The sequence below is a fragment of the Bubalus kerabau genome, chromosome 1, assembly GCF_029407905.1.
Source record: "Bubalus kerabau isolate K-KA32 ecotype Philippines breed swamp buffalo chromosome 1, PCC_UOA_SB_1v2, whole genome shotgun sequence".
NCBI classification, from domain to species: domain Eukaryota; kingdom Metazoa; phylum Chordata; class Mammalia; order Artiodactyla; family Bovidae; genus Bubalus; species Bubalus kerabau.
The window spans coordinates 187,474,530-187,546,308 of NC_073624.1; the positions used below are offsets into that span (position 1 = coordinate 187,474,530).

General features: G+C 47.7%; 3 long non-coding RNA genes across 3 annotated transcripts; 2 read left to right on the forward strand and 1 right to left on the reverse strand.

Moving 5' to 3' along the window:
• Positions 1 to 6,906: 6,906 nt before the first annotated feature.
• LOC129642066 (uncharacterized) lies at positions 6,907 to 13,659 on the forward strand. The gene is made up of 3 exons (XR_008709525.1): positions 6,907 to 7,475; positions 10,323 to 10,449; positions 13,461 to 13,659. It is a non-coding gene; the product is annotated as an uncharacterized LOC129642066 (long non-coding RNA).
• Positions 13,660 to 48,233: 34,574 nt separating this feature from the next.
• LOC129642068 (uncharacterized) lies at positions 48,234 to 51,246 on the reverse strand. The gene is made up of 3 exons (XR_008709527.1): positions 51,165 to 51,246; positions 50,026 to 50,217; positions 48,234 to 48,727 (listed from the first exon to the last, which is right to left on the reverse strand). It is a non-coding gene; the product is annotated as an uncharacterized LOC129642068 (long non-coding RNA).
• LOC129642067 (uncharacterized) lies at positions 49,942 to 56,713 on the forward strand. The gene is made up of 3 exons (XR_008709526.1): positions 49,942 to 50,068; positions 50,893 to 51,070; positions 56,568 to 56,713. It is a non-coding gene; the product is annotated as an uncharacterized LOC129642067 (long non-coding RNA).
• The last annotated feature ends 15,066 nt before the right edge of the window (positions 56,714 to 71,779 follow it).

A 71,779-nucleotide genomic window follows, 5' to 3' on the forward strand; every position in this document is an offset into this window, starting at 1 on the left:
TTTAAGCCAACTTTTTCACTCTCCTCTCATTTTCAACAAAGGGCTTTTTAGTTCCTCTTCACTTTCTGCCATAAGGGTAGTGTCATCTGCATATCTGAGGTTATTGATATTTCTCCCGGCAATCTTGATTCCAGCTTGTGTTTCTTCCAGCCCAGCGTTTCTCATGATGTACTCTGCATATAAGTTAAATAGGCCGGGTGACAATATACAGCCTTGATGTACTCCTTTTCCTATTTGGAACCAGTCTGTTGTTCCATGTCCAGTTCTAACTGTTGCTTCCTGACCTGCACATAGGTTTCTCAAGAGGCAGATCAGGTGGTCTGGTATTCCCATCTCTTTCAGAATTTTCCACAGCTTATTGTGATCCACACAGTCAAAGGCTTTGGCATAATCAATAAAGCAGAAATAGATGTTTTTCTGGAACTCTCTTCCTTTTTCCATGGTCCAGCGGATGTTAGCAATTTGATCTCTGGTTCCTCTGCCTTTTCTAAAACCAGCTTGAACATCTGGAAGTTCATGGTTCATGTATTGCTGAAGCCTGGCTTGGAGAATTTTGAGGATTACTTTACTAGCGTGTGAGATGAGTGCAATTGTGCGGTAGTTTGAGCATTCTTTGGCATTGCCTTTCTTAGGGATTGGAATGAAAACTGACCTTTTCCAGACCTGTGGCCACGCTGAGTTTTCCAAATTTGCTGGCATATTGAGTGCAGCACTTTCACAGCATCATCTTTCAGAATTTGAAATAGCTCAACTGGAATTCCATCACCTCCACTAGCTTTGTTCGTAGTGGTGCTTTCTAAGGCCCACTTGACTTCATATTCCAGGATGTCTGGCTCTAGGTGAGTGATCACACCATCATGATTATCTGGGTCGTGAAGATCTTTTTTGTACAGTTCTTCTGTGTATTCTTGCCACCTCTTCTTAATATCTTCTGCTTCTGTTAGGTCCATACCATTTCTGTCCTTTATCGAGCCCATCTTTGCATGAAATGTTCCCTTGGTATCTCTAATTTTCTTGAAGCGATCTCTAGTCTTTCCCATTCTGTTGTTTTCCTCTATTTCCACGTTCAAGGTCAGGAGGGGCGACCTCGTCCAAGGTAAGGAGCAGCGGCTGCACTATGCTGGAGCAGCCATGAAGAGATACCCCACGTCCAAGGTAAGAGAAACCCAAGTGAGACGGTAGGTGTTGCCAGGAGGCATCAGAGGGCAGACACACTGAAACCATAATCACAGAAAACAGGCCAATCTGATCACACGGACCACGGCCTTGTCTAACTCAATGAAACTAAGCCATGCTGTGTGGGGCCACCCAAGACGGACGGGTCATGGTGGAGAGATCTGACAGAATGTGGTCCACTGGAGAAGGGAATGGCAAACCACTTTAGTATTCTTGCCTTGAGAACCCCATGAACAGTATGAAAAGGCAAAATGATAGGATACTGAAAGAGGAACTCCCCAGGTCAGTAGGTGCCCAATATGCTACAGGAGATCGGTGGAGAAATAACTCCAGAAAGAATGAAGGGATGGAGCCAAAACAAAAACAATACCCAGTTGTGGATGTGACTGGTGATAGAAGCAAGGTCCAATGATGTAAAGAGCAATATACCATAGGAACCTGGAATGTTAGGTCCATGCATCAAGGCAAATTGGAAGTGGTCAAACAGGAGATGGCAAGAGTGAACGTCAACATTCTAGGAATCAGTGAATTAAAATGGACTGGAATGGGTGAATTTAACTCAGATGACCATTATATCTACTACTGTGGGCAGGAATACCTTAGAAGAAATGGATTAGCCATCATAGTCAACAATAGAGTCTGAAATGCAGTACTTGGATGCAATCTCAAAAACGACAGAATGATCTCTGTTCGTTTCCAAGGCAAACCATTCAATATCATGGTGATCCAAGCCTGTGCCCCAACCAGTAACGCTGAAGAAGCTGAAGTTGAATGGTTCTATGAAGACCTACAAGACCTTTTAGAACTAACACCCAAAAGAGATGTCCTTTTCATTATAGGGGACTGGAATGCAAAAGTAGGAAGTCAAGAAACACCTGGAGTAACAGGCAAATTTGGCCTTGGAATATGGAATGAAGCAGGGCAAAGGCTAATAGAGTTTTGCCAAGAGAACACACTGCTCATAGCAAACACCCTCCTCCAACAACACAAGAGAATATTCTATACATGGACATCACCAGATGGTCAACACTGAAATCAGATTGATTATATTCTTTGCAGCCAAAGATGAAGAAGCTCTATACAGTCAGCAAAAACAAGACCAGGAGCTGACTGTGGCTCAGATCATGAACTCCTTATTGCCAAATTCAGACTTAAATTGAATAAAGTAGGGAAAACCACTAGACCATTCAGGTATGACCTAAATCAAATCCCTTATGATTATACAATGGAAATGAGAAATAGATTTAAAGGACTAGATCTCATACACAGAGTGCCTGATGAACTATGGATGGAGGTTCGTGGCATTGTACAGGAGACAGGGATCAAGACCATCCCCATGGAAAAGAAATGCAAAAAAGCAGAATGGCTGTCTGAGGAGACCTTATGAATAGCTGTGAAAAGAAGAGAAGCGAAAAGCAAAGGAGAAAAGTAAAGATATTCCCATTTAGTCCTGTGTGGCAATGGCACCCCACTCCAGTACTCTTGCCTGGAGAATCCCATGGACGGAGGAGCCTGGTAGGCTCCAGTCCATGGGGTCACTAAGAGTCAGGCATGACTGAGGGACTTCACTTTCAGTTTTCACCTTCATGCATTGGAAAAGGAAATGGCAACCCACTCCAGTGTTCTTGCCTGGAGAATCCCAGGGACAGAGGAGCCTAGTGGGCTGCCGTCTATGGGGTCGCACAGAGTCGGACACAACTGAAATGACTTAGCAGCAGTAGCAGCAGCAGATCTTGTCTATATCCAGGATTCGTGCCTCACCCGAATCCTCTCGGCTAATCATTGTTCCCCCCTTTGGAGACAAGCACAGTCCCTGTCCCCATTTTACAGATGAGTACACTTGGACAGCAAGGAGATCAAACCAGTCAGTCCTAAAGGAAACCAACCCTGAACAGTCATTGGAAGGACTGATGCTGAAGCTGAAGCTCTAATACTTTGGCCACCTGATGTGAAAAGCTGACTCACTGGAAAAGATCCTGATGCTGAGAAAGACTGAGGGCAGGAGGAGAAGGGGCGGCAGGGGATGAGATGATTTTGGATGGCATCACCAACTCAGTGGACATGAATTTGAGCAAACTCTGGGAGATGGTGAAGGACACAGGAGCCTCTATCGTGCTGCAGTCCATGTGGTCGCAGAGAGTGGGACATGACTTAGCAACTGAACAGCAACACTAAGGCCCAGGGAGGATGCCATACTTGGCTCCAGGGCATATGGCTGCCAGTGAGTGGCAAATCAGGGATTGGAACCTGGGTCTGGCTGACCCCAGATGCTCCACCACCCGCCCCCCGCCCCCCACCCCCCCGCTCCTCCCCAATGGGAGCAGATATCAGACCAGAAGCTGAGCCTCTCCTCATCCCTCCTCCTGGCTGAAACTGGGTTCCCAGACGCTGAACAAACGCCGGCTGTCAGCAGCTCCTCTGGCCTCTGATAAATCGAGAGAATTAAAATCCATTTAGAGGGAAATCTCTAAATAGGTCTGTGTTGTGTTTTGTGTGTGTTTTTTTTTCTGTCTTTTTTTCTGCCCCCCTGCTGTCTCTGGCTGGGTAATGTATTCCAGGCGCAGAACTGAATCTGGCTTAATTGAATTTAAATGCAGGTATTACATCTGTACCTTGTAAGCGAAGGTGGGTGGAGGAATCGCCGAGGAGATGGAGTATTTTTACCCAGCTTTGCACCGAGGAGGTAGTGTTCATTCCCATCTGGGACTCCTTGCCTGGGGACTCTCCAGACTGGGCCATGAAAGGTGGAATTTGGAGGGAAAGAGGTCAGGAGTTTTGCAGGTAAAGTGGAGTACCTGGGCCTCTGGAGAATGGGTTTAATAAGCCCAGTTGCCTGCAAGGGCCATCCTTGGAGATGGGGCCAAAAGAAGCTGACATCTCCCCTCTCCCTAGCATCCTGTTAGCTCTGCCTCCAAACCACGCCCCCATCCTTCTCGCCTTCTCTTCTGCCTCCACCCTGGCCTGGACCCTCATCATTGTCTACCCAGACTCATTGCTTCATCCTACATTTCCCACAGTGGCCCTAGTGATTTTTGTCTTCTTATATTGTTAACTGTTTATTTATTTAACTGTGCTGGGTCTTAGTTATGACATGCGGGATCTAGTTCCCTGACTAGGGATGGAACCTGGGTTCCCTGCATTGGGGGCATGGAGTCTTAGCCACTGGACCACCAGGGAAGTTCCTTATGTTGTTAGCTTTTTAAAAATTGTGGTCAAGTAGATGTAACATAAAATTGTTCATTTTCACTACTGTCCAATTCAGTGGCATTAAATACATTCACCATGTTGTATAATCACCACAAACATTTTATTATTTCCCCCAGTTTTGTCACCCCAAGCAGAAACTGTACCCACTAAGTAATAACTCTCCATCCTTCCTTCCACAGCCCCTGGAAACATTTATTTTTTGTTTTTAAATATTTATTTTTATTTCTTTGTTTTGACTGCACCAGGTCTAAGTTGCAGCAGGCAGGATCTTCAGTCTCTGTTGTGGCGTGTGAGTTCCTGACTTGCGGCATACAGGGTCTCTAGTTGCGACATGTGGGATCCTGTTCCACGACCAGGGATGGAACCTGGGCTCCCTGCATTGGGAGCATGCAGTCCTAGCCACTGGGCCACCAGGGAAGTCCCCGGTAACATTTAATCCACCTACTTGTTGTTGTTCAGTTGTCAGGTCGTGTCCAAATCTTCGTGGGCTTCTGTGGTGGCTCAGATGGTAAAGAATCTACCTACTGTCTGTATGAATTTGCCTGTTCTAAGTACCCAGAAGTGGAATCAGATAGTATTTGTCCTTTTGTGGAAAAAGGCCTATTTAACTGAGCGTACTGTTTTCAAGGTTCATCCACATTGAACCATGTATCAGGACTTCATCCTTTTCTCAGGCTAAGTCATACTCCATCGTATGGACAGACCACATTTTGTTTTTCCGTCCGTCTGCCAATGGAGACTTGGGTTGCTTCCACCTTTTGGCTGCTATGAACCACGTTGCTGTGAACATGGATGTGCAAATATTTATCTGAGTTCCTGCTTTCAAGTCCTTTGGGGATATGCCTAAGACCAGGATTGCTGGGTCATATGATAACTCTGTGCTAAAATAACTTATTAAATGTCACTCACTTCCTTGTTGTAAATTCTTCCATGGCTCCCTATTATTCACAGGAAAGTTGAAACACTTTCCCATCATTCTCCAAGCACTGCTGTCTTCCTCCTCCTTTCCTCCTCCTCTCTCACTACTTTTCTATCCTTCTATGTCCGAAGCTTTCTCTATCTCTTTTTATATTTTGATAAAACTTTGCTACACAAAAGCTCTGAGTGATCAAGCCTTGTCTCTGGCCCTGGATTGAATTCCTCTCCTCCGGAGGCCATGAATCCTGGCGTTGTTTATAGCTCGCAGCAGCAACCTTTTACTTTGGCCACACCAAATTACCTTCACCTGCCCCTGGACCTTTGCATGTGCTGTTCCTCACTCCTGGTGCACTCGTGCCTATTTTTATTCTGGTTTGACATCTAACCCCTCCTCAGCCTTCAGCTCTCAGTTTTTTTGTGACTTCAGGAAGCCCTCCCTGATCCCAGGCTGGATCAGGCATCAACTCTGTGCACCCAGAGCTGCCTGAGCATCCATCCCCTTCATCATGGGGCCACAAGCAACCTATCTGTCTCTGACACAGCAAAGACTGGGCTGGATCTGTCTTGGTCACTGCTGTGTCCTCAGCACCCAGCCTGGGATGCTGCACACAGCAGGTGCTCCATAAATGCTTGCTGACACCTGCCATGATTCACTCTCTTCTCCCATAGACCTCTGCCCTTGGGAAACAAGGCAAAGCCACTTCCAGCTTCTCCCAGCTAATGGCAGATTTCAAGCAGTATCTTAGGCTGTCAATTAGAAATAGATCCAATCAATGTGGTTGTTTTTCATTCTGCGGTGCGTCCGTGATGGATGGGCGGGCGGGTGGGAGTGCTATTAAGCCAAGAGAATTTTCTATATGTTCCACGATCTGGGCAGACTTTCTTCAAAAAGCTATCTGGCCTGATCTCAAAATGAGAAAGTCATTAAACACGCACATGCACATTGCAGGAGAGCATCTTGTTCTCAGAAAAAAAAAAAAAAACCACACACACAATTAATACACAACTGAAAATGTCGCAGTCTGTGCGTGGAGACAGCAAGCCTACGGCTGACAGAGAGCAAGAAGCAATGCATTTTTGTTGTTTTTTTTTTTCCTTCCTCCAAAGCACGTCAAAGTTCTCCTGGAAGTGTTGGCAACCGGGTTAGAGGGTTGAGAGATTTTTATTGCACTGTTTCAGGCTGGGCTGTCTGGAAGCAGCCTCTGAAATGAGAGTTTGGGGACAGGTAGTTTATGTAGGAGGTGATCCCAGGAAGCCCCTGGAGACACTTGGGGATATAAAGGAGGAAAGGGAAGGGGGCAGTGTTCAGGAACAGGTGACTGTCCAGGGTGACCAAGGCTCAGTCCCTCTGGGGACCCACTGGAAAGAGCATAGAGCTGTCCAAGGGGCAAGGAGCTGGGGTTATTTATACATCAGCCCCTGTCCATCACTGGCCAAATGCTGCTTCTGGAAGCACCAACTCCCTGGCATTTCCCACCTGCCCCTCACCTAGGTTGAGGAAGCTTCGACTAGGGAGAGGCAGGTGACTGCTGAAGGATGGTGTTGGCTGGTACCAAAATGTGGATGGTGGGGGCATGTGGGTGGGGCACACGCAGCATCTACTTTGCCGAGTGGCATTCACAGTGTCTCTGTTTCCTCCTTCCATTCAGTCATTAAAAAAACTGTATTAAGCCCCTGCCAGATGCGGGGTGTTGTGTTAGGTGCTGGGGACAGTGATGGACAAGGCAGACTCAGCCCTTGTCCTCCTGGAATTTAAGGACAGATTAGTCAGGCAGTTACAGCACCGGGTGGTCAGACCTGTGATGGGGTAAGCTCAGACACTGGTTAAAACACAGAGGAGACTTCTCTCTCAGCCCTGTGTAGGGATCAAGGGAAGCTTTCTGGAGGGTTGACATCTAAAGACGAATAGGTGTTAGACGAATGGAGGAGGAGGAGGAGGAGTTAGGTGAGGAGAAGTAGGGATGAGGCAGGGAAGAATGGAGTGGCTAGACTAGGAGGAATTTTGAAAAATAATTTAGAATTTTTCCAGAGGGCACTTGGGAGCCATGGAGCACTATGGAGGGAGAGAGGGGAAGGGTCAGATTTATACTTATGATCGATCTTTCTGGTTGCTGTGTGGATGTTAAGAGGCCATCAAGGAGGCTATTGCAGGAGTTGGAGTTTGTCTGAACAAGGTATGCGGGGATAGAGACAGGGTGAGCTGGAGACAATAATGGTAAAATCAATAAGACTTGGTGAGTGTGGAACTGGGGGCAGGGACAGGAAATTGAGGTGGTGAGTCTTGTTTCCAGCTTACCAGAAAAATACTGGGGCCTCTGGTGAGACAAGGCACAGAAAGAGGAACGGGTGAAGGGGGTAGAGTGATGTATTGGGTGTTGGGTAGGTTGTGCTCAGTGGACATCCAAACGGAGGCTTCAGAGGAACTGGCTAGAGCCCTGAAGGCAAATCTGGCTGGAGATGGAGGTCTGGGAATCATCAAAGTGGTTAAATCTGGGGAAACAAGTTTCTGAATTTGAACCATCCAGGAGAAAGGCCAGGACATTAAAAATGAAAAACACAATTATTTTTTTTCTCTCCCAGGAGCAAATGTTAGAAGCTCAGCTCTCTGGTTTGGTTCACTGGGCCCAGTGGCCTCAGTACTCCCAGTATGGTGGTCCCTAGAAACCCATCAGATCTCTCCATCTGCATCCTTTGACCATGTGACCATGGCTGATCCAATCAGGAGATTAGTAGGAAAAGGATTCAGCGATTGGCTGAAGTCACCTAAGCCCTACCCAGAGTTGGGTGGAGCCAATTAAACCACAGTATTGGGAAGTGGGAAAGGTGTGGGTTGGTCAAGATAATACTCCTTGCTGTAATAAACTGGTAAATCTTAGTGACTTGATGCAACAGGAATCGGTTGCTCGTGTAAAGTGCAAACAGGTGTTCCTGATTGGCAGGCAGCTTTTCTCCATCCGGTGACTCGGGGACCAGCCAACCCTTTTTGTCTTGTGGCTCCTCCATCATCAGTGTGGAAAGAGCATGACTAGGACTGGAAGTGAGGGGCACATCACTTCTGCCAACACTCCATTGACTAAATTCAATCACATGGCTACCCCCAACTGCAAGGGATCCTGGGAAATGTAGTCTTGCTGTGTGCCCAGAATAAAGAGGACATAGGTTGGCAAAGGGTCTAACAGTTTCTAAATATGTGGTAGAGAGGCAGCAGAGGATGAGATGGTTAGATAGCATCACTTACTCAATGGACATCAATTTGAGCAAACTCCAAGAGATAGTGGAGGACAGAGGAGCTGCAGTCCATAGGGTCGCAAAAGTCAGACATGACTTAGCAACTGAACAATGACCTCCCACTCCAGGCAGCAGCAAAGACAGGGTACTGCTGCCTCCTAAAAGTGGGAGTTGGGGGATGAATGCAGATTGAGAAAATCCACAAATGTCCATCCACCAGAATGACCCTAACCACTTTAAAAAAGGGGGGGTGGGCAGAGAAATTCTCCACTCTACTTCATGATGTTGCTCAAGAGATGGTTGATAAGCTCCAAGAGGGTGGGGACCAGATGTGTCTTGGTCACAGCTGTGTCCCTATATCCTGGAATAGTGCGTGGCACATAGTAGGTGCTGGATATGTATTTACTGAATGGGTGAATGGATGGCTAGATGGGATAAGGGGGTGAATGAATGGGTGGATAGATGATGGATGGATTGATGGACAGATAAGTTGATGGATGGACTGATGAATTGAAAAGTGGATATGGGGTGGGTAGTTATGGGGGGATGGATGGATGGATGAATGGTGGGTTGGTGGGTGGATGATGGACAGATAAGTTGATGGATGGACTGATGAATTGAAAAGTGGATATGGGGTGGGTAGTTATGGGGGGATGGATGGATGGATGAATGGTGGGTTGGTGGGTGGATGAGTGATTGAGTGATGGGTGGTGGGGGGATGGTAAATAGGTGAGAGGGTGGATGGGGGTGGGTGGATAGATGGATGAGTGGGTGGGTGGTTGGATGGATGGATAGATGAGTAGGTGGGTGGGTATGGGGTGAGTAGGTGGTGGCTAGATGATGGATGGGTGGATGAATGGATCAGGAGACCTGGGTTCGATCCCTGGTTTGGGAAGATCCCCTGGAGAAGGGAATGGCAACTCACTCGAGTATTTGTGCCTGGAGAATTCCACAGACAGGAGCCTGGCAGGCTACAGTCCATGGGGTCACAAAAAGTCAGATATGACTGAGTGACTTTCACTTTGGATGTATGAATGAGTGAGTGGATGTGGGGTAGGTGGATGGATAGATGGATGAATGGATGGGGAGATGATGGGTGGGTGGGTTGCCCTATATATGAACGAAACCATCCCTTCTCCATCTCTCTGTTACACCAGTATGACTGTGGATGCTGACAGTATGAATCCCCAAATGGATCCCTGGCCATAAATAAAGTCCTAGTGTACTGGGACAGTGTTCCTGCCTTTTAAGTAGGTGGACACCAGTCTGGTGGCCAGGAGATGGTTTTAGGTGACACATAAAAACTTCGATAAGTACCATGGAATCTCATGATGAGAGAGCTCTTGTTTTCACTTCTTTTTGAAGAAAAAAATCTTCATTGGATGCTAATCAGTCTTTAACACGTCTCTCACACCTTAGAATCTCCCTTCTGGATGAAGGGAGAAAGCCGGCCAGCTCGGAGCCTCAGAGACAATTGTCTCTGGTCAGAAATTAATAATATGATTTGGTTTTCATTGAGTTAGTTTCTACTTACAGTCAGTGATGCTGGCTTTTCATTTACGGTCATGACAAACAATTTCCTTTTAAAGAGATCTCGGATTTTAAGAAGTTGAGTCCATTTAAAGGAAAATATCCAGGAAATAACAGCAGGGGTGGTCGGAAGGTGGTGTTGGCTGGACCTTGAGATGTGAGAAACTGAGGCTCCGGCAGCCTGACAGTTGCTATGTGACCCAGAACAAGTTGCCTCGCCTCTCTGATGCTCGGTTTTCTCCCTCTGAAAATCCTGTAAATAGTTTTGGTGATTAGGTGAGAAGACACAGTTGCTTGACCCTGGGACTAGGTCTCTCCCTTGCCTTGCTCGCGTTTTGTCTTCCTGACTCAGAAAACAAGCTGGGGATGGAAACTGACTCCTAAAGTGAGGTAAGCTACACGTTGATTTGTTATGGGCAGCAAACATCTCTTGGGAGATCTGGGGGTGTTCTGTTGTGGAAGAGACTATTTTTTTTACCTATTCTCAGCAAAGATTCTGGGATCCATCACCTAGGCAGTGTCCTTCTTCTAGGGAGTACTAAGCCTGAGCTCATTTGTGGAATGAAAGCCACTGTCACCCTAAGTTTTTCAAGCACTTGGTGGACAGACTTCGAGAGGATTCATAGAAAGCTCTGAGGGTCTTCTCAGGACAAGACGTGATCCACCCTGGAATAACGCATGTGTGTGGAGCCCCTTAAGAGTGGGGCTGAGCACCCTGACCTTCCCCCAGAGTCCGGGCTACGTCCTCTTCTCCCATCCCCCACCCTCCCAGCCCCAGACCGGTGTGTTTTCCCTCGATGACATTTGGAATCTTTTAATAGTTGTCACATTAGCATACATTTGCATACCTTATGCTAATCAGGCTATTTATTTTTGAAAAAGCACTTTGACTTGTGGGGCCCTTTCTTGGTGGGGGATCTCGCATGCCGTCTTTGGGGTGGGGGGGCACTGCGGCAGTCAAGATCCCAGGCTGGGGGCAACCAGTTCCCAGATGCAGCCCAGGGGAGAGAGGCTTGCGGCCAACCCGGACCTCAGCTGGGCACCTTGACCACGCTGGGGCCAGCAACCCCAGAGGTGGCCTCTGTTCTGGTCCCCATTTTGCAGACGAGGCTGCTGAGGCTGCATGAGCCCCATGTGGGGTGGGCAGGGGTCCTCACTCCAGGACACAGCTCCAGAAATGGTCTCTATCTCTTCCATCACATCATATCATCCTACAGGAAAAATTCAACCCCCAGCCCCTCTGGCTGCCTCTCATGTCTTTGCCTTTTCTTTCTTTCTTTTTTAAGTGTGGACCATTTTTAAAGTATTGAATTTGTTACAATATTAGTTCTGTTTAATGAACTATTTTTTTTTTTTTTTGGCCTCGTGGCATGTGGAATCTTAGCTCCCTGTGTGTGCGAGCAACCGTGCTTAGTCACTCAGTCATGTTTGACTCTTTGTGACCCCATGGACTGTAGCCCACCTGGCTCCTCTGTCCGTGGGATTCTCCAGGCAAGAATACTGGAGTGGAAAGCCATTTCCTTCTCCAGGGAGTCTTTCTGACCCAGGGATTGAACTCGGGTCTCCTGCATTGCCGGCGGAATCTTTACCATCTGAGTCACCAAGGAAGCCCCCTCAGCTCCCTAACCAGGGATCAAATTCTCACCTCCTGTATTGGAAGCTGAAGTCTTACCTACTGGATCACCAGAGAAGTCCAATCTTTGCCTCTTTGGACAGCAAAATCCCTTGAGAGAGTTGTCTACACTGGCTGTCTCCACTTCTGTCTCTGTCTCCCCAGCCTTTTCCAATCAGTTTCTTACACTTTCCCTGTCCTCCACCACTGATGCCCCTGTCCTCATGGTCAGTGACAAGCTGCTTCATCCTCTTCATACCCATTCAGGCAGAGTCTGACCCTGGGGATCAGACTCAGGGACCACCCTCCAATTCCTCGGTCTCCCCTCCCCCAAATCACACTCCCTCCTCTGGAAGTCTTGTCCACTCTCAGGACTGGAACCCTGACTATGCCTGCCCTGATGGTCCCCTGTCTTTAGCCCAGGTCTCCCCAGAGTGCCAGACACTGGGTTCAGCTGCCCCTCGAAGTCTCTACATGGGAGGCTCCTGGGGAGTCTTGCTCAACTGGACTACCCTGTATCTCCACCATCTCCCAAACCTGCTCTTCCCCCATCCCCCATCTTGGAAGATGGTGGCTTCATCCTTGGAGCTGCTTAGCCAGGATTTTGGAGTCACCCTCTCACCCCACATCCCCAGCAAACCTTGGCTTTTCACCTTTAAGAATTACATAAAGTTCTTGGGACTTCCCAGGTGGTCAAGTGGTTAAGACTCCATGCTCCCAAAGCAAGGGGAGCAGGTTTGATCCCTGGTTGGGGAACTGAGATCCCACATGCCATGTGACATGGCCAAAAAATAAATATAAAAAAAAAGAATAATAAAGTAATTTTTTTAAAAAGAAATACTTAAAAAAAGAATTACATTGTTTTCCCTTTTCCCCTGAGCCTGTTCTGCATGCTCTCTGCTGACCTTCTTGCCCTCATCTCTCACCCCCACACCCCCGTGCCTGTGGCAGGAAGGGGATTCCTTTCCAGGACCCAAGAGTGGGTTCTTGTCTAACACTCAGAAATGAATTGTTCAAGGAGACACACATGCTGACAAAGCAAGGGACTTTGTTGGGAAGGGGGCACCCTGGGCGGAGAGCAGAAGGGTAAGGGATCCCGGGAGAACTTCTCTGCCAGTGGCTCGCAGTCTCAGGTTTTACGGTGATGGGATTAGTTTCAGCACTGTCTCGGGCCAGTCATCTTTCTTGGCCCATATTTGGTCTGACTCAGGGTCTGGGTGGTGCACGCGTCTCAGCCAGGATGGATTCCAGCACAAAGGATTTAGAGAGAATTGGTAGGGTATGTTATGGGCTGGCATCTCCTGCCTCCTTTTGGCCCCTCTGGAATTCTTCTGATTAGTTTTCAAGGACAGCACCAAGTTTCTTATCGGGACCTCCTGTTGTGAGATGACTCAGGCAAGTGGTTACCATTGTGCCTGGCCAAGGTGGGCCGTTTCGGTCAATGGTTCCCTAAACTTATTAGCTCCAGCCTTGCTGTTCCTCCAACATTCCAGGCATGGACCAGCCTCATGGCCTTTGCACGGATTGTTCCCTCTGCCCAGAATGGTCTTCATGGAAGTCTCTTTTGTTTCTTATTGTATTCTCAGACCCCCAAACAGTGCCCAGCACACAATAAGAGTTCAAAAAACATTTGGTGTATGAGTGAATATTTGTGCATGAGTGAATATTAAGCATAGAAAATCATTTTGGAGGGACCTACCCTCTCAGCATTGGTGGTGGTTGTCCCTGAGATGACAGATCATCTCAGTGTTTCCTGGAGACTTACTTGTGTTCTAATTTTACCTCAAAGAATATAACTCCATTGAGCACTAGAAGAAGAAGAAAACCTCAGTGCTCCTCCACTTTTTCATCTGGAAAATGGGGATGATCCCAGTACTACTCCCAGAAGGTCCCCTGAGAGCCAAGCCACCAAGTCTTAAAGAAAGAGTTAAACTAAATCTAGAGCAGTGACATTTACAATGCATGAAGTTTAAACATTTTCAATAAAGAAAAGCAAACCCAGGCCGTCGCGCTTTCTGATTTATAGTAATTGCAAACCAGCAGCGGTTAATATAATTGTCCATCGGAGGGGGCGGGGTGGGGGGGCTCCACACGGGGTCCAATCAGCCCCAGGTGGGTTGCGGCCTCAGTCAGGTTAAGCAAACCCATTACTTTAATAACCTGGGGAGGCGGCTGGAGCCATTAGTGAGAGGGGAGAATAAATATTATCCCAAGAAGCTCCAGAATCGGCGGTTTTATCACCGAGAATTGTCCCCGTGCTATTTACTTTCAATTTAGATTTTCGGGAAAGTGGCTCTTGGCACATTTTATGTATGAAGGAGAATGACTGGAATTGAAAAATGACCTGATTTTGCCATCCCGGCAGAAAGGAGCCACGGTCGTCTGGAATTCTGCTGTGCCCCACTGAGTCACTTTCCCTTCAGGTGACTCTAACAATCTGAGCTCTGAGACCCACTTTCAGGCACATTCTGGAGGCCTGGGAAGTATGGAGTCACATATCCAGCAATGTGGCCTCATTTAAATGACCACTGCCTTAGAGATGCTCGGGTTTGGTCCATTTGTTTACTGATGGGGGAAACCGATGCTCAGAGCAGGGCTGTCATGAGCTAAGTGACTCTACTTGCCTGAGCTCTTTTTCCATCTATATCTCCTCTGACTCAAAACCCCTCACTGGTTTCTTAAGGTCCCCAGGATATACAAAACCCTTTCAGGCTATATATCACACGCATAACAGAATTCAAAATGGATTGTAGATCTACATGTAAAATGTAAAACGTTGACACAAAAACAGGAGGAAATCGAGACCTGGCTTTAGGAAAAGACTATGCATGACAGCAGAGGGTGATCCATAAAAGAAAATACAGATAAACTGGACTTCATCAAAATTAATAACTTTTGCTCTGTAAAAGGCACTGTGGGAAAGACAAGCCACAGACCAGGAGAAGGCGCTTGCACATGTCACACAAAGGATGTGAGTCTAAAATGTATAAAGGACTCTGACAGCTCAACAGTAAGGAAATAAACAACCAAGTTTTAAAAAATGGACAGAGACAGAAACAAACATTTCACTGAAGAGGATGTACAGATGGCAAAATAAGAACATGGAAAGATGTTCAGCATCAATTAGCCTCTGGGGAAATGCAAATTAAAAACACAGTTGGCATATCACTACACACCTGTCAAAATGGATAAAATAAAAAATAGTGATAACTCCAAATGCTGATGAAGATGCAGAGAAACTGAATCATTCATACATTCTTGGTAGCAGTGTAAAATGATAGTCACCCTGGAAAAGAGTTTGACAGAGTTTTGTGTGCTGAATTTTGTTTTTTAACAAAGCTAACGAGCAAATCTAGTGGAGGTGATGGAATTCCAGTTGAGCTATTTCAAATTCTGAAAGATGATGCTGTGAAAGTGCTGCACTCAATATGCCAGCAAATTTGGAAAACTCAGCAGTGGCCACAGGACTAGAAAAGGTCAGTTTTCATTCCAATCCCAAAGAAAGGCAATGCCAAAGAATGCTCAAACTACTGCACAATTGCACTCATCTCACACGCTAGTAAAGTAATGCTCAAAATTCTCCAAGCCAGGCTTCAGCAATATGTGAACCGTGAACTTCCAGATGTTCAAGCTGGTTTTAGAAAAGGCAGAGGAACCAGAGATCAAATTGCTAACATCCGCTGGACCATGGAAAAAGGAAGAGAGTTCCAGAAAAACATCTATTTCTGCTTTATTGACTATGCCAAAGCCTTTGACTGTGTGGATCACAATAAGCTGTGGAAAATTCTGAAAGAGATGGGAATACTAGACCACCTGACCTGCCTCTTGAGAAATCTGTATGCAGGTCAGGAAGCAACAGTTAGAACTGGACATGGAACAACAGACTGGTTCCAAATAGGTAAAGGAGTACGTCAAGGCTATATATTGTCACCCTGCTTATTTAACTTATATGCAGAGTACATCATGAGAAACGCTGGGCTGGAAGAAGCACAAGCTGGAATCAAGATTGCTGGGAGAAATATCAATAACCTCAGATATGCAGATGACACCACTCTTATGGCAGAAAGTGAAGAGGAACTAAAAAGCCTCTTGATGAAAGTGAAAGAGGAGAGTGAAAAAGTTGGCTTAAAGCTCAACATTCAGAAAACAAAGATCATGGCATCTGGTTCCATCACTTCATGGGAAATAGATGGAGAAACAGTGGAAACAGTGTCAGACTTTATTTTTGTGGGCTCCAAAATCACTGTAGATGGTGATTGCAGCCATGAAATTAAAAGCCGCTTACTCCTTGGAAGGAAAGTTATGACCAACCTAGATAGCATATTAAAAAGCAGAGGTATTACTTTGCCAACAAAGGTTTGTCTAGTCAAGGCTATGGTTTTTCCTGTGATCATGTATGGATATGAGAGTTGGACTGTGAAGAAAGCTGAGTGCCGAAGAATTGATGCTTTTGAACTGTGGTGCTAGAGAAGACTCTTGTGAGTCCCTTGGACTGCAAGGAGATCCAACTAGTCCATCCTAAAGGAGATCAGTGCTGGGTGTTCATTGGAAGGACTGATGCTGAGGCTGAAACTCCAATACTTTGGCCACCTCATGGGAAGAGTTGACTCATTGGAAAAGACCCTGATGCTGGGAGGGCTTGGGGGCAGGAGGAGAAGGGGATGACAGAGGGTGAGATGGCTGGATGGCATCACTAACTCAATGGACATGAGTTTGGGTAAACTCCATGATTTGGTGATGGACAGGGAGGCCTGGCGTGCTGCGGTTCATGGGGTCGCAAAGAGTCGGACACGACTGAGTGACTGAACTGAACTGAACAAAGCTAAACAGACACTTACTTTAGGACCCAACAATTGAATATTTGGGGCATTTATCCCAGAGGAATGAAAATTTATGTTCATATAAGCACCTGTAGAGAAGGAAATGGCAACCCACTCCAGTATTCTTGCCTGGAGAATCCCGTGGACAGAGGAGCCTGATGGGCTACAGTCCATAGAGTCGCACAGAGGTGGACACAACTGAAGCAATTTAGCATGCACGCAAGCACCTGTAGAGGTATCACATGCCCTGATATCAAACTATATTACAAAGGTATAGTAATCAAAACAGTATGGTATTGGCATAAAAACAGACACATAGCTCAATGGAGCAAATAAAACCCAGACATAAACACATGCATATATGGTTAATTAAATTAAACAAAGGCCCCAAGAATATACAATGAAGGAAGGATGGTCTCTTCAATAAATGATGTTGAGAAAACTGGACAGCCACCTGTAAAAGAATGAAACTAGACCAATATTTTATACCATACAGAAAAATTAACTCAAAGTGGATTAAGGGCTGGAACATAAAACCTGGAACCATAAAACTCCTAGAAGAAAACAGGTGGTATGCTCCTTAACATCGGTCATTGCGAAGACTTTTTGGATTTGACAACAAAAGCAAAAATCAACAAGTAGTACTACATCAAACTAAAATGTTTTTGCACAACAAAGGCAAGAAATAAAATGAAAAGGCAACCTCCTGAATGGGAGAAAATACTTACAAATCATATGTTGTCCCTCAGTACTCATGAGGGATTGGCTCAGCCACTCTGGAAAACCACTTGACAGTTTCTTGTAAAGTTGAACAAACATTTACCACATGACCCAAAGATAACATTCCAAGTGAAACAAATTACCTACATGACATGAAAACTTATGTTTATACAAAAACCTGTGTGTGAATGTTTATAGCATCTTTACTCAAAATCATACTGTTCATGGGGTTCTCTTGGCAAGAATATTGGAGTAGTTTGCCATTCCTTCCTCCAGTGGAGAAGATTCTTGAGAATCCCATGGATTACAAGATCAAACCAGTCAATCCTAAAGGAAATCAACCCTGAATATTCACTGGAAGAACTGATGCTGAAGCTCTGATACTTTGGCCACCTGATGCAAAGAGCTGACTTCTTTGGAAAAGACCCTGGATGTTGGGAAATATTGAAGGCAAAAGGAGAAGAGGGTGGAAAAGGATGAGATGGTTAGATAGCATCACTGACTCAATGGATATGAACTTGAGCAAACTCTGGGAGATGGTCAAGGACAGGGAAGCCTGGTGTCCTGCAGCTCATGGGGTCACAAAGAGTCAGACACAACTTAGTGACAGAGAAACAACAACTCAAAATTGCTTAAAAGTAGATACAACAAGAATGCCATTCAGATGATGAACAGATCAACAGACAGTGGTCCATCCATACAGTGGTATACCACTCAGTGTTGCATTGACATATGCAACAACTTGGATGATTCCCAAAGGCATTATGCTGAGTGCAAGGAGCCAGACATGGGAGACTGCATACTGTTTTATTCCATTTATATGACTGTGGGAGGATAAATAATAGTCCCCCCAAAAGACCCAGGTCCTAATCTCTGGAATCTGTGAATGTTGCCTACTCTGGTGCACCTGTACACACACATACAAACACACACACAAGCGGTCTTTACAGGTGTGATTAAATTTAGGGTCCTGTGTTGAGATTATCCTGGACCATCCAGGTAGGCACTAAATGCAATCATGTCTGCCTTTGTAAGAGAGAAGTAGAGAGAGATTTGACCACCTATGGAAGAAGAGAAGGCAATGTGACCAGCAAGGCAGAGATTGGAGTGATGTAGCCACAAGTCAGGGAATGCTGGCAGCCACCAGATGCTGGAAGAGATAAAGAAACTGTGTGAGTTCGTTCAGCTGCTATAACAAAATGCCAGAGACCCCAGGGGCTCAAGCAACAGAAATGTGTCTTCCCACAGTCCTGGAGGCTGTAAGTCTAAGATCAAAGTGTCAGCAGGGTTGGTTCCCTCTGAGCCCTCTCTCCTTGGCTTGCAGATGGTCACCTCCTCCTTGTGTCCTCACATGGCCTTTACTCAGCGTGTGTCTGTGTCCCAATTTCCTCTTAAAAGGATACCAGTCATATTGGGCTAGAGCCCACCTACGTGACCTCATTTGGCTTTAATTACCTCTTTAAAGACCATGTCTCTAAGCATAGTCGCATTCTTGCTAGACTCAAAAAGACAGGCCAAAGAAAGTGTTGGAGAGCATGTAGAGAAGTTGTGGTTCTCATGCTTTGCTGGTGGGATTGTAACCTTCTTCTGTCCTGGGTCTCTGCCCTCTCCCAGGACTTCGGTGGCCACCTCTTCCAGCTCATAGATGGGAATGAGAGTATAGGCAAGAAATCCCTGCTTTAAAAAAAAATTTATGGAGTATGGTTGATTTACAGTGTTAATTTCTGCTGTACAGCAATGTGATTCAGTTATATATATATATTTTTATATATATATAAAGAATATATGTATATATTCTTTTTCATATTCTTTTCCATTGTGGCTTATCACAGGATATTAAATATAGTTCCCTTTGCTGTAGAGTAACATCTTGTTTATCCATCCTGTTCACACTAGTTTGCATCTGTTTAATCCCAAACTGCCAATCATTCCCTCCCCACCCTCTTTCTAGCCCCTTCCCACCCCTCTCCACCCCTTCAACCTTGTCAACAACAGATCTGTTCTCTAGGTCTGTGGATCTGTTTCTGTTTCATATATGCATTCATTTGTGCTGTATTTTATCTACTTCCTGCAGGATCTTAGTTCCCCTACCAGGGATTGAACCTTTGCCCCCTGCAATGGAAGTGTGGAGACTTAACCACTGGGCCACCAGGGAAGCGCTTTTTATTGTACTTTAGATTCCACATATACGTGCTAATAATCATACAGTCTTTGTCTTTGTCTTTCTGGCTTACTTCGCTTAATATAATAATCTCTACGTACATCCATGTTGCTGCAAATGGCATTAAGGAATACCTGCTTCTTAAAGACCCTATTGTAGGCTGAATAATGGGCCTTCAAAGGCCATGTCCTAATCCCTAGAATCTGTGAACATATTACCGTACATGGCAAAATGATCTTGTAGATGTAATTAAAGATCTTGAGATGAGGCGATGATCCTGGATTACCTGGGTGGGTCTACTGTAATCCCAAGGGTCCTTCTAAGAGTGAAACTGGAGGGTCAGAAAGCAAAGTCAGAAGAAGAGGTCAGAGTGGTGGAGGACCATGAGCAAGAATTGGAAGCAGCCCCCGAAGCTGGAAAAAGGCAAGGAAACCTGTTGTTCCCTGGAGCTTCCGGAAAGAACACAGCCCTTCAGAAGCTTGTTACACTTCTAACTCCAGAATCCTGAAATAATAACTTTGTGTTATTTTAAGCCACTGGGTTTGTAATAATTTGCTACAGCAGCAATAGAAAACCAAGACTGACTGCCACTCAGGATCAATGCTCATCACTTCCACTAATGGCTCATTGGTCAGATCACATGACCACACCTACTGCAAGGGTGTTTGGGAATGATGTCCCCAGCTGGGCTGCCTTTTCCAGTGTGGGTAGGGGGTGGGAACAGAACTCCACACTATGGGAGGTGGGGGCATGGATTTTTGGATGTATGCCAGCCCCTCTGTATCATGCTGTCCTTTACCTGAGGTTGTTGTCATTCAGTTGCTCAGTTGTGTCTGACTCTTTATGACCCCATAGTCTGCAGCACGCCAGGCTCATCTGTCCTCCATGAGCAAACTTCCAGAGTTTGCTCAAATTCATGTCCATTGAGTCAATGATGCTACAAGAACTATCTCATCCTCTGCCTGAGGATGTCATGGTAAAAAGTCTTCCAGAATTCCTTCCTTCTGGGGGCTCATTGTCCTGGATTTCTGTGGTTTAGTGTCCAGGCTATTAACCACACTGGAAATACCACTGCTTATGATTCTGTGGGACTGTCCCAAGGTTCCAATTGTACCAGGGGCTTGTAGTTTGATAATGTAACTGAATGAAAACTTGGGTCTGCTTGCCCACATGCAGTAAAGCCAATCTACTGACACTGGGTAGCAGTGACGGAAAGTGCAGCATTTACTGCAGGGCGCCAAGCAAGGAGTCCAGGTGGCTAGTGCTTAAAAGACTCAAATTCCTCAAAGACTGTCAGGGAAAGGTTTTTAAAGACAGAGTGAAGGAAGAGGATTGTGGGGTGTATGATCAGCTGGGGGCCATTCTTCTGATTGGTTGCTGGTGAGCTAATCTGGAGTCAACATCATCAATCTCCTGGTTCCAACCAGTCTGGGGTCTACATGCTCGTGAGCAGCATGCAGTTAACTTCTTCCACCTGGTGGGGGTTTCAGTATCTGCAAAACAGCTCAAAAGACGACTAAGAATATTATCTATAGCCCTTGAGGGGGAACTAAAGGTTCTTGACTTTAATGGCTGAACCATTCATATTTCTGTCTTGTCTAACTATTTCCCCTTATTTATGCATTTTCTCACTTCTCTGATTAAATGTATGCTTTGGAACTTGGGGAAGACCTAGGAGGCTAAGGCCCAAGTGGTGCTAATGGTAAAGAACCCGCTTGCCAATGCAGGAGACATAAGAGATGTGGGTTTGATCCCTGGGTCAGGAAGATCCCCTGGAGGAGGGCATGGCAGCCCATTCCAGTATTCTTGCCTGGAGAATCCCCATGGACAGATGAGCCTGGAGGGCTATAGTCCATAGGCTCATACAGAGTTTGACACGGCTGAAATGACTTAGCACTCACATCCTCATTTCTGTTTTGTTTAACTGTTTTCCTTTCTTTCTACATTTTCTCTTTTCTCATTAAATTTACACTTTGGAACTTGGGGAAGGCCTAGGAAGCTAAAGTTTCTCTGCAGACAAGGGGCAGGTGGAGGACATGGTGTAGGAGGGGTCTCTTCTAGGAAGGCCCATGCGGTCCTGCCTGTTTACAGTAACTTTATGGCTTGCCATATAAGGCTCTGCTGCTGCTGCTGCTGCTAAGTTGCTTCAGTCGTGTCTGACTCTGTGCAGCCCCGTCCCTGGGATTCTCCAGGCAAGAACACTGGAGTGGGTTGCCATTTCCTTCTCCAATGCATGAAAGTGAAAAGTGAAAGTGAAGTCACTCAGTCGTGTCCGACTCTGAGCGACCCCATGGACTGCAGCCTACCAGGCTCCTCCGTCCATGGGATTTTCCAGGCAAGAGTACTGGAGTGGGGTGCCATCGCCTTCTCCGATATAAGGCTCTAACCCTATAGAAAAGGACTCAGATGCTTAATGTCCCATAACTGAATCATTCACAGTCCTGGAGAAAATGGACAGACACTCAGTGTTGTTAAAGGAACAGTAATAAAGGATTGTTTACAGAGGTGTAAGCAGGATGTTGGGAAACCCTCAGGGCATAGTGCAGCATGGGGGCTGCAACCACAGAGAGCTGTTCTCACATCTAGGTCTGAGTACGTGAAGAAAAAACGTGGTTCCTGGGATCCAGTGGGAGATAGGCTTGCAAGGAGCTCAGGTGCTCAGCAATAGTACAGCAAAACAGGAGCTGGGAGAACAAACACCCAGTCTTTTTCTCTGATCACCTACATCTGCTTCCCATTGCTTAAACCCTACAGGATCTGGCCAATGGGAGATCATTGATTATGTCATGCAGATGAGCCTCTCCAGAGGCATGGGCAAGGATGAGAAAGAATTAAGAATGACTCTGGAGAGGAGGATGGGCAAACTGAGAATTTTTAGCGCAACCCCCAGGCTCCAGCCTTTATTTATTTGGTTGTGTTGGGTCTTAGTTACAGTACATGGGTTCTAGAGTGAGAGGGCTCAGTAGTTGCAGCTCACAGGTTTAGTTGCCCAGCCAGGGATTGAACCTGTGTCCCCTGCATTGGAAGGCAGATTCTTAACCACTGGACTGCCAGGGAAGTCCCTAGTCTCCTTTTCTTAAAAGGGCACTAATCCTGTTATGCGGACCCCACCCTTGGTACCTCATGTAACCCTAATTACTTCCAAGAGTCTCCACCTCCCAGTGCCATCCTATTGGAGGTCAGAGCTTCAACATATGAATTGGGGATGGGAGAAGATATAAATATTCAGTCCTGGCAGAGTTTGAATAAGTGAGTGTTTGAGGGGGTGAATGAATGAATGGAAAAAGCAGATGAGGCTGATCTGTAGCTGCAGTCTCAGTACAGCTGAGCCCACTAGCCACTGGTGACACCCGGTCTGCCTCAATATTCCTCAAGACTGCCTCCTTCCCCTAGCCTGGCTCCCCCACTATTTGCCCCACCATGGAGACAGGTCACCTTGGCTGATTTAGAGATGCTGCAGTGGCATTGCCCATCACTGGCTCTGTCTTAATGACACCCAAACACATCCACAAAGCCAAACGGCTCATCACAATTATTATAAAATATTAAAATGACTCACAAAATAAATTATTCACACACCTCATGTTCTGCTTCCAGGTGTTTGGGGACTAATGAGATTTTTTTTTTTATGTGGGGAGCAGGGAGTGGCTCTTGGGAGGTGCTGAGAGATCATCTACCAATCACATCACTGTATGGATGGATACTGAGGCACAAGGATAACTGGAGGTGGTGTTGGGACTGGGACAGGATGATGACTGTTCATGCCCCCATGCTCTGCAGCATATGTTGGCTGATACGCAGACAAGGAGAGAGGTGGGAGTCTTCACTTTGTTTCTTCCACATCCCCTCCCCAGGTAGCTGGAGAAAGTTGAGCCCATTGCAGGTAGCATGAAAGGCTTGGAGCTTCCAGAATGTGGGGATTTGTGGGGGAAGAGATAGAGCCAAAAAGAGGCATGGGTAGACAGGGGAGATAGAGATAGAGAGACACAGCAACACAGAAAGAGACATAGAGACGGACATACAGAGAGACAGAAATGCATACAGTCAGAAAGAGACTGAGAAGTTGAAGTTACTGCTATCAACTCAGGATCCCCTGGATTGTCACTTAGGTTGGTAGAACCAAGGCTGGGGCCAGATGGGGCTTAGGAGATTGGGGTCCCCAGTGGGAGAGGCTCCTCACACAAAGGGTCACTGAGATAGCAGCTGGGGTGGGAGTTCCGTGAAAGAACCATGTGGTTCCTGACACCCCAGATTCTACACCCTGGACTATGTACTGTGTAGACTCCTTTTCAAAGAGCTACACTAGGAGATGCCCACACCTGCACTGTTCAGCACCATGGACAGCGACGTGCCCGTGTGACCCGGAGAGGACAGCTCTGGGGGTCTGTGACCCCACTGGGCATTCTCACTCACCTGTTCCCAGTGTCAGCAGTCATCTCTGTGGGGCAGGATGGTTGCCCCCTTTCATTGATAGGCAATTTGAATCTCAGACCTGAGTGAAGGCATGTATGCAAGGTCCCAGACCAGCCACCTGTTGGCTTACTCCAGCATTTACTGTGTGCTTGGCCCTGTGCTGGGCATTGGGGGCACACCAGTGACTAAAGCAGACCAAAATTCCTGCCATGCGAAGCAGATAGCTGATAAACAGCAAAAACAATTACTTTTTTCTGAAATATTTTCTCATGAGAATTCTGTGGAAAAATAAAAGGAGCTAATGTGCTAGAGAAGGATGAACAGGTGACTTTAGTTAGGGCAGGGGGAATTGGGGAGGCTCTCTCTGAGGAGGTGACATTTGAGCTGTGACCTAAAGCTAGTCAGGGAGCAAGGCAAAGGGAGGAAGCTGTAGCAGAGGTCACAGCCAGTACACAGGCCCTGGGATCAGAGAACACTTTGGTGAATTCAAGGAACAGAAAGAAAGCAAAAGAAGCAAGGGAATTTTCAAACAAATTGATCCTGAAACCATGCATTTTGTGGGGTGGGGGAGTCCAAAGCACAACTCACACAGCAAATCTAGGGGCCAGTTGGTCATTGTTGAGAGCAAGGGACTGGCCATGTCTCTGTGCAGTCCTGGGTTCAAATTCTGATGCTATTTCCTACTGTGTGACCTAGGTAAAGGGTTGTCTGTATTTGTTAGCTATTGCTGCATAACAAATTATTCTCCAAAACTTTGTGGCTTATAAAGACATTTACTATCTCAATTTCTATGGATCAGAAGTCTGGTCATGGCTGAACAGAGTTCTGTGCTTCAGGCTGTAACAAAGTATCAGTTAGGGATAATGTCTCATCTGACTGTTTGACGGGGCAGGATCCATTTCCAAGCTCCCATGGTTATTAGCATTATTCAGTTCCTTATACATTGTTAGGAGGAGAGCCTCAGTTCCTTACTGGCTGTTGGCTGGAGGCCACTCTCAGTTACTTGCCGCTGGTGTCTCCCTACCATGGCAGGTTGCTTCTTCAAAACAGAAGGAGTCAGTAGAGAGTCCAGGAAGATGGATGCCACAGTTTTTTTATAACCCAACCCTGAAAATGGCATCCATTGTTTTTGTGATATTCTTGGCAGAAAGTGAAGAGGAACTAAAAAGCCTCTTGGTGAAAGTGAAAGTGGAGAGAGAAAAAGTTGGCTTAAAGCTCAACATTCAGAAAACTAAGATCATGGCATCTGGTCCCATCACTTCATGGGAAATAGATGGGGAGACAGTGGAAACAGTGTCAGACTTTATTTTTCTGGGCTCCAAAATCACTACAGATGGTGACTGCAACCATGAAATTAAAAGCCACTTACTTCTTGGAAGGAAAGTTATGACCAACCTACATAGCATATTCAAAAGCAGAGATATTACTTTGCCAACAAAGGTTCGTCTAGTCAAGGCTATGGTTTTTCCTGTGGTCATGTATGGATGTGAGAGTTGGACTGTGAAGAAGGCTGAGTGCCGAAGAATTGATGCTTTTGAACTGTGTTGTTGGAGAAGACTCTTGAGAGTCCCTTGGACTGCAAGGAGATCCAACCAGTCCATTTTGAAGGAGATCAGCCCTGGGATTTCTTTGGAAGGACTGATGCTAAAGCTGAAACTCCAGTACTTTGGCCACCTCATGTGAAGAGTTGACTCATTGGAAAAGACTCTGATGCTGGGAGGGATTGGGGGCAAGAGGAGAAGGGGACGACAGAGGATGAGATGGTTGGATGGCATCACTGACTCGATGGATGTGAGTCTGAGTGAACTCCGGGAGTTGGTGATGGACAGGGAGGCCTGGCGTGCTGCGATTCATGGGGTCACAAAGAGTCGGACACGACTGAGTGACTGATCTGATCTGATCTGATTCATTCGAAGCAAGGGAAGAGAATTACACCAGGAGAGGAGTGAGTGAGTGAGTGAAGTCGCTCAGTCATGGCCAATTCTTTGCAAGCCCATGGACGGTAGCTACCAGGCTCCTCCATCCATGGGATTTTCCAGGCAAGAGTACCAGAGTGGATTGCCATTTCCTTCTCCAGGGGATCTTTCCAACCCAGGGAGAAGCAAAGGATACATTTTTTTTTTAAAGATCCCATCATTGTATTATCAAAAATATGAAATAGCAGAAGCAATGCAAAATCCCTACACAGAAAACAATTTTTTCAATAATGTTTTAAAGACTACTTAAATGAATGAAGGGGTATGCCAGGAGAGGAGGACCAAGGCAAAAGTTCCTGGGAACATATTTGTATTAATAAGTTGCCTACCACAGTGCCCTCTATGAGCCTCAGTTTCCTCTTCTGTTAAAAAAGAAAAAAAGAGTTCCTACTTTGGGAAGGGGCTCCACGGGGAGGATGCTGTGCAATGAATCATAGAAAGGTTCTGAACAGGGACTTCCCTGGTGGTCCAGTGATTAGGAGTCCACCCTGCAATGCAGGGAATACTGGTTTGACCCCTGGCCGGAGAACTAGGATCCCACATGCTGCAGAAAAACTAGTCCTGCGCACCGCAACTGGAGAGTCTGTGTGCTGTGATGAAAGATCCCCCATGATGCAGCGAAGATCCTGTGTGTTGCGACTAAGACCTGAACCAGCCAAATAAGAAAAGTTTTTTTTTTTCTAAAAAAAGAAAGGTTCTGGGCATAATAGGTCATCTTTAGACCTATCAACTCCTGGGGAAACAAGCTTGAGATTTGAACTCCTGAACTGGAAATTCCCTCCAATCTGAGTGAGGTTGACCAAGGCAGAATCAAGCTTTGCAGAACAGTCCCTGACTTTCCAAATGCAGTCATTTGTTAACTCATTGGCTCACCCAGAATACTAGTTTCCAGTGGCTGCTGTAACAAATTATCACAGACTGGGGGCTTAAACAGATGACAGGTCTTGTCACATTTCTGGGCACTGTAAGTCTGAGATGAAGGTGTTGGCTGGCCTGGTCCCTTGTGAGGGCCCTGAGGAAAGGATGTGTTCCATGCCTCTCTCCTTGGCTTGTAGGTGACTGTCTTCATCTTCACAAAGCTTTCTCCTTGTATGCATGACTGTCCAAACGTCCCTCTTTTATAAGGACACCAATCATACTGAATTAGGGACCCACTCGTCACCAGTACGTTATTATTGTTCCATCACTAAGTCGTGTCCGACTCTTTGTGACCCCATGGACGCCAAACTTCCCTGTCCTTCACTATCACCTGGAGTTTGTTCAAATGCATCGCATCTAGTCAGTAATGTTATCTAACCATCTCACCCTCTGTCACCCTCTTCTCCTTTTACCTTCAATCATTCCCAGCATCAGGGTCTTTTCTAATAAGCTGACTCTTCACATCAGGTGGCCAAAGGATTGGAGCTTCAGCTTCAGCATCAGTCCTTCCAATGAATCTTCAGGGTTGATTTCCTTTAGGATTGACTGGTTTGATCTTCTTGCTGCCCAAGGAATGCTCAAGAGTCTTCTCCAGCACCACAGTTTGAAAGCATCAGTTCTTCCATGCTCAGCCTTCTTTGTGGTCCAACTCTCACATCCATTCATGACTACTGGAAAAACCATTGCTTTGTGCGGACCTTTGTCGGTAAAATGATGTCTTTGCTTTTTAATAGGGTGTCTAGGTTTGTCATAGCTTTTAATTTCATGGTTGCAGTTACCATCCACAATGATTTTGGAGCTCAAGAACATAAAATATGCCACTGCTTCCACATTTTCCCCATCTATTTGCCAGGAAGTGACGGGACCAGATGCCATGATCTTAGTTTTTTGAATGTTGAGTTTTAAACCAGCTTTTTCACTCTCCTTTTTCACTGTCATCAAGAGGCTTTTTAGTTCCTCTTCACTTTTTACCATTAGAGTGGTATCATCTGCATATCTGATGTTGTTGATATTTCTCACGGCAATCCAATTCACCAGTGTAATCCGATTCATCAGATTCACCAGATTCACCTTAATCTATTTTCAAATAAGGTTACATTGTGAGGTCTTGGGGTTATGGCCTTCAACATATGAACTTTTGAAGAATGAAATCCAACCCAACACCTATCAACAGAAGACTTCTCTGCCTGTCTCTGTCTCAGTTTCTCCATCTGTCTTTCTGTTTCACAGTCTCTCTGTCTCTGCTTGTAAGTGTTTGTGTGTCCTTTTCTTTCTCTCTCTCTCTTCAAGCTCATTCACTTCCCAGGACCCTTGCATATGCTGTCCTCTGTATTTGGAAAGTCCCTGGTTTTTGGAGGCATAGCTTCTTTTCGGCTCAGATGGCACCTCCTCAGGTGTGTCTACCTCACCTCCAACTCTCCTCCATCATTTCCTTGTTGTTTTTCAAACATGCTGAGCATGTTCGTGCCTCAGGTTCTTTGTCCCAACTGTTTCTTCTGTTTGGAACACGCTTTGTTCACATGAAGGCTCTTTCCTTCACCTTTTTCAGGTCTCAGCTCAAGCGTCACCATCACCGTATTAGCTAGTATTTCCCTTCACCGGTTACTTCCAGAGCCCCTCCTCCCTGATCTGTTTTTCTCCCACTGCGAATTTATTGGCTGGATAGATTATAATCCATTGGTTTAACTGTTTCTTGCCTGTCTGCACCCAAGACTGTCAGGTGTTGACTGTTTTTGGTCCCTGCTGTGTCCCGAGCTCCTAGAACAAGGCCTGGCTCACAGCATGTGGCCAGTTGTTTGTAGAATCAATGAATTGTATGGTGAATCAGAAGATTCCAGAATGACCGCTCAGACCTCTATCATTGTGGAAACTTGGGGTTTGCTGCTGAATCTTAGGCACAGAATCTTAGAACTGTCACCAAATCTTCGAATAGAAAACAGAGCATTCTTGGAATCTTCTGCCTCTGATTCCCTCTGTTTCTTCCTAAGCATGGTTCTCTAGCCCACCTTGATTACCTCCTGTGGTGGGGACCTCATTACTGCTTAAGGCAACCCATCCAGGTTTTGGATAGTTCCCCTGGTATGAAAATACTTCCTTAAGAACTAAGCCCACATTTTTCACCTTATGATACCCTTTGTTGTTTGATTTTTTTCCTTCCAATTGTAAAGACGGTGGTGGTGTTTGGTCATTAAGTCACGTCCAACTCTTTGCAGCCCCATGGACTGTAGTCCACCAGGCTACTCTGTATATGGGATTTCCCAGACAAGAGTACTGGAATGGAAGCTTTGGTTTCAGAACTTGCCTTCCCCAGCTTCCTGCAAAACCAATCAACTCTCTCTCCCTGCTGGGAATTGGTGGGGAGGGGAGGAAGGGATTTAAGGGAAAAAACAAACAAACCTGTTTTCTGAGGCTCAGTTGCCCATTCTTTAGCCTTCCCTGAATATTTCTGACACAGATAATACCTGAGGTGTTAGCTGATAACTAAGGCGTGAGCTGATAACTAAAAGGTTAACTGATAAGAGAAGTGCTGGCTGATAGGAAAAAATCCTGGAAGAAATCTAGACTGTTAGCTAAGAACTTAAGAGCTCTGGCCAACAATCCCCTTCCTCTGTTTCTCCTTCCTTTCCTTCTCAAGCATTTCTTGAGCATCTACTGTGTGCCAGGCTCAGTGCCAGGAGTAGGAGTTACAAAGATGGATCAGATGCAAACTCCCCAGGGTGCTCAATCCTGCACACCTGAGATCTGAGCTCTCTCTGAAGCCCCAGGGCCACCAAAGTGTTTAAGACACCAAGGCACGGATCTGTGATGGTGGAATGGTGGGCTGCGGGCAGGTTTGTTCCCCCAGCTGCAGTCTGCTGGTAGGTGAAGTGGGCCTCTGAGTCCGTCCCTGCTCTTGGCACTTCTGGGCCAGCTCCTATCCCTCCTGCGTGGGTGGCGAGTGACTTCATCTGGCCCAATGCTGTCATTCAGCCCCAGTCAGATGGGAGACAACACGGTTGCCATGGAGACGAATATGCTTCCCCCTGGGGGTGGGACGGGTGAGCCAAAGAAGCCAGAAACGTGTGTGGATGTGTGAATTCGGCACAAAGTGACCCAGGCCTGGTGACTGAAGTTGGGGGGATGGGTGGTGGTGGAGGTTTAACTCCTTTACTGTCGCTCTCCCCTCCTCTCTACTCATGGTCTGGGTCCTTGGGGGAACACCAGGGTTTCAGCATCAGAGCTGAGAGTTGTTAGTTTGAAGTGTCTCAAACCTGATTCTACCTCCAGGCAAACTCATCTCTCCATGCCTCAGCTTCCTCATCCAGAGAATGGGCATGAGATGATGGACTCATTTAAACATTCACTGAATGAATTCATTTATTGAAGACTGCTTGTGCTATTGTAGGGCTCCTGGGATCACACAACAAAGAATTAACAGAATTAAAGAAAAATCAGAAAGCCTTATCAGATTTATCAGAAAGCCTAATCAGAAAGAGAAGATAAGCAAAGTGAGGGATGTGATAGGGAGTGAAAGAGGGAGGTGGGGGAGCATTTAACTGAAGGTCAAGGAGGTGGTGAAAAAAAGTGACGTTTGAGCTGAGACTTCAGGGGTGAGGAGAAATCAGACATATGAATGTCTGGGAGAAAAGCTGGCCAGGTTGATGGCACAGCCTGTGCAAAGGCCCTGGGGCAGGACTGGGCCTGGTGTGTTGGTGGGACAATGAGGAAGCCCACGTGGCTGGAGCAGAGTGAGCGAGGTGGGGAGAGGGATGAGGGCAGAGCAGGGAGGTGACAGGGCAAAGCCACAGTTTTGGAAGTTCAGAAGAGGCCTTGGGCTTTTACCCCAAGGAAGGTGGGAACCCTGGAGGGCTGTAGGCAGAGGAGATGGGGAGGTGCCTGACTCAGGTGCTCACAGGGCAGGTGGCTGCAGGGAAGACTGTGGGGAGCCAAGGAGGGAGCCTGGGGACCAAGGTGGAGGTAATTGCCCTGGTGCAGAGAAGCAATGATGGGGGCCCATCAGGTGGAGGCTTTTGTTGGCTTTGTTGAATCTTTTATCATGGTTGTGCTGGAACATTTACATATTGAAATACACAGAATTTTATGGAAAAGAACTTTCTTTTTATTTCTCCTTTATATTATAACCAGCAAGTTATGATTTTTGAAATTACATGTGTTGGTCAGTTATGTTGTCGATGAATTTTACTCTTGGATGGGCTGAGACTGGGGGGGCCCTTGCTGTGGATCCATGTTATCAGTCCTGGCTTATAGGAAAGATTCAGCAATCTTTGGAGTCCCAGGAGAGAGGTGGGAGGGAGGGAGAGTCCTCTCCAGGCTCCTGGGTATTCCAGACACCTTGTAGCCCCACCACTCAAGGACTCAATCATGGCTTCCCCATAGGTTTCTTTTTATGGATGGGAAACAGATCAGAGAGAGCAAGCCATTTTCCTAATGTTACACAGCCTATTACAGTGAAAGTAATTTATTAAGATTTATTTTTGGCTGCGCTGGGTTTTTGTGGCGGCACGCAGGCTTTCTCTAGTTGTGGTGAACGGGGGCTAGTTTTTGTTGCCCTGCACAGGCTTCTCAGCGCAGTGGCTTCTCTTGTGGAGCACAGGCTCTAGGGCTCTCAGGCCCTAGTAGTTGTGGCTTCTCGGGCTCAGCAGTCATGGTGCACAGGCTTAGTTGTCCCATGGCATGTGGAATCTTCCCAAACCAGGGATCGAACCCATATCCCCTGCATTGGCCAGTGACAAATTCTGCCTCTGCTTCGGGGAGCCTGCTCCTCACTCCCAGTCTGAACCCACCCCAACATATTTCTTGGTCTACGGTAACCCTGAGCTGGTTAGTAGGACTGTCACATCCCTCCGCTACAGTGATTGGTTCAGAGGTGGCCATGTGACCTGAGTAAAGCCAATCAGAATTAGCCATGGTCTTCGCTGGAACCCCTAGGCAGGAGGGTTTTCATTTCTGCTTGCCAGGCTGACTGGGAAGAGAAATAAGCCTGGAGTTTGGGGAATGTTTTGACTCTATGAATGGGGGCCTGTGAATGAAGCTCACCCAGAGGAAAGTCAAACTGAGACACTGAAATAGACCTCCAATAACATCAGCTCAACTCCTGGATCCAGCTATGCCTGAAGCTGCACCCTGGAATTTTCAGTTGCTGCAATCTGTTTATATGATCTTCCCCTCACCTCCCCACTGCCGAAAGTGAAAGTGAAAATTGCTGTCATGTCCAACTCTTTGCAACCCCATGGACTATACATGCCATGGAATTCTCTAGGCCAGAATACTGGAGTGGGCAGCCTTTCCCCTTCTCCTGGGGACCTTCCCAACCCAGTGAATGAACCCAGGTCTCCAGCATTGAATGCGGATTCTTTACCAACTGAGCCACAAGGGAAGCCCAAGAATACTGGAGTGGGTAGCCTATCCCCTCTCCAGCAGATCTTCCTGACCCAGGAATTGAACCAGGGTCTCCTGCATTGCAGGTGGATTCTTTACCAACTGAACCATCAGGGAAGCCCTGTTTCCCCTCCAGAACTGTTTAATTTCCATTGCTCACAACCAAAACAGAGCCGAGGCAACAGGTTTCATCTCTGAAACTCCATGCCCTATCCCAATGCCAGCCTTTCCTCTTGTGTTGGGCCAACATTATAAAAGGATACAAGGAAACTTTGGGGGATGAAATTTATTATTTTGATTGTGGTAATCATTTCATGAACATATACATATGTTATAACCCATCACAAATGTGTTTGTGTTGGCCAAATTGCATGTCAATTATGCCTCAAAGGAGTATGTTTTAAAAATAGCATCAGTATCATTATCTCAGTGCCTGGATCTAGCCATACCTGAAAGAAGAGAACTTTGGACTTTTCAGATACAGAAGCCAGTACATGTTCTCTTGGGGAAAGAATAATAATTGTATTAATTTTATTTTATTGTCTGTCTTACATCACAACCGAGATATAAAAGTAGGCCAAGAGAGACTTCCCTGGTGGTCCAGTGGTTAACAATCTGTCTTCCAGTGCAGAGGACATGGGTTCGATCCCTGATTGGAGAATAAAGATCCCAGAGGCAGTGGGGCAACTAAAACTGCATGCCACAACTAGAGAGCTGGCATGCCGCACCCACTGAGCCTGCATGCTCTGGAGCCCGTGTGCTGTAACTGGAGAAGCCTGTGCATGCCACAACTATGGAAAGTCAGGGCACTTCAAGGAAGAGTTCATGCGGCCAAAAAAAAAAGAGAGAGAGAGGCCAGAGAAAGCAGAGGTATGATTGATGCCTCAAAAAATGTGTCCAGAAAACTGCTGTGGATAAAAAGTTGATATCCAGGCTCAACTGGGAAACCATTCAACAGGTGTCTCTTTTGCAGGCCTTGTCAGAGCCTTTAATGTACAAATGGAACCACTCTGAGGATTTCTCTATACGATATTCCAGATGTCCCAGCAAGATTGGGTCCCAGATACTCACAGTAGTCACTGCTCATCGATGCCCTCATATTGGCCCCTTCTCTTACCGGTCTCCCTCTCCCCTCCCTTTCTGCTGCTTCCAGGAATCATCACCCACATAACACTTCCTCCTCCCAGACAGCCCCTTGCAGTGCTCTCTCAGAACCCAGAGCCCCAAGCCCCCTCCCTCTTGGACCAAAGATTCATTTGCTCTCCTACCCACCTCCATTAGAAAACACTAGAAAGGCCAGAAGACACTGTTCCTTCGAGCCCAGGGAGAAATTCTCTCACAACGGCACCCTCTCAAGAATCCTTCCTCCAAGCCTTTGCCTATGCTGTGCACTCCTGCCTCGGACGCCCTTCCTTTCTACCTAACCAAATCCTCAGTCAGCACAGCAGGATTCCCCTCAGTGACACAGCCCAGAGCAATTCTGGATCATTCCATCAATATCATTAATTTGCATGGGAAAAATGAGTTGTTTCCCTATCTTTCATTACCTCTGATGATGCAAAGGAGAGAGTGCTGAGAGCCCTGGGGTTTTTTTGGTTGGTTGTTTTTAACCCTTTTCTTTCATACATCCTCTTGTAAACAAAGTGAGAGCAGGCTGCGGGCTCCCAGCCTCGAGCAGGCAGCGACTCCTCCTCACTAGACGGAATGACTGTGTTTTGTTTCCATCCAGTGTGTTCTGCCACCCACCTTGTATTTGGGCAGGTGCAACCAGCTTTCCATTTGCAGGAGGGAAGCAGAGACTGTTTTTAAATACACTTACTTGAGAAGATGTGAGTCAGTGGAAGGCAGATATCAAATCAATTGTAGAATAGGTGTGTGCTGATGTGGCAACAACCATTACCAGTAATGCTTGGGAAATGCTCACCTCTTTCTGAAAGCCCTCCCAGATTGCCCCTGGCCAAGCTGGCAGGGTCTCTGCTCTGCCTCCCAAAGCCCCCACCCCTCGCCCCTTTCCTATGAGGCCCCTCATGCTGATACAGGCAGGGTGCAATTTCCATCCCCAAAAGGCACCCTAAAGTGGGTGACAGGTGTCTCTGGGCCTCAGTGTCCCTGCTCGCGCCAGGAGGAGGGCCCTGGGGGCGGTGGCAGCACTGGGATCCAGCGGGCAGGCGCCTCCGTGCCAGCTGGGCCTGCCTCCCGCAGCTGCTGGCGTTGCCATGGTTATCTGCAAGCATTCCTCCCCCCGCCTTGCACCCCTACCCGGCAGCCCCTCACCCTCGGACCAGGCCCTTCCAGGGACCGCGGCTCCTGGGTGTCATGGAAACGGTTTCCAGGCACCCGTAGCGGGCTTTCTCATTGGTTGGATGAGCCTGCAGGCAAAGGTCACCCCCAGGGTCACTGCCAGGGCCTGGAGCTGCATTTCTTCGAGGTCCCCAGGCTCGCAAAGCGGCTGTCCCCTGTGAGATGTTGATTTATAACTCACTCATCCCTGGGGCTGCTCAGAATATCAGGAGCCACCTGGGTGGGGCAGGGACCTTTAGCCCCTCCCTGCTAAACCCCCAAAGTCCCCAAGAAAAACCTCTGTTCAAAGTCAGCACGCACTGAGCTCGCTCTGCAAACGTGAGAGGAGAAGAGCCACCAGGCAGCCCCTCCCCCTTCTTCTAGAATCTTCTCTCGGTACAGGTGGCTGCTCTGCACAGAGTAGGGGCTGAGAGCCAGGACCCTGTACTCAGGAGCAGAGGAGAGCGTGGCTGGCACTGGGCCCTGGGGGATTTGAGAAATAAATTTTTTTAAAAAAGAAATAAAACAACACTAATAACAACAGCAACTAGCACTTCTTAGGACAATTCCCATGTGCCCAGCTCTGTCTTAGAATAAACAGCACAGAGACTTCGCTGGGGGTCCAGTGGTTAAGTGGTTAAGACTCCATGCTTCCACTGCAGGGGGCTCAGATTCAGTCCCTGGTTGGGGAACTAAGACCCCAGAAATAAACAGCATAGAAACTCAGTTAATCCTTCTAACAGGTTAAGTGGTAGATGTCATTACCCCCATTTTAGAGATGGGGAAACTGAGGCTCAGAGAGGGCAAATACTTTTCCCAATGTCACACAGAATGAGTACAAGTGGAAACCTGGGATTTGAACTCGGGCCACCAGGCTCCAGAGTCAAGTTTTCACCACTAGGCTCTTTAGTGCCTCTGATAATGTGATTGGATGTCCCGAGGTGCCATCTACCATTGATGATGGGGCAGGGGTCTAAGACTAAGAGAGAGATGCCAAGAGAGGTCTGGGACATTGGGTAGCCAGAGGGGAAGATGGGCACTGCCAAAGGGTGGTTTGTGGGGCTTCAGACCCTTCTAAAATCTCCATCAGGGACCATGGAGCCACCCCCAAGGAAACTGAAAACCCACATTTAAGAAGTGGATATGCTGGGCAAACCCACACTCAAGACAGTCCCTGACCCCCAGCCATTGCATCCCTTTCAAACAGACTCTGTAGCCAGACTCCTGATCTGTGGAAATTCTAGAAGGACACCCAGGCCAAGAGGGGTCTGAGGAAGAAAAGCAATAGGGCAGCAGATGCTTTATGATAGCTCCTGTGTGTCCAGCCCTGTGCTGAGATGTCCCCAAGGGACCCCAGGACAGCAGGGATGCAGGGCTGGACCCAGACTCACCCAGGCCCTCAGGGTCAAGGTCAGGGAACCCAGGGGGCTGGGAGATTGGAAGGAACTAGGGCTCAGAGCATGAGCAGGAGTTTGCCAGGCAAAGAGAGGAGAGTACTGGGTGGAAGGCAGGCAACCCACGGAATGAGAGGAGCGTGGAAGAGATGGGGGTCAGGAAGGACGGGAAGATTGCTAGAGGCTGTATGTTTGTGTCTTGTCCAAACTCATATGTTGAAACTTAATCCCAAATGTGATGGTACGAGGAGGTGGGGCCTCTGGGAGGTACTTAGGTCATAAGGGTGGAGTCCTTATGAATGAGATTAGTGCCCTTATACTGGGCTTTCCAGGTGGCGCTAGTGGCAAAGAACCTGCCTGCCAGTGCAGGAGACATAGGAGACAAGAGTTCGATCACTGGGTCAGGAAGATCCCCTGGAGAAGGAAATGGCAACCCACTCCAGTATTCTTGCCTGGAGAATCCCATGAGCAAAGGAGCCTGGTGGGCTGCAGTCCATAAGGTCACAAAGAATCGGACACCACTGAAGTGACTTAACATGCACGCACGCCCTTATACACGAGACCCCAGCGTGCCCCCTTACCCTTTCTGCCACGTGAGGACACAGTGAGAAGATGACTGTTTTTATGGAACAGGAAGCACATCCTCAGCAGGCACCAAATCTGCCAGTGTCTTTTAAAAAAAAAATTTTTATTTATTTGGCTGCACCAGGTCTTGGTTGTGGCACAGCGTATCTTCAATCCTCATTGTGGCATGCAGATTCCTTGGTTGTAGCACGCAGAAGCTTTAGTTGTGGCATGCGAACTCTTAGTTGCCGCATGTGCGATCTAGTTCCCTGACCAGGGATTGAACCCGGACCCCCTGCATTGGCAGCGCAGAGTCTTAGCCACTGGACCACCAGCGAAGTCTCTCTGCCTGCATCTTGATCTTGGACTGCCAGCTTCCAGAACTTTGAGAAGTAAATATCTTGTTTATGAGCACCCAGTCTATGGCATTCTGTTGTAGCAGCCTAACCTAACTAAGATTGACTAGGCAAGGGAAATTGGGAGGGCTTCTTGGAGGAGGTGATATTTGAGCAGAGACTTGGAGGATGAGGAGGAGCTGGCCGTGGGGAGATCTGAGAAGAATGTTCCAGGCAGAGGGAACAGCATGGGCAAAGACTTTGAGGCCAGACCATGCCTGGTGTGTTCTGAGTCCGGCAGGGAGGTCGGTGTGGCTGGCGCAGAGTAAGAGGCGACAGGGGCAGGGAGGTAGCTGGGACTAAACCACAGGGATGCTACTGCCCTGGTTGCAATGAGCAATGATGGTGTCTGGGCCTCGGCAGAGGCAGGAGTGGGATGGAGTGATGTGCATGGATTCAGGTTATCATTTGGAGATAATGCCCCAGACTTAAGATTCCCTGGTAGCTCAGATGGTAAAGAATCTGCCTGCAATGCAGGAGACCCGGGTTCAGTCCCTGGGTCAGAAAGATCCCCTGGAGAAGGGAATAGCTCCCCACTCCAGTATTCTTGGTTGGATAATTCCATGGACAGAAGAGCCTGGGAGGCTACAGTCCATGGGGTCGCAAAGAGTTGGACACGACTGAGCGACTATCATTCACTGATGGAAGGAAATGAGGAGGGAGGGGATGAAAGAATTAGGGATGGCAGTCAGCTCTGGGACCCTTTCCTCCCCAGCCCAGAGAAATCGTCAGACAGGTTTTGGCTGCAGACAGATGGTGGGACCTGGAGGCGACTCAGGGCCACCTAGCCTCCCAGAGATGTCATTGTGCCTGGTGGTGTCCCAGCTCCTGCCAGCTGCTGCAATATGCGGCCCAGATGTTCCATCCTGGGGACATCTGTGCTGGGCCTTCCCCGGCATCAAGCGGGTTTCATCTGCAGCAGTGATGATATCTAGGATGCCTCAGATGGGGGAGGAGGTGTGTTAGTGTTAGTTGCTCAGTTGTATCCGGCTCTTTGTGACCCCACGGACTGTAGCCCACAAGGCTCTTCTGTCCATGGGATTCTCCAGCCAAGAATACTGGATTGGGTTGCCATTCCCTCCTCCAGGGGATCTTCCTGACCCAGGGATTGAACCCATGTCTGCTGAATTGCAGGCAGAGGCTTTATCACCTGAGTCACCAGGGGAGGTGGTGGTGGGGGAGCCCAAGAGGAGGACCCTTGTTTGACCGGGATGGTGTCGCCAGCACTCATGGTGGGGGGTTGTGAGCAGCAGAACCCAGAGTGGTTGGCATGGTGCTGGATTTGGGGTTTTGGGGCTGCACCAGGTCTTAGTCGTGGCACACGAGATCTTTGATCTTCCTTGCGGCACGCAAGATCTAGTTTTCCTGACTAGGGATGAAAACCGGGCCCCCTGCATTAGAAGCTTGGAGTTTTAGCCACTGGACTCCCAGGGAAGTCCCTGGACTTGCGGTCTTAAACTGTCAGATATGAACCACTTCCCAGAAGAAGGGAAGGCTGGGGTCCCATTCCAGGTGCTTGGGGCTCACAACCTCCGATGGCAAATTCTACCTCCAAGGCGTTGCTGTACCATTCCCAACCCAGAGTGGCCTATTCACTCCCTGCTTCATTCAATCCCTCAACAAGTATGTATTGAGCACCTGCTGTATACCAAGCCCTGTTGCAAGCACCAGGAAGATATCAGTGGCTGAAACAGACCAACAAAATAAACCAAACAACCAACCGATTGACCCCTGACCTCAAGGAGTTCAGTCTGGTGTAGGAGACAGGCAATAAACTAATGAATGAGCAAATAAATTATTTTCAAGGAATGTAAGTCCTAGGAGGGAGACAGAACATGATCTGATGCGAAAGAAAGGACGAGGAAGCTCCTTTAGCTGGGGGTAGTCAGGGAGAGCTGCTGGGAGGAGGTGGCATTAAACTGAAGCAGGAAGAAGAGCCAGCCATGGGAAGAATGAGGAGAGGTCCTTCAGGATGGAGGGAACAAGTGCAAAGGCTGTGGGGCAGGATAGTGCCTGGCAGGTAGGCAAAAGAGCAAGGGGACCTTTGTAATAGGTACTAGTGAACCGGGGGAGAGAAGGAGATGAGAGATAGGAGGTGAATCGCAACTGTAGTGGTGGAGGTGGTGGTGATGGTAAGTGTGGATTTATCCAGGTGTGGGGAGGAGGAGCAGGTGTGTGCAGGATCTTTGCCAACAGACCTCAGAGAAGGTAAGGCATTTGCCTGCAGACACACAGCAACAAAGGCACCAACTTGGCCTTTCCCCACAACCCTGAAACTCTGGGGCCCTAGAATCCTCGATAGAACTTTTCTCCAAGTAAAAAAAAAAAAGTTGTTTTTTTTTTTTCAATTTGAAAAATCTCTGCTAGGCCAGCTCTGTCAGATCTCTCAGCTGTTCCGGGAGGCGGTGGAGGAAGAAGAGGGGAAGGAAGAAAGAAAAAAAAAAAAATGTGCAATATTTCTATTGTCCTTATCTAAATAAATTGAGATGTATTTGTGAAAGTGTCAGGGAAACCTCCAGGAGCGAAACTATAAAATCACACAGCTGCTCAGAGGGCCCGTGACAGACAGCTCAGATTAATGTAGCTGTATTTTTATGGTCTGTTAACAGTTGATATGGGTTTTAAATATATTATCTTCCATTGTATTGTCTGTCATTTTAAAAACTGCTCATGTCTCCTGTGTTTGCTTTTAAAAGGTTCTTATAGAACATTCCACCACTGAGCTCCCAAATCTTTTTTTTTCTCCTCCTGTAGATATATCATCACAGATCTTCTTCTCGCCCTCCACCCCCCTGAGTGAGGTTTTCCCTGGTACTTTCATGGGTAATTTACCACAGAACCTATTGGAAACCCTTGAGTTTCTTAATTCAGGGAGCAGCTGCAGGAGGCTGGATTCTTGTCTGGCTGGGGATTTCTGAGATGCGTACATGGAGCAGCTCCAGATGGGCTGTGTTTCCACATCTAACAAAAGGGGTCTGACCTTGGAGGGCTCCAGAGTCTGTTTCTGGAGACTTGTAGCAGTTGGCTAATGCTGTGAGAGTGCCACATAACAAACATTCCCCACCCTGAAATCTCAGGGGCTTATAACAGCAATTGCTGGTTTCTTGCTTCCAGATCTCTGCTCTCCCTCTTGGTGAACTCATCCACTCCCACAGCTTTGGAGGTTCCTGCCAAATCAGATTCCAAACCCTAAACAGCTTTCTGTGCTCCAGTCCAGAGTAGCCAGTATGTCCTTCCTCAGGTAGGACTCAAATGGAGCTTAGAATCTTCATTACAGACCTTCTTATTCTCTACTTGGGAATGGCCCCATCAACCTCCCTTGCATACCCTTGGATCAAAGACCTGGGCATCCATTGCCCTTCCTCCCACATCCTCACCCATCACCTGTCAGTTTCCACATCTGGCTCATTCTGTCCTCTAAATCTCTCTCTTATCCATCCACTCCCTTCCATCCCCACAGCCTCTGATCCACTCAATTCCACCTTAATTTTATCTCTGGACAACAGAAAGGCTTTCCTGGTAGCTCAGATGGTAAAGCATCTGCCTACAATGTGGGAGACCCGGGTTCAATTCCTGGGTTGGGAAGGTCCCCTGGAGAAGGAAATGGCAACCCACTCCAGTATTCATGCCTGGAAAATCCCATGGACTGAGGAGCCTGGTGGGCAACAGTTCATGCCACCTGTTTCCTGGTCTCATGGCCTCCATTTCTCTTCCCTTCTAATTTATTCTCCCTACAGTAACTATAACATTTTAAAAAATTAAACCTGATCAAATCTCTCTCCCACTCAAACCCTTTCATAGATCCCCAGGGGATAAAATCTAAGTCCTCAACCTGCTCTTCAATATCTCTATATAGGACCCCTGTTAAGTCTTTCTTGTTCTTCCTAAATTCTCTCCTGCCATAATTCCACAATCAAGCCTGCCTGTTTTACTAATTCTCACTGCCTCCCTCCCCCAGTTCCCAGCTCTTTCAACATCTAAACCTTTGCACATGCTATTCCTTCTGCTTGGAATTCCCTTCCATCTCACAAACTCCTATGCATCCTGCATGACCCAATCTCCATTGCCCTTCCTCCAACAGAGGGAACCTTTGATCTATTTGCCACTCTACAACCAGGATTTGTAGCTCCCGCAAGCAGAAAGCAAATTCTGCATTTGCTTGTTGCCTTTCCAAATAGACAATGACTTTCCTGTGGGCAGGAGCTGCATTTTTCTCTTCTGAGCACTGCCAACCCTCACCCCAGAAATGAGAATGGCTCTAACTATACAGAGAAGAGAAGACGGTCTAGAATAGGGCATTAATTACAGAGTTCAGATGATTAGCAGCAAGGCTGGTAGACTGCAGAAATGCAGGCGACCACAGAACCATATATAACGAGGTACTAATTGTGCAGGAAAGACAATTAGGGAGGGAGGTTTTGAGTCACTGGTTCCATGGCCTGGACAATTAGACATCGGGCCATATATAAAAGATGTGGTAATCGCTTTGTTCAGACGATTAAGGGGGCACTCGGGAAATCATAAAGCAAAATGCCACCACGCAGCCAGGAACAAAGCCAGGTGGTACAGTCTTGGGGACCAGAGTCTGACTGTCCAGACTCAAATCTTCCTGCAGGACCTGGAGCAAGAGACTTCCCCTTGCTAAGCCTCATTCTTCTCATCTGTAAAATGGGGATATCCATGGTGCCTGCCCCAGTGGGTTGACTGAGTCCATGTGGATGATGTCACACAAAAGCATCATTGTTACAAACAGCAGCAAGGCATCCTGCTAGGAGATGCTCTTTACTAAGTCCTGGATGGTGCAAGATATTAACCACCCGGGGACTTCCCTGGTCATCCAGTGGCTACAACTCCACACTTTCAGTGCAGGGGGCCCAAGTTCAATCCCTGGTCAGGGAACTAGATCCCACATATCACAACTAAGAGTTCATATGCTGCAACTAAAAATTCCACATGTGGACTTCCCTGGTGGCTCAGTGGTAAAGAATCTACCTGCCAATGCAGAAGACACGGGTTCAATCCCTGGTCCAGGAAGATCCCACACGCCATGGAGCAACTAAACCCATGTGCACACTATTCAACCTGCTCTCTAGAGCCCGCTGGCTGCAACTACTGAAGTCCATCTGCCTAGAGCCCATGCTCCACAAGAAAAGCCACCGCAACCAGAAGCCCGTGCAAGGCAACTGGAGAGTAGCCTATGCTCATTGGAACTAGAGGAAAACCCCCAGTCAAAAGATCCCACATGCCACAACTAACACCCAGCACAGCCAAATAAATAAGTAAAAAAAAATTAAAGATATTAACCACCCAGCCCAGACAGTTCAATGGCACTGTGATGAAGAGAAAAATCAAATGATGGATACAGAAGCTGGGAGATCTAATGGGGTGAAAGTTACTCACTGAAGGTGATACAGAGGTGGCCGTGACTCTGTCACCCTCTCCCAGGCCTTATAACCCACCATGTGTGGATCTGCCCTGAATTTTATGTTCCTTGGGGACCATGAAGCTGGGCTCAATGGAGCAAACAGGCCTGAGTTTGAGTCCTGGTAATGTCATTTTGGGCAAGTGTTTTCCCCTGGCTGAGCCTCAGTTTCCTCATCTGTAAAATGGGTGCAATTACTATATCCATCTCTCCAGATTCAATAAGATGTCACACACAAAGCTCTTAGCCACCTGCCCAGCACAAAGTAGAATGTGATACCCAACGACTGTTCTATAATTGTTAATTAACATCGTGTGTCATTGTTCTCATGACTGTCATCCACTGAAATGTTTCTCATGTTTTCCCCATGACTGTGTCTGGGCTCCAAAGCAGAGATGTGGTAGGATTCAAACATGTACACAGAGAAGCTTGATAAAATAGGAGTCGTTCCATTCAGAGCAAGATTTCTCTGGGTGGAGAGCAGTGGAGGTTTCTCTGAGCAGCCAGGTTGCCAGTGTCCTCATGGTGAGTGATGGCTGGGTCAGCCTGAGGCTGCCAGAGTTAGATGAGAAGGAGTCAGACATGGAAAGATCTGAGAGAGGTCACTCCAGGCAGAGGGCACAGCCAGTGCAAAGGTCCTGAGGTAGGATTGTTCCTGGTATGTTCAAAAAACAGTGAGGGGCTTCCCTGCTGGCTCAGTTGAATCCTCTTACAAATGCAGGAGACGCAGGTTCAATCCCTGATTCAGGAAGATCCCACACGCCGTGGAGTGACTAAGCCTGTGCGTCACAACTGTTGAGCCTGTGTTCTAGAGCCCACGAGCTGCAACTGCTGAAGTCCGCGATCCCCAGAGCCCATGCTCCACATTAAGAGAAACCACCGCAATGAGAAGTCCAGGCACAGCTAGAAGGTAGCCCATTCTTGCTGCAACTAGAGAAAAGCACACGCAGCAACCAAGACCCAGCACGGCCAAAAAAATAAGTAAAATTTTATATAAAGAAAAAAAAAAAAAGGAACAGTGAGGATATATACCCCAAATAATTGAAAGCAGGAACTCAAACAAATACTTTTCCACCCATGTTCATAGCATGATTCACAGTAGCCAAAAGGTGGAGACAACCCAAGTGTCCCCAGACAGATGATGAATAAATGAATTATGGTCTATCCATCCAGTGAAATATTTTCAGCCTTAAAAAGGAAGGAGATCTGACACCTGCTACAGCGTGGATGAACCTTGAGAACATTATATTCAATAAAATAAGCCGGACACAGAAGGACACACACTGTCTGATTTCACTCACAGGAGGTCCCTACAGGAATCAGATCCACAGAGACAGGAAGTAGATGGTGGAGCCAGGGGCTGTGGCAGGTGGGTGGGGAGCGAGTGTTTCATGGGGACAGAGTTTCTGTTTGGGAAGATGAGAAAGTTCTGGAGATGATGGTGGGGATGGTTGCCCAACAATGTGAATGTGCTTAATGCCACTGAAAGTGGTTACAATGGTAAATGTTATGTTATGTATATTTTACCACAATAAAATAAATAGATGAGTTTTTAACAACGACAATGATAATAAACATTGAGGAGGCTGGGTGGCTGGAGGGGAAGTGAGGGCAGGGAGGGGCCGTTATTAAATACCATCTCTCCCTCCCTCTCTCCCAGCCCCAAGCCTCCACCATCTACTTCCTGTCTCTGTGGATCTGACTCCTCCAGGGACCTCCTGTGAGTAGAACCAGTGTTTGTCCTTCTGTGTCCGGCTGATTTCACCAAGCATCATGTCCTAAGGCTTCATCGTGTTGCAGTGGGTGTCAGAATCGCCTTCCTTTTTAAAGATTGAATAACATTCCATTGTATGGATGGACCCTAATTTGCTTATCTGTCAACCGTGGACAGATACCTGGTTTGTCTCCTGTGAATAATGCTGCTGTGAGCACAGGTGTACAAGTAGGCCTCTGAGTCCCTGCTTTCAAATATTTGTTTGTTTGTTTGTTTTGGCCACGCCACCTGGCATATGGGATGTGGGATCTTAGTACCCCAACCAGGGATCAAAGCCACGGCCCCTGCAGTGAAAGCACAGTGTTAACCACTGCACCTCCAGCTTCTTGTTCAGTCACTAAGTCATGTTTGTCTCTTTGCAACCCCATGGACTGCAGCACGCCAGTCTTCCCTGTCCTTCACTATCTCCCAGAGCTTGTTCAAACTCGTGTCCTTTGAGTCGGTGATACCATCCAACCATCTCATCCTCTGTCACCCTCTTCTCCTCCTGCCCTCAATCTTTCCCAGCATCAGGGTCTTTTCCAATGAGCTGGCTCTTTGCATCAAATGACCAGAGTACTGGAGCTTCAGCTTCAGCGTCAGTCCTTCCAGGGAAGTCCCTCAAATTTTTTGTTTCTACCCACAGGTGGAATTGCTAAATCAAATGGTAATTCTGTGTTTAATTTTTGACAGACCACTGTACTGTTTTGTCACTTCCTTTTAATTTGGTTTTGGTGTCTTTTTATGTATAGAAGTTTCCAGTTATAATCCTGAATATCACTCTGAATCGAGGCAGGCTGGGAAGGACGGTGAGGTCGATTGTGTAGGCTGATGAACAGCTAAGGACTTCATTGGGTGTGCCCCTCCCTGGCCCTGGAGAAGACCCAGGGACGGAGCATGGCTTCAGCGATTGCACACCCTGAAGAAGAACTGATACTAGAAGAAGCAGGAGGGGGTTCCTAAATCAGAAATTAAAATGAATTATGGAAAATAATTTGTGTGAAGGAGATCAGCCCTGGTTTTTCTTTGGAAGGAATGATGCTAAAGCTGAAACTCCAGTACTTTGGCCACCTTATGCAAAGAGTTGACTCATTGGAAAAGACTCTGATGCTGGGAGGGATTGGGGACAGGAGGAGAAGGGGACGACAGAGGATGAGATGGCTGGATGGCATCACTGATTTGATGGACGTGAGTCTGAGTGAACTCCGGGAGTTGGTGATGGACAGGGAGGCCTGGCGTGCTGCGATTCATGGGGTCACAAAGAGTCAGACACGACTGACTGACTGAACTGAACTGAACTGATTTGTGGGTTAACTTCAGAACCTGCGATTTTTATTTGTCATCAGGCAGGAATCAGATCCATAGAGACAAGAAGTAGATGGTGGGGCCATATAGTTTAGAAGGAGCTGACATATCCTCTCCCCCAAATAGGTTCCCTTAGGAGAAACCCTGATTCCTTCACCAGCCCTGTAAGAGCCAGAGTTTTATTGAGTGTTTGCTATGTACTAGGACCTTTTTTTTTTTTTAAGGAAAAAAAAATTGTTTCTGGGGAATTCTCTGATAGTCCAAGGGTTAGGATTTCGCACTTTCACTACTGGGACCCGGGTTCGATCCCTGATTGGGGAACAAAGGTCCTGCAAGCTATACAATATGCTCCCCCCAAAAAAAATTATGTTTCTCCTTTCCCTTTTGCCATTAGGAAGCTCAGATCCAAGCGGAAGGTTCAACTATAACTACAGGACAATGCCTTATTACAGAGCCCCAAACAAAACCAGGATGCTTATTGTCAAACCACCCCTCACAAAAGCTAATGAGACAGGAACCGTCATCAACCCCATTTGAGGAGCCCCCACCCTAGCTAACCACAACGTGTGTGTTTCAAATGCTTTTCCGATCAAACTAAGATGATTGATCATCCTGGTTTCAGTGTTAAAACCAGGGAAGTTTTGGGCAAATCAGGACAAGCTGGTCACCCTGTATGACAGCTTAGGAAAAAAAAAAAAATTGAAAAAGATCAAACTGCAAGCTTTTAGCACCCAGTGGCCCGCACAACTAGGATCGCTTAAATGAATCATTTAGATATCATGGAAGCAGCCGAGCCAAGTGTGTGTTTTTTGCTGAGCACTTGTTTAAAAATCAATAAAAAAATAATACCGGTAAACAAACTCCTAATCTTTGCCCCTGGCAGAGGCAGGCAGAGCACAGCTGAGCCAGCAGAGAGGTGGCACGGGGGGCCTGAGGTCTGGCCCTGCATCTCGCCTGTGGTATGGCCTGGGGGGTATTCTGTGTGTCTCTGGTCCCCAGAGGGCACTGCTGGCTGGGAGGGTCTGGCAGCTGCAGCTGATCATGGGCGTTCTCTAAAGCGGATGGCAATGGGGAGAAGGCTCTCGGGGGTAAACAATCTGCCTGTCAATGCAGGAGACACGATTCAATCCTTGGGTCGGGAAGAAATGGTAACCCACACCAATATTCTTGCCTGGAGAATCCCGTGGACAGAGGAGCTGGTAGGCTACAGTCCATGGGGCTGCAAAAGAGTTGAACACAACTGAACGACTGAACAGTCAAATCGATGGGGAGAAATGTGCCATCTGTCCTTGAGGATAAACCACTCAAGGTAGTGGTGGGTGACGCTGGAATGTTATTAACTATTTTTGCATCTTCTGCATCCACTTGGGTCCAGCCCCTTCATCACCCACCTGAACCAGTAGGTCTGGCTCCTGCTCACCATGCCCCCTATGGTCTCTCCTCCCTGCAGCAACCAGAGGGCACCCATGAGCACCTGAATCAGCTCCTCTTTTCCTTACCCACAGCCCTCCAGGGCTCCCACCTCCCTGGGGTAAAAGCCCAAGTCCTTCCCAAGGCCCACAAGACCCTGCACGACCTGTCCTGTTCCCTCCCTGCCCTCCCCTCACTCCCCTTCTCCCCCCCACTCACTCCACAGGGACCTCTTCACTGTTCCTGCAACATATCAGGCACCATCCTGCCTCAGGACCTTTGTACAGGCTCTATATACCCTCTGTTTGGGACACCCTTCTTTCAGACGTCCCCATAGCTTTCTCTCTCTCATTATTCAGGTCTCAACTCAAATTTCACCTTCTCAGAGGGATTCCCCCTGATTATCCCAGCTAAAGTTGCATCCCCTTACATCATCACTTTTCCCCCATATCACCCTGTTTCAGTACTGCTTGTCATTTATCGCTATTTGAAATGATCACTTTTTGTTCACTGACTTGCATATTCTCTCTCTCCAGCTTCCAGCAGCTCCAAGAAAGTGGGAGATATTGTCACTCCTGTTCTCTGCTGGGTCTCTGGTGTTTAGAACAGGGCCAGGCACACAGTGATCATCAGTGTTTATGGAATGAATGAATGACGCAAGGAGCAGAGAGGGTAAGAACACAGAGGTGGACATCACAGAACTCGTGTTTAATTCCCAGCTCTCCTATGCACTGGCTGTGCGACCTTGGATCAGTTGCTTAATCTCTCTGGGCCTCTGTTTCCCATCTGTAAAATGGGAGTGACTAATGAAATAATTCAGAGACTGTGGCTTGCACAGTGCCAGACAGCTAATTAGCACTCTCTAAATGAATTACTATTCCCAGGACAGACAGTATCCCAATAGTAGGACCAAATGACCTTCATCTCAGAGACCTCACCAGATCAGGACACGTGGATCAGCCTCTCCCTTTTTTTAATGGCTGCATGCATTTCCATAAGATGCATGTTTCATGGTTTATCTACCACATCCCCACCTGCTAGACATATGTCACCAACTCCACAGGGCACGCTTTTGTTTTTCATTTTTGGCTGTGCTGGCTGGGTCTTCGTTACTGAGTGCAGGCTTTCTCTAGTTGCGGCAAGCAGGGGCTACTCTCTAGTTGCAGTGCGCAGGCTTCTCGTTGCGGTGGCTTCTCTTGTGGCGGAGCTTGGGCTCTAGGTGTGCAGGTTTCAGTGGTTGTAGTACTTAGGCTCCGTAGTTGCAGTGCACGGGCTTAGTTGCTCCACAGCATGTGGGATCTTCCCAGACTAGGGATCCAGCCCATGTCCCCCGCATTGGTAGGTGGACTGTTAACCACTGGACTGCCCAGGAAGCCCCAGAGCACACCTTTGAACACGAGTCTTTGCACACATGTGCAGCTGGTTCTCTGGGTTAATGGCCGAGGGCTGGAGCTGCTGCTCTGGGGTTTTAATACAGTCAGGCTGCACATCTGCGGTATATGAGTCCTGTTCTCCTCACCCCCATCAATACTTGATTTCATCCAATATTTTCCAATTCTCTCCCAATCTGATCAGTGCAAAGTAGAATCTCATTCTGGTTCGATTTTCCTGAGGCAGGATAGGGTGTGCCATGTTGGGGAAATGGTGGCCTGGGTGGCTGGAGCAGAGTGAGCGAGGGGGAGAGGGGAGGAGGGGAGGGCAGGAAGGGGATGAGGACAAGTTGTATGGTGCAGTGATTAGGCACATAGCCTTGAGAGCTAGACCATCCTGGGTTCAAGTCCTGGATCTGCTTCTCAATAGTTGGGTGACCTTGAGATCAGAGAGCCCAGAAAGGAGCAGAGCATCCTCAAGCCTTGGTTTCCCCATTTGCCAGATGGAATTGATGATACTGTATCTGCTTCATAGAATAGAGGAGGGTCTCTGAACAGGGAAGGGAAGAGGTTTCATCTATGATTTCTTTACAAAAAAAAACTCTCTTGGGCTGCCAGGGGCCAGAGAGGGAAGTCAGGAAGCCAGAGGGGGCTGGGGTGGTCTGAAGACAAGAGATGACAGTTTCTGATGAGGGTCAATAATGCCGTCCTTGGCTGGGCTTGTCAGGTCCTCGTCCTGAAACCCCTGTGGTCATGTAGATCTCGTTATTTCCATTCTACAGGCAAGAAAACCAAGATCATGGCGTATTAGTGATACAGCGGATAATGATGGAGTCAGGACCACCCCCCACTCCCCAGCTTTAGCCAGGCTTCCTTTCTCCCTCTACTTTCTTTGAGAACAAGGATGTATTGATGTTGTTTATCCTCGCTCTGACCGCAGAAGGAACATCATTCACTGCAGGAAATTTAGAAAATCTCAATACACTAAAAAGAAGATATAAAGCTTGGCTGTTATCTTGCTCAGGGTGCCAGCTTCTAAGTGTGCTTCCTTTTAGTCTTTTTTTCTATGCAATTATACAATTGTAATTTGTTTCATGGCAACATAGTGTTTTTTTTTTTTTTCAAATTCATCCTCTATTGTTAAGCATTTAGGTTGTATCTAATGTGTTGCTATTATAGACCAGGAAATAACACCCTGGTAGCTACTTGTAAGTTCCCATCCACAACTATTTTCTTGGGAAAATGTCCTGGAACAACTAATAAGAGATCAGATATATAAGTTCTTTCTTTTCTTCCTCTCTCACTCCCTCTTTTTCTTTTTCCTTCCTTCTTTTTATTTTCCTTCTCTTTTACTAATTAAAAACAACTTTATTGGAAATATTGGTATAAGCCTCTTTATATAAGTAAATTTTTACATGCAAAAAGAAAAACGGAAAGAAATGGACACATCCTTTTAGCAAAGTGTCACGGTGGAGATTCTTGATACAAAATACGGGCTGATTAAATCCTTCCTGGTAGTGACTCCACTGGATGAGATGACCCTATTTCTTTTCTGTCCTTAGAAATGTATTGTTCACTTGTTGATTATGGATCCTCAGATGTACCCAGGATTTCCTCCTGTGAAGTTCCTAGTCTGAGATTTTTATCTAGACAATTTCACATCATCCATTAACTCCAGGGCTGTGCTCTTTGCTTTTCTTCTTTCAATTTTTATTAAGGCGAAATTCACATAAGCGTCCTGAGATTTGGGAAGTACCCTTTCGATGCAGATTACCCCGTCCTCAGATATCCTAGCCCTCCTCCCCCCATAACCATTGTTACTATTTTGATGGTTTTCCTGTCAGTCTTTTTCCCCCCCCATGCACGTGGGCACATGGTCTGGCTACACCTGCTTTGCTTCTGCCCCCATTACAAATTCAATTTGGTTAATTGCTGAAGCCAGGGCAGGGTATTTCGTCTGTGATGTCTGTGTCTCTGCAGCGTCTCTGGTGCCCTGGACAGCCCGCCACACAGTAGGGGCTTGGTAAATACTTATTGGATTATTTTCAACCCAGCATGCTGCCATTTATAGTACCTTCTCTATGTGACTGAATATACGTGCGAAATAACCAGTCCAGGTGAGGAAATCTGAGGTTTGGTCTGGGAAATTGACCGACCCAAGTGGAGAACTTGAGGTCTGGAGAGGGGAGCCAAGGGCGAGTTTCCAGGGGAGGAGGCCTGTGACACACCTCTGCCAGGAGGAAGGTTCTGTGACTCAGTGTTAACTCTGCAGAAAGGCCAGAGGAGATAATGGTAAATCTTCCTGTGCTCAAAATGAATAGGGAGGAACTTTATTTCAGTGGCCCATACCTTTCCCCCTACTCCCCCTCCCCCAGACCACAAACAGGATGGAGTGGGAGGGGAGAATTTGAGGACAGCATCGGTGGGGGGCACAGAATGTGGGGTCCAGACTCAACGGTATCAGGGATGTTCTCCCTAGAAGGGCAGAGAGAAAACAGAGTCCAATACCTGTGTGGAGGGAGGAGAAACCCAGGCTCAGAGCAGAGGGCACAAGACGCCCTCACCCCTGCCGCCAGCCCCATATCAACTACTAGGGTCCTCCATGTGGGGGCCACTCATTTGGGTGAAACCTCTGATCCCAGCTAAACTGACCTCAGTTTAGCACTCAGTCATCATCACCTGTGATCAGGTGTGCGTGTGTGTGTGCACGCGCACACACATTCATGCACCAGGTTATGAGGGAAGACACTCACTCAGTGATGGGTAGTTGGTGCTCAGGTGGACTTGAGACCAGAGCCTGTAATTTTTCAACTTGCAGGTATTGCTCCCTTTCTCTCTCTCTTTCCTTCCCTCAGAACCATTTAAACGATTACAAAGATGCTATTTTTATCTGGGGGGGAAAATTCAATTATAGACATTGACCTTTACATATTCTTTCCAGGCTCACGTGCGGCTGGCCCAGAGTGCGAGAGGATTCTGTGAATGTACTCAGAAGAGAAAACGTCCTCCGAGTCAGAAACTCAAGATGTGAGGGGAAGCGCAGAGGCCAAAGGTGGAGGGCCAAGCTCATGGGATGGCAGGCTCATCATCACAGCCCCCAGGGAGACCTGGGAGGGAAGGTATTCCCTTTTATTTTGCTGTTGCCACACTTTGGGGCTGAGTCAGAAAAGTCTGGCCTGCACTGCTTAAGGACGTGGTCTTTTCATGGGTTACCTGGTCGCTCAATCATGTCTGAGTCTTTGTGACCCCATGGACTGTAGCTTGCCAGGCTGCTCTGTCCATGCAAGAATATTGGAGTGGGTTGCCATTTCCTCCTCCAGGGGATCTTCGTGATCCAGGGCTTGAGCCCATGTCTCCTGAATCTCTTGCATTGGCAGGCAGATTCTTTACCACTGAGCCACCTGAGAACCCCCATGGGTTACCCACCTGTCCCTAATTGTAATTTTTTTTTTTCCTCCTGGACAGATCTTCCAGGGCCTAGCAATAGTAGGTTCTCACTCATTCGATAGTTTGGGGACTTTCCTTAAGCATTTAATTATTCCACAAATATTAAATGTGTGTCAGATGCTGTCCTAAGTTCTGGGAAGAAGTCATGAATAGGACAGAATGAAGGTCTCGGTTTGCAAGAGCTGCTGCTACTGCTGTTGCTGCTGCTAAGTCGCTTCAGTTGTGTCCGACTCTGTGCAACCCCATAGACGGCAGCCCACCAGGCTCCCCTGTCCCTGGGATTTTCCAGGCAAGAACGCTGGAGTGGGTTGCCATTTCCTTCTCCAATGCATGAAAGTGAAAGTGAAGTCGCTCAGTTGTGTCCGACTCTTAGTGACCCCATGGACTCCTCTGTCCATGGGATTTTCCAGGCAAGAATACTGGAGTGGGTTGCCATTGCCTTCTCCGCCAAGAGCTGATACTGTACATTAAAAAATAAACCGGTAAAATGTATGGTGGGTGAGCAAAGGAAAACAAAATCAAGCCACAAAAGGATGAAGATGTGTGGGAAAGTCAATCTTAAACAAGGTGTTCACGGCAGGGCTCAGGCAGAGGTTGGCATCTGAGTAGAGACCAAAGGCATTTGAAGCGATCACAGAGGGCACAGCCTATGAAAATGTCCTGGGGCAGCTCCATGCCCTGACCTGGAGGAACAGCGAGGAGGCCTGTGTGGCTGGAGCAGGGAGAGAGAGGGATGAAGCAAGGGTAGGGACGGGACTGGGGCAGGTCATGCAGGACAGATTTGGGGCTATTTCCCCAAGGGAGGTGGGAGCTGGAGGGCTGTGGGCAGATGAGGGGCGGGGCCCGACTCGGGCGCTCACGGGCGCTCTCTGGTGGCTGATATGGGCAGGACAGACTGGGCAGCAAGGATGGAAAGGAGAGGAACCAGGGTGGAAGCAGCCGCACTGGTCCAAGGTGCCAGTGATGGAGCTGGACCGGAGGATATAGAAGATGGAGAAGTGGACACTCTCTGGGTAGATTGTGGATACAGAACCAAGGCAGTTTTCTAACGGATGGGCTGTGAGGTGTGGGGGAAAGAGGAAAGCTGAAGATGATGCTAGCGTGTCTGAATTGAGCACCTGGATGGCTGGAGCTGCCGTCAGCTGAGACGGAAGGATGAGGGAGGAACGAGTTTGTGTGTGGGGGGGTGAGCGTCAAGATTTGACTTTGATGTGTTATTAGGTTCCCACATGGAGATGTCGGGGGCCAGCTGGATATTAGGAATTAGGGGCAGAGATGCCTTTTGAAGATGTAAATCTGGTGGTCAATGACTGGAAGACCACGTCTGAGTCCATGGGGTTGAACGAGGGATTGGGGAGAGAGAAGAATGCATGTCATTGTTCATTCGCTAAGTTGTGTCTGACTCTTTGCAACCTCGCGGACTGCAGCACGCCAAACCTTCCCTGTCCTTCACTATCTCCCAGAGTTTGCTCAGATTCATGTCCAGTGAGTCAGTGATGCCATCCAACCATCTTATCCTGCACCCCCTCTTCTCCTTTCACCCTCAATCTTTCCCAGCATCAGGGTCTTTTCCAATGAGTTGGCTCTTCACATCAGGTGGCCAATGCATTGGAACAGGTTGGGGACCCCTGGCTAAAGCACTTAGCATATGCTTAATAAGTACCAGCTATTATTATTTATATTACAGTCCCCACACATAACCACTGCTGACATTTTTCTGTGCATAGAAATGGTCTGGGGATCCTAAGTGGGATCATATTGAAAATCACTTTCTCCCAAGGATATAAGAATAATCGTGAGATCTCCTAACCCGGAGCTGGGCATTTTGCATCCTGTTAAATTCCCCCAACAGCCCAAGACTGGAGTTTTGTTTTTTTTAATATTCTTAATTCACAGAAGAGGAACAGGTCACAGGGTGTGAAGAAAGGCTGGATGCAGATCCACACTGGCCTGAGTCCAGAGCCTGAGGGTGAGCCAGGTCAGCCCCTGGGGAAGGAATGAGGTCCCTCCTGGGGCACCCGGCCAGGCTCCACCCCAGCCAGAGACTTCCTCCTGAAGTCATGGCAACTGGCTCCTTCGAGATGCTATTTAAGTCAAATAGGAGCCGGTTCTCACCCTCCACCCTCCCCTGAGAACCAAATGCCAGGAGGGTCCTCCCTCCCACACACCCCCCACACCCCCTGCCTTCATGCAGGCAAGGTGTTGCGGGAATACCTGTGGCCCGAGGGACTCGGTTTCCCCAGGTTGCGTCACTTGCTATGAGGCTGAGTCCATGGGGGATGTGGATGGGGGAGGGGAGGAGAAGGAAAGGGTGAGCTCACCAGCTCATGGATTGCAGATGCCAAGCACGGGCTGGGTGCCAGGTGCTCAGCACTCTCCACGCACCGTCCATTCAATGTTTTAAAAATTTAATCTTAGATAGTTGTTTGTTTAGATAAAGATGAAATAGGGTATAGAAGTCAAGATGTGCTGCTAAGTTGCTTCAGTCATGTCTGACTCTGTCACCCCATGGACTGTAGCCTGCCATGCTCCTCTGTCCATGGGATTCTCCAGGCAAGAATACTGGAGCAGGTTGCCATTTCTTCCTCCATGGGATCTTCCCAATCCATGGATTGAACCCATGGTTTTTAAAGTCTCCTGTACTGGCAGGCAGATTCTTTACCATTAGTGCCATCTGGGAAGCCCTCAAGAAGTCGAGAGCATTGCTTAAATGGCACCTGCCTCATGCGAAGGCTTATTTTCAACACCTGATGGGTTTTAATTTGTCATGAAAAAGTGAAAGTGTTAGTTGCTCAGTCGTGTCCGACTCTGTGACCCTATGGACTGTAGCCCTCCAGGCTTCTCTGTCCGTGGGATTTTCCTGGCACAAATACTGAAGTGAGTTGCCATTCCCTTCTCCAGGGGATCTTCCTGACCTAGGGATCGAACCCAGGTCTCCCACATTGCAGGCAGATCCTTTACCATCTGAGCCACCACGGAAACACGTCTTTGTCCAAACAGCCCTCTGAGGTTGATGTCATCTTTCCTGTTTTGTAGATGAGGCCACTGAGGCACAGAGAGGTTAAGTGACTTGCCCAAGGTCACACAGCCGGACAGAGATAGAGCTGGGTTTTTAGCCATCATGCTTTTCTGCCTTTTGAAGTACAAAAGAGTTCACAGAGGGAAAAATCTCCCTCCAGGGTAGGTCATCCAGGGTCCATCCTGAGGCAGCCAGCTTTGTCCCTGTGTTCCTTCCAGGGATGGTATGTGTACACAAAAGCACCTGTGGGTATATTTTTCTTCCCTTCTCGATTTTTTTTTCACACACAAGTGTATGTACTCAAATGATATCCTGCACTTTCTTTGCTAACGCTTAGCCATATACCTTTGAGATCATTTCTTATGGGCACATGGATTCTCACTATTTATACACCTGCCGACTACTCCACTGAGAGAATAAACCAGGCTGGGTTTTTTTTCTTTCTTTTATTGGGGTAAAATAGACGTAGTATAAAATTTACCATTTTAAACACTTAAGTGTGCATTTTAAAATGCACAGTTCAGTGGCAGTGAGTATATTCATAAAGTTGTACAACCATCTCCCATGCTTACTTCCAGAACCTTCCCATCACCCCAAAAAGCAACCCCATCCCCATTAGTGATCACTCTCACTTCCCCTCCCCCAGCCCCTGGCAACCACAAATCCATTCTCTGACTCTCTGGATTTGCCTGGATTCATATAAATGGAATCCTACAACATGTGGTCTTTTATGTCTGGCTTCTTTCAATGAACATAAGGTTTTCAAGGTTTATCCATGTTGTACAATGTATCTGTGCTTCATTTCTTCTGAAATTAAAAAATACATATTATAAAATATGTATAACAAAATTTACAGTTTTAACCATTTTTAAGTGTATAATTCAGTGGCATTAAGTACATTCACACTGCCGTACAACCATGCCCACCATCCATCTCCAGAACCTTCTCATCTTTCCCAAACTGAAACTGTCCCCATTAAGCACTGACTCACCATCCCTTCCCCCAGCCCTTGGCCTGCACCATCTACTTCCCATCTCTATGGATCAGAAACTCTTTTAGGGACCTCCTGCAAGTGGAAACAGACAGTATTTATCTTTTTGCGTCTGGCTTATTTTATTTATAGTATTTTCATGGTTCATCCGTATCGTAGCATGTGTCAGAATCTCCTTCTTTTTATTTTTTTTAAAGATGAATAATATTCCACTGTATGGATGGACCACATTTTGTTTATCCTTCACCTGTCGACGGACAATTGTGTTGTTTCTGCCTTTTGGCTTACCATGAATCATACTGCTATGAATACACGTGTACAAATTTTTGTTGGAACGCCTGTTTGCAATTCTTTGGAATATGAAACAGACTGTTGTAACTGGTCCCTGTGGAGAGACACATAGGATGCTTTCCATGTTCTTTCTGCTCCTGGAGACACTGATGCGATCAAACATGCTTCCCAGCTCTGTGCCTTTGGCCAGTCACATTGTCTCTTGGTGCTTCGGTTTTCCCACCTATAATTTGGGGCTAATAATACAGACTTTCTACCTCATAGGATTGTGAACAAATTAGATGTGCAAACTTCAACAAAGACCTTGGAACAGGGCCCAGGACATAGTAAGTGCTCAATTAACATGACTCCTCCTGGGATGTTCCGAGGCACCTCACTCTCCTTCCTCCCTACCTCCAATGTGTCAGCTTTTGAAACTCACAGTCAAGAGGCGGCTGGCTGATTGGATGTAGAGGGGCAGGAGGAGAAATGTGGCAAGGCGAGTGAGGGTTGATATTTTGCGGGGGTGACGCCAGCCCAGGTGGCCACGCGGTCCTGGCCATACACAAGGGAGCTGTGCACACGCTCCCACGCAGGTCCTCTGATGAGTGGGCGGGGCATGTGTCCAGATGGAGATGTCATGGCTGAGAATCAGTAGACGTTATGAGCCCATCTGCCTGCCTTTACAGGCAGGAGCAGGGACAAACATGGGGGACACGAAGGCCCCCGTAATATCTGTACCCTGCACCCCTTCACTTAAACCCAGTTTGTTGGCCTCACAGAGGCGGCCAGAGAGGGACTGAGCAGGATGAAACTGGGCCCTGAGAGAGTGAATGAATGTGTGCATTGTTTGTTCATCCATCCATTCATTTTTTTGGCACTGTTCTAGGGGCTGGTACACAGCAGGGAACAAGATCACCAACTCTGGGCTTACCACCTGGGTGGCTCATACACCGGTTTGACAGATGAACAAACTGAGGCTCAGAGGAAAGCAGGGGCTTGCCCAGGGTGACACGGCTATAGCAGGAGAGGTGGACGTTGAACAGGTAAGTCATCCCTGACAAGTGCAGGAATTTTTCCATATGAGGATTGGAGCCAGGAAGAGAATGAATAGAGGTGAAGAATGATCAAGATGTGCTCAGATAGGGTGATCAGGGAAGGCTTCTAGGGGGGAGGTGACACTTAGGTTGAGGGCTCAGTAATGAGAAGAGTTTGGGGAATAGTGTGTCAGACAATACGCACAGCATGTGCAAAGGCCCTGGGGCAGGACTGCACCTGGTGTGTTGGAGGAACAGTGAGGAGGCCTGAGTGCCTGGATCACAGTGGGGGAGAGGGAGAGAGGCAGGAGGCAGGGGAGGAACGTGGACTTTATTGAGAAGGCACTGGACCTGCCGAAGGGTTTGGTACATGGGTGATCAAACCTGCTGATTTAAGTCCGTTTGTTTCTTTGCTTTGGGCTGCGCTGGGTCTTCGCTGTGGTGCACGGGCTTCTCATTGCAGTGGCTTCTCTCGTTGTGGAGCACAGCTCAGTAGTTGTGGTGCATGCATGTGGGATCTTAGTTCCCCGAGCAGGGATCAAACCTGTTGTCATGGTCTGTCCACAGGTTGCAAAATAATTTCCAGACGTGAGGCAGAATGAGAAGAGAGTAAAATTTACTAAAGTGGGAGATGCTGTTAGAACCATGGGCTGGCTCAAGGGAGAGCTGAACCCTTTTGCAGGCTAGTAGCCAATTTTTATAGCCTCAAGACAGGGAATATTCCTACTGGAATGGTGATCAGTTAGGATGCATAGGGTGGGTGAGTATTTTACCTAATATGGGGTCAGAGGACTGGCAAGTTGGGATCTGGAAGCTCATGGCAACAGTTGCGATGGGGCTTGTTCAGTTCCAGAGATTTTTGCCCTGTGACCTTGGTACAGGGCTCCACACTCATGTGCCCTGGCAAGTGGGATTCTTAACCACTGGACCACCAGGGAAGTTCCTGATTCAGATTTTAAAGGGACTCCTTTGACTGCTGTGTGTGTGAAATAGGCTGACAGGTGCAATTCACTCATTCATTCATTCTTGAGTCTCTCACTGAACAAGCACCATCTGCAGCCACGATCTGCAGACGAGTGGGCAGGATCCAAGACAAGTGGGGTCACTGATCCAAAGTCACACCGTACATGGGTGGCACAGACGGGTTTTGAGCCTAAGCTGGGCAGGCAGGCCGGTGTTCTTGTACCTGAGTGACTGGAATGCTCATGGAGGTCACTCCCTGGACAGGTGGGAATTTCATTATGATGCATGGAAGGAGCCACAGGTGGCTCCAACAGGTAATTGGAGCTTCAATGGTAGATGCACAGGGAGAGGCGTCTAACTCAGCCTAGGTGAGGGGATGTCATCAAAGGGGGCTTCCTTGAAGGGATGACTTTGAAGCTGAGACTTGAAGGTGAACAAGTCGGCCAGGTGAAGGGAGGGGAAATGCATCTGGGGCAGAAGAAACAGCATGTGCAAAGACCTGGAGGTGAGACCAAGGATGGTCTGTGTTGAGACATGAAGCAGGTCCAGGGGCTCTGAGTTTAGCCTAGACAGGGGGTCAGATGGGGAGGGGAATGAAGAGGAAGAGAATAGCTCAGGCACTCCTGGGTGGTGCAGTTGGATTTAATCTGAGGGCAAAAGCAGCCACAGAAGGATATAAGCAGAGGAGGGAGAGGAGCGGGTGTGTTTTTGTGTGTGTGTGTGTGTGTCTTTATAATTAATTAGTTAATTTATCTGGGGCGGTGCTGGGTCTTTGTTGCTGCACTTTCTCTAGCTGCAGTGCTTGGGCTTCTCCTTGCAGGGACTTCTCTTGTTGTGGAGCACGGGCCCTAAGGCACGTGGGCTTCAGTGGTTGTGGCGCATGGGCTTAGTTGCCTCAAGGCATGTGGGATCTTCCTGGACCAGGGTTTGAACCTGTGTCCCCTACATTGACAGGAGGATTCTCAACCACTGACCACCAAGGAAGCGTGAGGGTTTGTGTTTTTAAATGTCCCTCTGCCTGCTGAGTGGGGGACGGAGTGCTGGGGTGTGAGTCAAGGGGCCAGGATGGAAGTGGGGAGGGAGCTAGGAGGGGCTGCTTCCTGGTCCCTAGGTTGGTGGAACCGTCTCCTCCCTCACAGTTACCACCTTCCACAGCCATCCTTGGGCCAGGCCCCAGCATATGCATTTATGATGCCCCTCCCCCGCACCGCATCACAGTATCCCAAGATCCCTCCAGTCTGTGCCAAGTAACAGAGCAGGCAGTCCCAGCCACCTGCAGACATAAATACTGATGGCAGGACACCAGGCCAAGAGCTGGGAGGCAGCCAGATATAGGGATAGACCCCCCTCCAGTTGGCAAGAAGCACCCTCCCTGGTGGGCCCAGGTTGGGGGGAAGCCAGTGAAGACCAGGTGTGGGAACCTCTCTCCCCACTCCCCCAGCCCTGCCTCCATGAGCGTCCCAGGCCATCTGTCCTTGTGCCCACTTTGTCTCACGCGCGCCATCACCAGGTGGGGGCATGTCTGTGAGTGGTGGATGCCAAGGCTTTGGTAGTTCTGGGGACAGAACCCAGGTGCAAGACACAGCTGAGGGTATCCGCCAAGGTCTGGAGGACAGAGTTGGAACCCACCCTGGGGCCGAGTCTAGAAATAAAACGGATTTGGCTTCAGAACCTGAGCAACAGCGAGGGGGGCCTGGAGAGGCTGACGTCCACCACGGCCAAGTCCTACTGCACAGCAGGCATGTCACACATGGCCCCTCATACAATCCACAGAATAAATCCATAGGGCAAGACTTCTGTTCCTTCTTTGCAGAGGATCAATGAAGCTCAGTCAGAAAGAAACTTGCCCAAAGTCACACAGGGAGGAAATAGTCTGGCCAAAATTTGAATCCTGTCTGTCTTGGTCCAGAATCTTTCCTACTGTCCTTTCCAGGAGGGTGTGGAGAATTTTCTTTGAGCAGAAACAGCCTCTTAACCCTGGACAGCAAATATGTAACATACAAACCACCATAGCCTATTCAGTTGCCTATGACAGACATCCCTAACCAATAACAGAACTCTATCACAAGGAGAGGCAAGACCCAGGCATCACCAACAGATTGCAGTACTCCTTTCCCTGCAGAACTGGGACTCGGGCTCAGAAGCCTTCTTAACACAGACCCCAGGCAGAAACCCCCCACCCATGAGCAGATATGCAGTCGGGGTTGTGGGATAAACACAGGTTGGCTTTTTTCAGGAAATGTTGCTTCTTCATCTGCCAGATTGACATTCTTAAGCCACAAGTGGAATCCCTTTCCAGCTAAAAATCCCTTCAGTTTCTTCTCAGTGCCCCAAGGATGAAATCCAAACTCCTTGCCCTGCTTTTCCCCTTGCTATTCCTGCTTTTATGTCTTCGTAGCAATTGTCAGATCTGCAATGATCATCTTTATTCCACAGTTTGCTTGTCCCTCCCCTAAGGCAGGGGTGTGTTCTATGTGCTTTGGGACTCTCACTCCAAACTCCCAGAGGAAAGAATCTGATAGGTTCAGCCTACCTCCATGGTCCAATCTCTTAAAACAGGAGGGTGGGGTAACACTGTGAATGAGGCAGAATGTGTGAGTGGGATGAGCTTGCCTACGTGCAACCCTATGGACTGTAGCCCACCAGGCTCCTCTGTCCATGGGATTTCCCCAGGCAAGAATACTGGGTTGCCATTTCCTCCTCCAGGGCATCTTCCTGACCCAGGAATCGAACCCGGGTCTCTTGCATTAACAGGCAGATTTTTTACTGCTGAGCTACCAGGGAAGCCTCAAGTGGTAAGAATGGGTAGGAGCAATTCTCAGGAAAAGCCCGTGGGCTGGGCAGATTCCTCAGATAGGTATTATAAAACAACAACAAAAACAGTAAGAAGAGCTACTGATAGCAGCAAATAATCACAGCCAATATTAAATGTTTAATAGTAAAATATGATCTGTACTTGGCAGAGAGGGTAACTGAGGCACAAAGAGGGTGAGCAATGTACCCAAGGTCACATAGTGGGCATTTGGGTGTGCACTACAAACCTCCCTCCCCAGGAGGGTTAACATCTGTGCAAGACCCCACATGTAACAGGCAACAGGGTGTGAGAATCCCTTCTCCTGAGTGCTGAGCCCCTCCCCTTCTTATGTCCTGGGAGGGTTCCAAGGACAGTTCCTTCCCCACAGCATCTCACATCCTCTGTGACCTTCACTCAATCTTGGCATGGCTCCGGGAACACGTAGGGCTTCAACTCCGGAGCAATTACAGTCTCTTTGTGGCCGCCCTGCCCCAGCAGTTCTGGAGGGCCCGGCACCCACAGCTGTGGGTAAAGTTTGTGTGTTGAGGACAGGAAGTGTCTATCTTTACATTCCAGCATTAACAAGCCTTGATCTTATTGAAATGGCATTTTCTTTCTCCTCCTAATACGCAAGAATGTATTTTTTTTAGCTCTTCCGCCATCACTTGATTCTCAAGTCTGAATTGTCTGAAGGCTTAAAACACTTCTGACTGCATCAACACATTTTAACATTTTCCGCTCCTGAATGAGAAAAGCTGAAAAAGGAAGGGAAAAAAAAAGGGTGAAAACATTTTTTATTGTATTAAGAGGAGTACGAAGTGTAAAAGCAGGGAGGTGATGGTGCTGTTTATCTGTTTGCAGCCTCACTAACAGGAATGTATTCAATTAAAAAAAAAACAACCCTCTGGTAAACTGGAACATAGGGAAGAAACAGGCGAAATGGTGTATAACACAAGTCCTTCATTGTTTTCATTCACAAGCATTTATCAAGTACTTAGTATGTATCAGGTGCTGTCCAAGGTGCTGTGGCTACAAGTATGAAAAAGAGTTGAAAAGTCCTGCTGTCGTGGCAGGATTGTGGGAAGACAGATGTTAAGCAGTTAATTACATAATTAACCATCACAGTTAATGATTTAAATGAAAACTGAGAAGGGAGGGAGTTGAGTGGAGGACTTCTCAGCTGCCATAGACAGGATGATAAACCAAGCACAGGGAAGGGCATGCTTGACAGAGGGAACAACATATGCAAAGGCCATGAGTCAGGAAGGATCTCCTTGTGGTGGAGAGGGAGTGGACAGAGCAGACGGAGGTTGGCTGGGTCCTGGGGAGGGGCTTACTCTGGGGAGTCCAGGGATGTTCTTAAGGAGGGTCAGATTTGGAGCATGCAAGTAGTTAGTAGTGGACCAACAGTTGACAAGAACAGCATTTATTTGACAAATGCTCTTTGCCACACTCTGAGCTGGACATGGGGACCATAGGGTTAACCAGGATAGGGTATGTTGCCTTCTTCTTTTTACAGATGAGGAAACAGAGGCTCCAAGGTATAACATGACTTGCCCAGGGCCACAGAACTGCCAAGAGGCAGGTGTGTCTGACTCCAAACCCTGGGACCCATCTATTCTCCAATTCTGCTCCTTAGAGTGAAAGTTGAAAGGCTACCTGGAGGTGGAGGAGAGGAAGTGGGGAAGGTGGGAAGACGGAGGAGAAGGAGGGGGAAGAGGGACACATATTCTGAGCAGTCCCCAGAGAGCAGGACCAGGGCCAAAGGAGGGAGGTTAAAGGCAGAGGACGGAGACCAGACGGATTAAAGGGAAAAACTCACTCTTGGCCACTCCAAGAGTGCTTGGTGTCACCCCAAAGCAAGGCAGCTCTCTCATACAGGAAGTGAGGGTCCCATCGCTGAGAGCATGCAAGGCTGGCCTGTGTCAGGGGGAGTTTCTGCTCTGGGAAATCTACTGACCTTCCAGGCTACTCAAGAGGCTGACTGCAAGGGCAGAGGGGACCCTTAACCCAAGACATCAGGGCAGGCTTGGTTCAACTTGACTCAGTGAAGGCTGGCTGTGTTCAGCCTCTCTATGCCTCAGCCGTAAACTGGGAGCAGTATCAGCACACTCCTCCCAGGGCTTCAAAGGATCACCAGAAAGGGCAGGGAATGGAGTCTGGAACAGAATGTACGCAGGAAATGCCATTTTTGGTGAGATCTCCAGCCCTGGTCACTGGGGGCACTGTGGTTATCACCGGGGCTCCGCACGCACTGAGAGTGGCTGAGAGCAGGCAGTGGGCCTCTAGGAGTGACGTCATTGATGTCTCTGGTTCAGCCCTCTGGGGATTCTTGTTCAAGAGCTCATGGTGGAGCAGGTGCTTGGTTACTGAGGCTGCCCTGCCTGTGGCCGGGCACACCTCCACAGCACCTGGGGCAGCAGCCACAGGAGCCTTACCCTAACCCTAGTCCTCTATTATCTGGGTTGATAATGCAAATATGTCCCCATCCAGTCCCTGCAGGTTCACTAGGCCCCAGAAAGACTGCAAGGGAAACATGGCCAAGGGTCACTCTGTTTTCTAAGTCTGTCCCCTATCTGGTTATTTCTCCTCCTAAGCTGCCTGCACCCTGACCTGCCCCCACTTCCGCCCCCTACCCTGACCCCCACCCCCAGCATCATCACTTACCTGGACTGGCACAATCACCTTCCCTTCCCTTGGTCCCCCAGCTCCCTCCCACCCTCACCCTTCACAGTCTTTTCTCCCTACAACAGCCAGAGGGAGCCCGTGAGCACACGAGTCAGGCCCCGCCCCTTTCTCTGTTAACCGCCCTCCTGGACCCCGCCTCTCTCCCGGTAAAGCCTGAGTCCTCCACGACCCCTTCCCTGGACCTGCCCCTTGCCCCTTCCCTGGACCTGCCCCTTCCCCTCCCTGCCCTCCTCCTCCTCCTCTCCCCCTCACTCCAGGCCCAGTCCTGCCCCAGGGCCTTTGCACAGACTGTTCCCTTTGCTCAGGATGTTCTTCATCCGAGGCCTTCAGACCTTTGTTCATCACAGCATGGCCTTCCTTTAGCACCTGATTTAAAATTGCACCCCAGCCCTTCCACTCTCTGCTTACTTTTTCCATCCTTACTGCTTCCCACCATGCATTTATTTATCTGGTTTTATGTTCATCTCTTCTGTTAAAAAGTGAGCCCAAGATTGTCACTTATTTTGTTCCCTCTCTGGCACAGTAGGTGCCCAATACGTGCATTTCAGATCCATGAATAAACTATGACCTGAGTCAAATCTGGGGCCTTGGGACTTCCCTGGTCGTCCAGTGGTTAAGATTCCAAGCTTCCACTGAATGGGGTGAGGGTTCAATCCCTGGTCAGGGAACTAAGATCCTTCATGCCATCCAGTGTGGCCCAAAATTTAATCATACACTTGGGACCCTTAACACAGCCCTTCCTATCTCAACTTATGTGAATGCTAGGACATCCTTTCCCTCTCTGAGCCTCAATATGCTCCTCTGTGAAATGGGCAGAAGTCATTCATCTTACTCCAGGATGATAATGATTCCTGGTACTTGGTGACACAGGAAGCTCTCAGCAACAGCCTAGCACATAGTAGGTGCTCATCAGATGGACTCTGTCATCCTGTGTCAGCGACTCTCCCCTATCCCTCAGCAGGCAGCCTGCTCCCAGCTCAGAAATGCCCCCGTCTTTCAGTTTCTTTCAGTTCAGCAAAGTCACAACAGAATTGGGGGGCAAGGCCGGTGACCATATCTTGGGGACCTGTGAGCAGTGTCTGAAATGCTATAGCCTCCCTGAGTTTCATGGGCACAGGAAAAGCGCCCCTCCCCTCCAGAGTCCCAGAGTGCCAGGCACCAGGAGAGGCGCTCCACGGGTAAGTGGGACGCCAGGCAAGAGGATTTATTTAGCACTTCCCATTTTATCCTGCGCCACATCTCTGCTGCCAGGACGATCCCACTCGTGGTCGGGTGGGAGCCAGCGAGGGTGGGGGGAGAGGGCTAGGCTCCAGCCCTGCTGGGACATCTATGTCCCCTGTGTGTCCTCCCGCTGTGTCCTGGCTAAGCCGCGTACCCTCTCCAAGGCCTGGTTTCCTTGAGAAGCGTGAACAGTCAACACTATGACATCTGTTAAGTGCCTACTATGCACAGGATTAAAGCTACACTGTGGTTAACCCAGGCTGGGTTGAATTTCTGCACCACTTCAATTTTTGGAAGACGGTACCATATGCCCAACCTGCAGTTCGGTAAACTGAGGACAGCTCCTGTGGCTGCAGGGGTGGGTGGGGGAGCGGAATCCTATCTCCGGTTGCCTGCATCTCTCTGGTTAGTTCATTATGGGAAGAAGGAATGTCCCTCTGACTGCTCCACCCCAGCAGTTAGGGTGATCTGTGCCTCACTCCCGCCCATACACCCCCTCCCTGCCCCCTCCCCTGCTCAGACCCTGCTAGCTCTGCCCAGAAGAAGCCTTTCATTCACCTCACCCCTCCCCACCCTCCCCCCACCAAGCCCAGGCAGCAAGGCTGTAGTCTGTTCCCGAAATGCATCTGGGCATGGTATGCAAATGAAGTAAGTTAACCCTTTTCACACACAGGGATGGTCCCACACAGTCCACAGGTATTCAGCAAGCCCCAGAGTGTATGTGGCTTCATGACATGGCTTAATGAGCACTCAGCTTTCAGAGTGATTTGGGGCTGTAAGAATCAGGAGGGCCTCCTGCAGGTGGAGGGCAGGAGTTGGCAAAACTGCGGGGTGCCAGGAAGGCACGCCAGGAGGTGGGACCAGCCTGGAAAACATCCGGAGGGAGGATCATTGGGAAAAGGAAAGAATATAGCCTTTGCAGTCAGGCTGATCTTGGTTCCATACTTGTCCCTAAGCTGGTGATATCACCTCCTGGAGCCTCAGTTTCCTCATCTGTAAAATAGGTGTCAGGGAGGCACATGCTGCTTGGACATCACTGAGTTTCATGGAGATAATCCAATCTGCATTGGACTTTACTGTTGTTTGTTTTAGTTACTAAGTCGTGTCTGTCTCTTTTGCAACCCGGTGGACTGTTGCTTACCAGGCTTCTCTGTCCGTGGGATTTTCCAGGCAAGAATACTGGAGCAGGTTGCCATTTCCTTCTCTACGGGATCTTCCCAACCCAGGGATCAAACCTGCATCTCCTGCATTGACAGGTAGGTTCTTTACCACTGAGCCACTTGGGAAGCCCTGGACTTCAATCCTCTTCAAACATTGATAGTGAGTAGTGCTTGACCTTTGATTACTACATGTTTTCTTTCTTCCTTCCTTTATTTTGTTTTGCCCTGTGGCATGTGGGATCTTAGTTCCCTGACTGGGGACCAAAACCGCGCAGTGAAGCCAAGGAATTCCACTTCATGTTTTCTTTACGGCCACTTGTTTGCTTCTAGGTAACCAAACTTCAGGCCTTCCCTGGTGGCTCAGTGGTAAAGAACCCACCTGCCAAGCAGGAGACGTACGTTCAATCCCTGGGTCAGGAAGATCCTGTGGAGAAGGAAATGGCAACCCACTCCAGTATTCTTGCCTGGGAAATCCATGGACTGAGGAGGCTGGCGGGCTACAGCCCATGGTGTCTCAAAGAGTTGAGCATGACTTAGCAACTAAAACAACAAAACCAAATTTCTTTTAAAAAAAGAAACATTAGACCACACCTCTCAAACATTAGACCTGGATGCAAGTGAAATGTATACACAAAGGCAAATCAAAGTAATAAGTCCAGTGAATAAGTAAGGCCAGAATACACAAAGAAAAAAGATGAAGACCCAGCCATGAAATTAACAAAATCCAGAGAGCAATGATCCGATCTGAACTGTGACCACCATTCTCAGACCCCCAGTTGGGCCAACTCTTTCCTTCTGGGAAAAAGTGTTGAGAGGATGTGAGCAGGCAGGCGTTTATGACTCAACTAGCACCAGCCAAGACTTTCTCCTGGAAAAGAAAACTGAGATGTGAACAGCTTTGACCGGCCGGATTCCGTGGTGTTTCATGCTGTGAGTGTAGAACTTAAAACCCCCCTGGGGCTTCCCAGACGTCTGGATGCCACACCTGGGGACCCATGGTGATGGTGGTAGGAAGCCCCTGGCTTGGGGAGCTGAGGCAGGGGGTCTAGATGGCAAATCTATGTGTGTCCCAAGGTCCCTGACTCAGCAGAGCCCTCATCTGGTGGAACATCCTCTGTCCCTTAAAATCAGTAAGTCAAGAGGCCCCATCTGTATCAGGTAGGAGGTAACAGATGCCAGATTTGCAGACCGTCATTGAGTCCCCAGGCGTGTGCATGCGTGTGTGCTGAGTGTAGCCCTACCAGACTCCTCTGTCCATGGCGTTTTCCAGGAAAGAATACTGGAGTGGGTTGTCATGCCCTCCTCCAGGGAATCTTCCTGACCCAGGGACCAAACCCGAGTCTCCTGCTTGGCAGGCAGCTTCTTTACCATCAAGCCACCTGAGAAGCCCATCTATAAGAGCTTAAATAGAGAATGGCTGGGTTTGCAGAGTTAGGGAAAGCAGCTTGTGTGGATAGATGACAGTCGAACTCTTTAGCATAGCATTGTCTGTGGGCACCCAAAATAAAAAGCAACATCCACGTCCAGCCAGGGGGAACAGACAGGACAGACATACCACACCTCAGCCTCCCAACATGCTCCTTGAAAAGCATTTTATTTTGAAATGGTTATATATTCCCAGGGAGTTGCAAAGATAGTACAAATAGGTCCATGTGCCCTTTCCCCAGCTTCCCTAAGTGATCACATCTTCCATAATTATAGAATGTTTTCAGAATCAGGAAACGGAAATTCTACAATCCACTGATCTCTTCCATACTTTTCAGGTTTATATGTGTGTGGTGTGTGCGTAGTCTTTACCATTTTATCACACGTTCAGTTTTGTGTAACGACAGCCACCATCAAGATTCAGAACTTGTCACCACAAAGAGAAAAATGCCATTTTAAGAGAATTATCTGAATAGCCCATCCATCCCACCGCTTGTTTCTTTTGGATGGTGGTGGTCACCTGGGTTTATAGATGTGCAAATATATGCATTTGCTCGTTTTAAATGAGCTCATTTCAGTTTATTTCCTTATAAGCTGAAAACATAGAAGGTGGAACATGATAATAAAAGCTCTCCACAGGCATTTATCAAGAACAAATTATCCTACAGAGCCTTCTTCATGGGTCCATGCTACCTATCCTTTTTCATTGCTGTATACTACTCCCAGTTGGGTTGTACCTAGTTAATTCATGCTTGTTCCCTTCTCTTGGATACTTGGATTCATTTCTTTATACTCCCCAAAATAACTACCTGTGACATGGCTTATTTGACCCTCACAGAAAGCCTGAGAGGGGTTGGTCTAATTATACCTGATTTCAGGGCAAAGAAACGGAGAATAACAAAGAGACACATGGTTTGCTTAGAGTTGTGTAAGGCATGGGTAGCATAGCCAAGAGTTTGTTTAATGTCTTTTAAATTTTATTTTAATAAATTATTTATTTATTTTGGTTGTACCGTGTGGCATGTGGGATCTTAGTTCCCCGACCCAGAATCAAACCTACACCCCCTGCAGTTGAAGTGCAGAGTCTTAACCACTGGACCACCAGGGAAGTCCCTAATGTTTTATTATTTTTATTTTTTAATATTTTAAAATTGTCATTTATTCTGGCTGTGGTGAGTCTTGATTGTGGCGCATGGGATCTTCAGTCTTTGTTGCAGCACGTGGGCTCTAGCTGTGGCACGTGGGACCTTTAGTTACAGCATGTGAACTCTTAGCTGTGGCATGTGGGATCCAGTTCCCAGATCCGGGATCAAACGCATGCCCCCTGCATTGGAAGTGCAGAGTCTTAACCCCAAGACCACACTGTCTTGATGCCTATAACTTGGCAGTAAGTTTTGAAACTGGGAAGTGTGAGCCCCTCAACTTTGTTCTTTTTCAGGACTGTTTTGGCTATCCTGGGTCCCTGTAACTCCCATAAGAATTTTAGAATCTGCTTGTCAATTTCTGCAAAGAAGTCAAATGGGATTTTGATAAGGATTGGGTTGAACCTATAGGACAATTTGGGGAATATTGCCATCTTAACAGTATCAAGTCTTCCAATCCATGAACATGGGATGTCTTTTCATTTGTTTGGGTTGTCTTTAATTTCTTCTAGCACCACCTTGCTGTTTTCATAGTGTAAGTTTTGCATGTCTCAGTCAATGTATCTCCAAGTATTTTATTCTTTTTGATATGTTGCAAATGGAATTGGTTTCTTGATTTCATTTTTCTTGTTTATTGCCACTGCTTAGGAAATACAATGGATTTAGTGTATTGATCATGTATGCGGCAGCCTTGCTGAACTTGTTTACTAGTTTTAATAGTTTTTTTTTTTTTAAGTGGATTCCTTAGGATTTTCTATCTACAAAATGATGTGCAAATAGAGATTGTTTTAAATCTTCATTTCCCATCTGAATGCCTGTCCTCTTGCCTAACTATCTGGCTATAACCTCTGGTACAATGTTGAATAGGACTCGTGAGCAGAGACATCACTATCTCGTTCTTGATCTTGGAGGGATTAGAGGGACATCAGTCTTTCATCATTAAGTATGATGTTGCCGGTTGGCGTCCTTTATCAGGTCAAAGAAGTACCCTCTACACCTAGTTTGCTGAGTATTTTATCATGAAGGGATGTTGAATTTTAAATGTCACAGCCAGGATTTGAAGCCATGTCTCTCTGACTCCAGACTCCTAATGATTACCTGATAAGCTAACTCAGGGGGACCCCCAAGGGAGCCCCACATTGAATGCAGAAAAGTGCAAGCTGTCAGCCAATGAGGTGTTTCCATCTGCCCCTTTTCTCTTTGGCATTTGAAGTGAACTTGGGTAGAGACAGAGAGGGAAATGTTTAACTTGAAGGAATGTACAAAGACAGTGGACTCTGGCATAGGTCAGAGTTGTGGGGGAGATGTTTTGGAAGTGGCTTTCAAGAATTCAAGGCTGGATTCTGTGAACTTGGCAGGAGGAGTCCTATACATGCTGTGATGGGCAGTTGATGGTTCCTCTGGAGTTGTCTCAATAAAAACAAAACAAAGCTAATTATCAGGTTCTGGGAGGTGCTGGATTGGAGACTGTGTTGGCAGAGAGGGAGGAAGAGGGAAAAATGGAGAAAGCCCACCACTCCCCTGCACAAGGTGGCAATGCTCAATGACTGAACGATTCACCCCACAAACCATGAGTCACCTCCACAGCTTGCCATTCCCTGTGGTTGGCAGACACAAGAGACTCAGAACCTACCACGCCCTACCTCCCAATTCTAGTATTTTCCACCTTGTGGAGCTTTGAGGCTTAAGCCATGCCCCAAGGGAGAATATTCTCTCCTATTTTCTCTTCAAGCTTTGGCTTGCAGGAAGTCTTGGTTACTGGATCTTTAATGCCCTCTGACACTTGTCTATATTCCAGGGCTGGCAATAATATCAGACTAGAATGTTCTGTTTCCCCTTGTATGGATTTTTATGATTACCTGGCTAGTCATCCTGGCTTTCCCACTTACAGTAGTCACATTTATCAAGCAATCCCTTCTAGAATCTAGATGAAGTAACTCATTTCATCCTCCCAAAACCCGAGGAGATAAGAGATTCTTACTATCCTGCATTGGCAGACGGGCAAACTGAGGCACAGATAAAGTGGGGAGACAGAAAACAAACTGCCCCCAAATAGTAATCACTCCAGATCATAATAAATAATCTGGTACCGAGATGAAGATAAACTTTGGCAGGATGGTCAGGGAGGGTCTCTTAGAGTTTTGAAGGATGAGGAGCCAGCCTTGGGAACAGCACTCTGGGAAAGGGGAACAGCCAGTGCAAAGGCCCTGAGGCTGGACTGTGCCTGATGTTTGCAAGGAACAGTGAGGCGGCTGGCACAGGTGGACTGGAGTGAGCAAGGGTGGGGGGGAGCAGATGGAGGAGGTGAGAGCAGGCAGGTGATGAGGGGTAGGCAGTGGAGTACCTTGTGGGCTGCAAGGAAGGCTTGTGTTTTTACCCCAAGTGAGATATTGTCTATTTCCTCCCCTGGAATCAACTCCTAAAGGACAGGAATTTTTTAGCCCGTTTTGTTTCTTTCTGTGCCCCAGCCCTAGAAACAGCCTGGCACACAGATTGATGGCTTGAATGGTTTGGTGTCCTGAGCACACACTGTACCACATTTTGCAACTGTTTTCCTTGCCTGCTCACAAGAACTCCCAGAAGTAGATGAGGTTGTACCCTTTCTGAAGATGGTAGCAGTGAGGCTCAGAGGGGCATTTTCAGTCCTTCACCTAATAGGTGGCAGGGCTAAGTGTGGCTCATGCCATGTCCAGCCTCTCCAGAGCCAGAAGTCTACCTCCATCGAGTATACAGGGCTTGAGCACCTACTGTGTATTTCAGATCAGCTAAGCATTTGTGCACAGACCATCCCATTTGATTCTTTAAGATGCAGTTGTGTCTCCATTGCTTGGATGAGAAAACCAAGGTCAGATTGTCAATGGCTAGGTCAGGGTCACACTGCCAGGAAGGAGGACAAATAAGTTCTGCAAACCTGCACTGGCCGCTGGGAAACTCCAGGCTTAATTTAGGTTCCTTGTTTAATTATTCATCCTCTCCTCTCTTGTCTCCTATTTATGACTTCCGCCTTCTTGTTTTGTTCCCTGGGTTAATGCCTTTTGTTTATATCTGCATCTTTGGCCAGGAATGAATGAATCAATGATTTGGGAGGAAAAAAACCCCAAATTCTAAACTTGAGTCCTTTTATGGGCATGAGGCCCTCTTCAAACACATACCTTGATGAAATAAAATGCTTCCAACGGGTTCAGAACACAGTCATTTGATGTGCAATCTTGTTTGGCGTCTTTGAGCCCTTCAGCCCTCCATGGTAATCTTTCCCTTTTTTCTTTCTGTCTTTTCCCCCTCACTGTCCCATTTTCAAGTTTCAACTGTGGGCCAGGTAGGCACCCTATCACACTTCATCTTTACAGTCTCTTGTGAGCAATGGCCACCTTGCTCCATTTCACAGATGGGAAACTGAGACCCAGGGACGTGGGGCAAACACATTTTGCAGGTGGAAAAGCTGAGATAGGGCCCCACACAGCAAGCCAGTGTTTGAGCTGGGGTTCTGACTGTGGTTTGCCCTGCCTCAAGGGCAGCAGGTGATGGTAATTAGGTGAGAGGTGTGGAAAGTGCTTACTCTGCAGGAAATGTTCCCTCATTCATGCAATCAATAAGCTAGGATCTCCAGGCCCCACGGAGGCACACCCTAGCATGATCAGAATAAAATCAGAATGATGGCATAGATAATGGAG